The sequence below is a fragment of the Cupressus sempervirens genome, chromosome 7 (genome assembly GCF_028749045.1).
Source record: "Cupressus sempervirens isolate cs-2001-9-10 chromosome 7, ASM2874904v1, whole genome shotgun sequence".
Classification (NCBI taxonomy): Eukaryota; Viridiplantae; Streptophyta; class Pinopsida; order Cupressales; family Cupressaceae; genus Cupressus; species Cupressus sempervirens.
The window spans coordinates 6205608-6277696 of NC_143124.1; the positions used below are offsets into that span (position 1 = coordinate 6205608).

The following is a 72089-nucleotide window of genomic DNA, read 5'->3' on the forward strand; positions in this document are numbered from 1 at the left end:
ATAGATAAGATAGGGAAAAAGGGGCTAGATAGAGATGGTGAGATAGATTGATAGAGACATAAGAAGCTATAGAGAGGAGTAGAGGATGAGATGGAAAATAAGGTAGGAATTGTGACATGTGACCATGGTCTTCTCGACTTCTTGTATCATTACCTTACCATGGATAAGGAAGACAGAGTTTTTCAGATGACCCATCATTCCTCACCCCTTTCGCCTATTTATATATTTTTAATGTACCATTTTAAATAGCAATTTTGAGAGGTTGGTACATGTCATTGGTTTTATTGTCCCCTGTCATTTCTTAGTTGTTGGTCAAATCAGGTCCACATTAAGTTGTCATACACCTAAATCTTACACAACACAAGTTCTATTTTGAAATCCTAACATACTCAAACCATGTTGACAATTTACATTTTCTTGGAGATTAATTTAATAAATAAAAATTATAATAATTATTTATCAATGCACTTATTATGTATTGCTTTGTATGAATTATTTTGCTTTGCTTGATATAATTAAGAGAGGGTTACATGGAGGAAAGTGTTGTCATTTTTTATGGATACAAATTCCCAAAGGGTAATATCTAAATAGAAAATTAAAATGTATGGAATATGATGCATCCATCACACCTAGTGTATATGTGCAATATTTGTTCAACATTATTGGGCAAAATGAAATCAGTGTTGTACATTCATATTAAAATTAATATTTAAAAAAAATAAAGCATACCATATTATTACATGTGTTTTCTATCTTAAATATTTATGATTGAAATGATATTAATATTATTTTAATATATTACATTATTTGGATATTTTTACTATATAAATAAGTTAAATAAAAAATATATTATAAATTGTTTGGTCAAGGTCACTTTTAGATTTGTTTTCATGAACTAATTATAAAGTGCCAAATGTGAGGCTTTATCTATTTAATCATGGAGGATTATCCATTTATTCATAGGGGATTATTCTATTTTTCTTTATCTTGCAAATGACGAGGTCTTCTATTTTTATGTTAAGTGATGGAGAAGGATAAAAAGTGATAGTTCAAGAGGTAGAATGAGATAGATAAATGTAACTAGACCTAGATGAGGTAAAGGTAGGTAAATTATTATTATTTTTTGGCAAAATGTTATATTTATATTAATAGTAACTAGTTCAAAATAGCTCCTAGAGAAAAGAACCAGAAAAGAAAAACTTCGATCATTGCCTAATACAAAAAATATAGAATAAGAATTACTGCATAAAGAGAGAGTATCTATCAACACTAATGAATCTTATCCTAGAGATTCCCAAATCGAGAATATAGTGATTACAAAGAGCCCAAAACTCATATGAGTACAATTTATTGTTTGGTGCTAGAGACAAAACCAAGAGCCCAACCAAAAACTATCATAAAAAATAACATCCAAAACTCCAATTGAGACCATGATATTGGAAAGCCATCTGATGCAAGTGCAATCCAAGACCCTGACCTACATACAATATCTCAAAAGAACAAATGAGATCCATAAAAAAAAGCATGCAAAATCATAGAGAAGTCGTGATTTACTATCAAATAAAATATTAGAAGGACTTGACCTTATTTTAAACATATTCTTTTCTCATAATAGTAACCAAGTTGGGGAGATCAAGGAGGTTAAGTGTAGAAAGTAAAGAGTTACTATAAACCCCGTCAGTACCCAAATTAGCTAGACAATCGGCTAAAAGGTTGTCTTCTCTATAGGTATGCATGAGGTAACATTTAGAGATTGAATCAAGAAGATACCATACTTGATGTAATATATACTATATGGATCAATTATATACATGACATTTAATACACGCATTAACAATAATGGATGAATCCCCTTCAACATGTAACTTAGATATAGAAAGTGATTTTGCAAGTTCCAAACCAAAAAGCAAGGGCAAGGCCTTAGCTTTGTTATTAGTACACTAAGGGAGAGAAAATGATTTTTCTGCAATCACATGACATTTAAAATCTCTAATGACTATGCCATAGCTAAAGTTGCTTGGATTTCCTTTACAGGCCCCATCAAAATTGAGTTTGAAATAACCCTCACTTGGAGGAATCCACTTGGTTTGTGCTTGGATAAGAGGAATCATGGATGGACACAATAGAGCAGGAAGATGAGGAAAAAGTAAACCCTTCCACTGATGAATAACATAGTCATCCCAAGAAGAAGAAAACATGTTTACCCTTATATTTACTTACTGAAGCATTAACAAGCTTAATAGTTGATCTATCTAATCCTTCCAAAATTTGAGGGATTAGAGATGACATCTGTCTAAAAATTCTCTTGTTTCTTTCCCACCAAATTTCCCATACTACAGATGCAGGGATGCACTTCCAAAGACATGAAAATATTGATTCAGAGTATAAGATAGGTAAATAATTATAAACAGGTAGATAAAATTATAGAAATAGCTGGATAGAGAGATATAGAGTTATGCAGAAAGAGTAACATTATTTTCCTCTATCTACCCCTCTCCACTTTATATATATTTTTATAATTATGTCAAAGGCGTACCTATACTGAAGTTTCAAACCTTCATTGAGCAATCAATGGTTGAGAATGCTCCTTTGATAATGCAAAACGATTGAAGCTTTCTTAGCCCTCAATTTCAATTCGTTGCTAGCTGTCCATTTTGCCTCAACAGTGTGATCTGGATCATTCAAAATGTACCACCTCTACCCAAGACTGTCAGATGTGTGTTTGAAATCATTATATTCCAATATTTTAAACATATCCTGCTTGGGAAATTAGGGTTTCATTTGTTTTTATTGTTGCTCAAAATCATAAATATTTTTAAGGCAATGACATTGTAATAATATGGTTATGATTGTATTAATCGGTTCAAATCAATTACTTGAAATGTTAGCCAAATTAAATTAACCTCCTTTATTGCTTAACATTTTCATTTGATTTTATTTTGGCAGATTTAGAGATAATGATTAAATTATATTTTAAGAGTCTAATCTTAGAAAATGAATTTAATGGTTTCTTAATATTGTAGATTTAAATTAATTTTTATTTTATGAAAAACTAAACAATTCATAAATTATAATGTGGCATGTAAAAATTTTTTTAAAGTAATTTTATATAAAATGTTAGATTTAAATATTTTGAAGGTAATATTATATATTTATTATTTGTGCAAAGTATATATTATTAATTATTAAATTTAGTATAATAGAAGATAATATAATTTTAATTAATTAAATATTAAATTAAATTTTGTAATTTGATATAAAATAAGAATAATGAAATTAATTTTGTTAGCATAATTTATTTTAATTATATTTTTTAAATATTATGAGTATGTCTAAAAGATATATGGTCTACTTTTTAATTAAATTGTGAAACTAATAAGATAGCATATAGACTATTTAGTTATATTGTTTAATTATCCAAATTTAGTTCATTCAAAATTTCTATTATTATATTTAACTTAAATAATGTAATATTTTATTTATTTATTAATATTACGTGATCTTGAGTATTATAGCTAGAACAAAAGTTTTGATCAAGATTATTGTCAAGTTAATATTATAATTATGTTTTAGACTTTAGGATTAGGATTATAGTTACTATTATGATTAGGGCTAAAGATTTATATCATAGTTCATATTCTTATTAGGATTTAGATTTAGGTTTAAAATTATGATTATGGTTCTCTTTAAAGTTTATATTGTGGTTGTAATTATGATGAAGGTTAGGGATTTGATTTAGATTCATAATTAGGGTTAGTGGTAGGATAATGATTTAGGTTTATGTCACAATTGTAGTTAAAATTAGGTTTAGAGTTTGGATTATAATCTTGTTTTGTATTAGTTTTTAATGTTTGGGTTAGGATTAGAGTTAAGATTAGGCCAACGTTACAATTATGGTTAGTAAAAGGGATTACAACATACATATCATCATGGATTGAGATTAGGGGTAAGGTTAGAATTAGAGTTAGACTTTGGAACACATTTAATTTTATGGTTAAGCATAGGATTATGGTTAAGATAATGGTTTAGGTTTATGTAATAATTAAGGTTAGGGTTGTTATTATAATTTAGGTTATGATCTTTTTCATAATTGACCTTCAAAATTTATTTGGCATACCTATTGCACATTAAGATGCGATTGCTAGTTTATGTTTGTTGGTAAACAGATTTGTCACTTAGAAAATATGCGATTTAGCCCAATGGAGTGTGTGGCATTTCAATTTCTCCAATAGTTGGATAGGCCCTTGATATCTAGCCTTCCTCTACATTTAAAGGGGCAACTCCCTCATAAGATAATTTTTTTGATTTTTCAATAGAAATGATTAGAACTTAGAATATAAAAAGGAAACCATAGATAGCAAATGCACCACACGACTTCAATGTTTCCATAAAATCAATGTAAATTGTTAATGAAAACAATCAAGAACTACACTTGAGAGCTATCATTAACAATATTGATTCAATCATTCATGAACATTTGCACAATACCATAGAAACATCCATTACAAAGAAAGAATCAATATTTCAACATTTCAGATATGTAGAAAGAGAGAATGCAAAATGCACTTTCTTTATTTCTTAGCACCAAGAACATAAGAAATATTTGACTACAAGAACAACAATTGTACACACTTTCCAAAAATTGCCTTGTCATCAAAGCATAAGTGTTCACTCTCTAAGTCCAAAAGTCCCTTATTATATTGAGATTTCAAAAAAATTAGCTATTCGAGAATAACTAACCTTTCAGGTTCGTAACTACTCAAAAAGTTAGAGTTTGGAGTACTCCAAAGATAGTTTGTAACCAACTCTAATTTTCAATGCTTAACTACAATCAGAAATAGTTAAGACATTGAATAGAACCAAAATTAATTCTAAAGTTGACCTCTTTACAAAATTTATAAACAAAATCCTGAAACAACTTTAAACATGTCTACTTCTAACTTTTAACTATGATCACTGATATTTCCTCAGCTTGCTCTTTGATCCACAAGGGTCGTGAGTAGCTGAGTCAAGTTTACCTTGTACGCTCTAAATGATTTGATGACTTGAGCCAAAGCCTTGTTTTTAATAATGATTAAGCTCTACATTTTTGGCTTGCATAGATCATGTCTCTTTCTGACTTCCTCCAACTCTATGACATGACCTGGTAAGTTTTGAATACAGTAGTCCAAAGCCATTGGGAGACTGCCCAATCTCATCATAATGCTAGCATCTGAAGTTTGTTTACTGCTAATTTCAATGCTGATTTTTGCCTCTATGCATTCCAAAATGGAAGATATGTCTAGATCTTGAGTGTGTTCACTAATAGGAATACCTTCTACGATCATTGATATATTCCCCAAGGCCTTCTTTTTCAATAGCTTGCAGGAGTTTAAGAATTGTTCTCCTTCTTCCAATTGTTGACTCATGCTATCAAACTTCCATCCGATGTTTTCCAGCCATATGTCAATTTCCTCTTCTTCTCCACTGATGATTAACTTCAATGATTTGACTATATCGTTGTCCATTCCTTTAATCTCTACTAAATTAGCATCAATTTTTCTCCAAAATGTTGCATGCATCACTTACTATATATGTAATAATTGTTCCTTGAGAGTTGTTAACTCTTTTTAAATGTTTTTCTATGTATGATCCGCTTTAGCATACGTCACCTTAACCTCCTAAAATAGGCTTGATGCTCATTCTTTCATACTTTTTATCCATGCTTTCACCATCTTACCATAAGTTTTGCATTCTCCTATGTCTTGAATGGTTTCTTCATCAAACATCTTCTTGGGATCTCTTGTAATTTTCATAGATGAGCTAGGATCTGGAAGGGAATCACCGATCATCAATTAGATGCATGAAGAAAGGGCTCGAACTTGACACTTGAGTTGATTCTTAGCTTGCTTATCTCTCCTTGACTGTTCCATCAGGACAACAACTAACACTTGAAAATTGTGTTCTTTCTCTAATTGGTGGTCTAGCCTAGATCCACTTTAGTGATGCTAAAATCATATTCATTTGCCTCATTTATGTCCTTCTTTGTGACTGGTTGTGCAATTTCAACAAATAAGTTTCCTAAGGTAAGATTCACTGCCAGTCTAGAATCCATTCTAGTCTTCTTTATCTTTTCACCTTTATGCATTAAATCAGCTACAACATCTAGATTTGATGCTTCCAATTGGATCATCCTTTTCTTCTTTCTTTCCAAACTTTGTTGTAACCAAGATGTTGAAATACTGGTAGATGGGCTGATTACTGAAGGAACCTGTAGGACTATAGATGATAAATCCAAGTTATGTACATTTTCTACAACTGGCACCTCTTGAGTTGCTTCTACACTTTCAAGAGACAATGAGCGTATAGGAGATGCTATGGATTGAATCATCTCATCTAGAAATGATGGTAAAGTGTTCATCTCGGGAGCTTCATCTATCATCTGTTGAATTGGTTTTAAAGTCTTATCCTTGGGTTTTGATCTCTTCTTCCTGGTGACCGTGTTGAATTCACATGCTGAAATTAGATCAACTCCTTTATCCTGATCTTCACCATCATATCCACCCTGTGTACTATGTAAAGAGCTTGAGGAAGTAGGGATAGATGACAGAATGGATGAAACTAATGTACCTTCGTGAGAATTATTATTTTTCTTTGCACTGCTTCTTCTTGTTGATCTAGTAGCTATGACTTTTTTGACTTTATTCTTTAACTAGTTTTCAATTCATTGAATCACAAAGAAGGTTCTTTTCTTGAGGTCTTTCAATTATGGCAGAGACCAATTAATATACGACAATTCTAATAATTGTATCCGCTCAAAGAAGAAAGGATCAATCAAGTATGACCCTTCCTCTATTATGCCTGTCACATCCCATCCCATTTTGTAATCAATAATTTGTTGTACTGTGAATCTCATCCACTCCCTTCTTCTCACTCTGAAGTCATTTTCACAATTTGCTCAATAATCTTCCATTGTAGGGAAATGGAGATAGTCGGTTTCAAGTGCCAAGTTATTTTTAACATACCCACTGCCATCAAATGGGAAGCGACTGTGGAAAGAGTGTAAAGTTATGTTCACCATGGTTTTCTCGATATTTTGAGCATCTGAAGAAGAAAGACAACTGTAGAGCCCAATGCCAATTGGGAAAGGAATTGATCTTTTGTTCTTGCACTTTTTGTTTACCTGGCCAATTTGCCTACAAACTTCTGAAAGTACCAACCAGTCATCTACAAAGTGAGGCAACATGAGAGGATAGTCTTGAAAACCTCCAATGCGGATGTAAGTGAATCGGGGGTACTGTATGAAGAAGCTACTATAAGTATTGATGAGATTGATTGCTTCAGGTGAAATTCAGAGTCCTATATCTCCCTATAGCTTCGTGGTTGTGAGCATAGAAAAAGAATCATTCACCCTATGAAAGTGTGCATTGCTTTGTTTTAATTGCAACTGGGGGTAATAATTATAAATTTGTGTGGTTAAGCTATACTCCCCATAAGGATTAAGACCAAGCCATGATTTCATACTAGCAATTGCATACATTAGGTACAAGGACATGTAAAACCCCTGACTTGCATTGAATTATATTAACCGGTGATGAAGGGCATCACTAATCATTTCTCCCCAATCTATAAATTGTTTTCTAGTGGTGATGGTATTAATGTACAAAAACATCCAATCTTGAAAATCTTCATCCGTCTGATTTCCAACCACTCTATTGAGAAGAATTATCATATCAGAAATGTCTTCATTAAAGATATTTCTGCGTAACATTCTTGGCAACTGTGACTGTCCTCGTCTAGGTTGATCCAACCAATTCCTAGCAATGGCATTCAAACATGTTTTCTTATTTTGATGGAAGTATCCTTGGGCATGTTCTTTAGATATTTCTGTGAATTATTCTCTTACTGGTAGTCTGAATGTGATGGAGATAGATACCAAATCTAGCCTCGCCACAACATTACCTCCTAATGTCTTGATGCCCCTGGAATTCCGATCATGCGCCTTGATACATTCCAAAACTAAATTCGCACACTGAACTGCAAGTGGGTATCTTCCTGCATGGGCTAGACCACTTTCCAATGTTTGTTGTGCCAGGGGTGATTTATCTTCTTTGCACATCATTTTCCAAAAGTCTGCAACTTCCATATGTCCCATCTTTGTATTTGATATCTCGAGAAGCATGCTTGTTAATATCACAGGAGGCTCTTTACCTTGGAATTTGTACCTCATAGTATCACTTACCAAATCCTTGTCCTAGTGCAATGTCGAATGTGAAGTCAATATTCCCTTTGCCTCGTATCAAATCCCATATTTCATTTTCTCGAGGCAATATGAAACTTTATCAAAATCTCCTTTTCACTCGTAGGTTCCAACATTTATCTAGAGCATTCATAATATATTTTTAAACCTTTACCAATACCATTTTGGTCCATTTACTCTTAAAGAAGGCACACATTTCATATACAACAAAGGCATTATGTTAAATAGTTTCCATCCATTCCGATGTTTTCAATGAATTGGCTGCATGCTAGGAAGATGCGAGTTACTTCACATTCTTTATTTAAGAGCATTGATTTCTCAATGGTTTCTCTACATATTCCATTCCACACGATTGCTTATCAACTATGTGATGTCACAACAGAGAGAGAGAGAGAGAGAGAGAGAGAGAGAGAGAGAGAGAGAGAGAGTGTAGGAATTACAAGCATGTGGAAGGCATTATGTTAAACACAATGTGCATCATTTCCAAAGTTTATGGAAGTGATGGTCATGGATTGAGAACATAATTTTCAACATCCTACTTCAAGCCTCACACAATCCGGATAGATTAAACCTTAACCCCACCTGGTTGGTTTCTTCCAACGACTACACTTCTCTCACGAAACCGGTATTTTATACATCTTGGCACAAATTACAACTTCTCACTATATTCAAACGTTTTTACAATGTGCTTGAGGAATTTCCTACCCACTGCTACTCCCTTTTCATATATGTGTCTGGTAACACTTTATCTGGTGGGTACGAATTTCACTGAATTTTCCCACTTTATAATTTGTCTTCTATTAGCAATCTTAATGATGGAACAAATGGCACGTTGGGCTTGCTTCAATGCCTTGTAGAGACTTGCGGGTTGAAGAGTGAGTTGCAGACGACTGTGTTAGTCTCCCTCAAGGCCGTAGGTCACATGAATCTAGCCTTCAATAAAAAATAGTGCATGTGCCTTGCCTAAGGTTCCAAGGAATGTCGTGGGTGCTGCTTTTTTTATCAAAGAACTTCAAGTATTGTTTTACATTGCATAATCAAAATCCACACATTCACATGGAAATGTGATCGACTTTGTAATGAAATTGACTCCAAGTCAATTATCTTATGGAATTATCATGACATGAGCTGCCTCCCTTCTTACCACGTGTAGGATGAATTCTCTCCAACGCTTGGAAGCTGCTCCTAACTCTCTTTCTCTGTAGCTTGCTCACGTGCTTTACCTTGCTTGAGAGTTAACGCATTAGAGATTTATCTTTACATCTAATCTGTTGCCTGCAAGATATTTGACCAAACCCAAGTGAAAACCTCTTGTGCTTTTGAGTTTTCATGCAATAACTAACACTGGGGAAATTCGGGTTAGGATTAGGTTAAAAAGTTAGAGTACGTAGTGAGAGAGTATTCTAGTACATGGAGAGAGAAAATTTTGAGTGAGAGATAGCAACCCAAACCTGTACTTCTCTCTAAAAGTTTGAGTACGTAGAGAGAGGTAGTATAAGAAGAGGAAATGTTTGAAGGAGAGAGATGGCAACCCGAACTTCTCTCTAGAAGTTAAAGTACGGGGAGAAAGAATATATTGGGATAGTGGAAAATAATTTCTTTCTCTCCCCATCTCTCCATTAATTAACTTAATTAATTCTCTCTCATATAATTATCCGGGCAACAATGTTCAATATATCTTAGTCACACCTATTGCACACTAGGTGCCATTGCTAGTAAATAATAAATGGAAGTTTAAACACAGCAGCCATTTTGTTGGCTGTGGAGACGCTTCCATCTATGAGAGCACGGGATTACTAAGTCTACAGACTCGGATTTGTTTTTTTTCACGTAGTGGAATATTTCCGCGTTTCGAGAACTTGTCGATAGTTGACTGAAAGCTATATAGGCCATTTCAAGCCAACCAATTCAATTATTCTGATAAATTATCTAAGTCGAATTTTCAAACCACGATAAAATTGTCAACGAGAAACTCAGCAGCTCGAGTGCCGGGCAATTTCGCTCTGCCCGACAAGAAAAGCGACAAATTGTGGTCAAGATGGTACTGTTTGTCGTTGGTTTCTTTCTGACGTACCGTTTCGATTCCACCTGAAGACAATATTTCAAGAGATCGGCCTAATTGTATATTTTTCTCTGCATAGATAATTTTGCAGCTGATTCACTGGCTCATTCTGGTTTTCTCAGCTCAGTTTCTTGTGGGAAAGTGACTCTAAGCATTGATTACGATTCATGTTTACATCTTTCTTCATTGAAGGAGGAGGAAATAAGTATATTTTGGCACTCTTCTGGTACAAATTTGGCAACTTTTCAGCCATACCGTTATCATTACAGCTCCTAACACGTCAACATGGGAGCCTGAATCAAGTAAGATGCTACTGTTTTGGTACAATTATTGTGGTTTTCCCGTGGGCACTAGGGTTTTTGATGTGAATTTTGTTATTTTTTTGTGAGGTTACCTGAAGTATAATGATTCCACAATGAGGGTTTTTATTTCCTTAACCTTTTTGTGAACTATTTTCTGCAGACTATGTTGTCTTTCCCAGCGGTTATTTCTGCACGCTAGGTTCGGTGTCTTTTCCTTTTTAAATGCCACTTATCTTTATATATTTCCTGGTCTTTTTCTGGAAGCTAAGGTTTTCGTTTCAATTTCGTATTGTTTTATCTGGAAACTAAGTTTGTAACTTTAATTCCTATAAATTTTGCCTTATATATATTTTTTGCCCATCTTTCTCTGTAATAATGATAATCCTTTGATTAAAGAATGGACTAATCTCTGTTACAGTATGCAAAAAATAATTGTGACAGAAGCCTTATCAGAGAGCTTTCCTGCTTGACTGCAGCTGAGCCATCTTCGCACAAATGAAGAGGGTTATGGGCCGCCTTTGATGAGTGCATTTGAACGTTGAAGCCAAACTCACTAACTGGTGCATACACAAGTTTACCCTCTGGATTTTTTTCTGATTCTTTACCTTTTGTTTCTAGAGACCGTGGCTATCATTTAATCTTTGGGGGTTTTCTGGTTTTTGTTCATGACTGTTCAAATTATACTTATCCTGCAGAAGTGTATAAAATTTATTTCTGGACTCGATTGTGTAAGTTTTTTTTAACATCAACATTTTGGATCGCACTCTGTGATCCATCATCAGGATGAAAGAATGCAAGAGTAAACATTATGGATCATGAAGTGTGATCCAAAACGTTGATGCAATCAAATCTTGAAATAAATTTCATACATTTCAAATAAATTGTGGAAACCTGATAATGTTATTTATCCTGCAGAAGCTAAGAGGTTGCTATGACTTTGATTCTGGAACTTGTGCCAATTGGCACACTCTTGGCCTTTGTGACAACACAAGTCTTAGAAACTGCTGTAGCTGCACAGGATGTGCTTATTGAGAAGGAGAGCTTTAAAGTCCTTTCCAAGTATCTTTTAGATATACAACCTGTTTTAGCAGAATTGCGGTTGCGTGACTTGAAGGATACAGAGGCTGCAAGGCAAGCTCTCCAGTCTCTGTCTGACGATGTCAAAGCTGCTGATGAACTGGTTAGTTCATGCAAAACCAAGCCTAAGTTTTGGTTACTGGTTAATTGCCGAGACACAGTCAAAAGGGCCCAACAGGTTACTCGAGATATTGGTAAATCTCTTGCGCTCTTATCTCTGGCAAGCACTGAAGTGTCTGCAGACATTCGTGATAATGTCAACAGGTTACAGGGTGAAATGCAGAATGCAGAGTTTGAAGCTTCACAGTCTCAGCTTAGGATCATAGATAAGCTTGAATTGGGTCTTCGAGAACATAAGACAGATCAAGGTTTTGCAAATGACCTGATACGGGAAATTGCTAGAGCAGTAGGAGTTCCTGTGGAGCCCTCTGAGATAAACAAAGAGCTTGAAAGTTTTAGGCGGGAGAAGGAAGAGGCTGCTGTAAGGAAAGAACGAGAAGAAGAAGCATTTATGGAACAGGTTATTGCTCTACTCTCTCATGCAGATGCTGCAAACAGTCCAGAGCAAGTTGAAAAGAGATACAGAGAAAGACTAATGAGTTTGGGCAGTAACACACCAGAAAAAGAAGACATTCCTCCTCTGAAATCCTTCATATGTCCTCTTAAAAATGATGTAATGATTGATCCAGTGAGTCTCAGTACAGGCACAACCTATGAGAGGAAACAAATACAACAATGGTTTGAAGCTGGTAATAAGATAGATCCTGATACACGGCAGCCCCTTTTGGATTTCACTCTCCGACCAAATATTCCCCTCAAGCAGTCAATTGAAGAATGGGTGGAGCTCAATTATTGTCTTAAGATCAAAGCAGCCAAGTCCAAGTTGCAGTCAAGAGATGAAGTGAAGGAGAAGGATACTCTTAAACAGATGCAACAACTGTGTGAAGAAAAGTCCATCAACAAGGACTGGATCGCAATTGAAGGACTGATCCCTCTTATGGTACAGGTGCTTATTAAATCTCACAACAGGGATGTAAAGAGAGCAGCTCTATCAACATTGAAAACTCTTGTTACTGATCACACTAAAAACAAGGTAAGTAATGGAAGACCACAACCATGATGTTTTTCTGGTAGGCAGGACCACCCGCTTAGTTATACATTCTCTTTAATATGAACAATAACTTAGATTCTCTTATTTTTCTAAGTTGGTATTGGTGTTTACATGCTAACTAGCATCACATGTTAGATATTTAGTTATTGTTGTGTGTACGAGTTCTGGTTAGCCTGAGAAAAGAAATAAGTTTTGAAACGGAAATCTCAAGCATATGCAAATGGCATAGTTAAAACTTAGATATATCTTCCAAAGCACGTGTTTTCATTTTTGTGTTCCCTCAACAATAAATTGAAGAAATAAATTTTCAATTCAATTTTTGAAGGCCATTTCTGTTCTAACTATTGCATTTTTTGGTGAGATAACCCAGAAGTTATTCCCCTTTTTTGCCTTCAAGGCCCATGAGTTGATAACAAAACATTTTGTGTCACTATACATGGCATCTCTATGAATGCAACTTTTTGAAGACATGATGACATGATGGATGAAATAAACTTGCTCCACAATGTGACAAGTGATTAACTTGTTTTTAGCTAGAAATATTAAAATAGCATCATAATGGTTGCATGGTAAATCTGTTCCTCATTTGGCCAAACACAGTTCCTCCGCATGGCCAATCTTTAGGATGCTGCCTTAGTTTAATCACCAACATCAGCAATTGAAGTTAATCACAAATAAGTGGTTGTGTTGTGACAAAGCTCCTGGAAATCTTTCAAGGAGAACTAGTCTTCCTTTTCCTGATGATGGAACACTGAATGTGTTAAAAATGTTGAAGAAATAACCATATACAATGGATCCGGAAGCACTCTCTATAACAGAATTAATCTACTTTCTTAGGCCCTTAAGTTATGATATTTGCATATCCTTTTCTCTCATAAATTGTAAAAAAATTCTAGAAAGGAACTAAGAAAATTGCTATCTATCCAGAAGCATTAAATGTTACTCTTATCTTAATCTCATCAATGTTGGAAGCCTTGTTCCCTTTGGATGTGATGGGAAGAAACTATTTACACTTCACAAAACAAGTTATCACAGAATTTTAAAATCAAGAACATTACATATTACATGTCTACTATTAAATATGTAAATATTTAGTAATATCGGATGCTTGATTATAGACTTTCAAACCATCACATCGGTGATAGTTCAATCAGTCTATTTTGTTTGTAAATCGGGGTCTATGCCCTTGCAGAAATTGGATGCATCTCTCCATGCATTTATTCATAGGGCATAAGTCTCAGAGACTAGGTGTAGTCCTTTCTAATCCCCAGCTTTACCTGTGATGCACTGTCCACAAGATCGGCCTCAGCATGCAATGCTTCATACAAACAATACCGATTTGACTCTGCACACTTGCACGGTCGACTCACTTCCTCCACGGTACGACCCTTCACCTCCACTATATGGTGCCAAACTGACCCATAGGGCAGCCAACTTCCACCTCCTGCACATTGCTTATCTCCTTTGTATGACAAAAACCTGTACGTTCAAGCATCCATTTGGCCATATCAAATAATTCACCCGAATGAATAAGACTATTTAGCCTTCAATCTTCTTTGTATGACACTTGATCCTCCTCTCATATGCACATACATTTCTCGATTCTTCCCATACATTATTTGATCTCCCTAGTGCTCAATAAGCATGGATGCCTTCAATTGTAAAGCTGGAGAGATTTGTATATCATTCGATGACTGTATTTGCTGATGAATGTGACAAGCCAGGCCTTTGATGGAAGCAAGAACACTGACGATGCCATAGACATAACACTAGTCAGCAGTTTGAAATAGCCAGAAAATTACATCCAAGGTTAGATAGCAAATATGGATTTATTGGAAGGAACCAATATTACCAATATTCTTCAAACTACAATGTCGGAAATCTCTATCTAATACAAATTTGTCTTCGAATGAAGACTTAACAAATTTGGAGCACAATGTGAAATATCAAAGTGATATTTCCAACAGCTGACAAGGGTGAGCAACGACTCCTACTGAAATTGTGAATACAGACTAGGGAGGGTCTCCTACCTCCAAAACTGCAAACAAGAACTCAATTCCAATTGGAATCACAAATACACAAAAAAGATAACTCCCTGGTGATTTCTTATAATGCCAACCACCTCCTTTTAAAGGGCTCCAAGAAGGATTTGAAAGGATACAATGAGCCCACATCATTTAATTTATTGTTTTGGCCCCTTTATTCAATAATTAAATTAATTAATTAAAAAGTCCTTATGATATTATTTAAATTTTAGGAGCACTGAATTACTTAACATAATTAAAACAATTTATAAAAACTAGGGACATTACAATCCTCTTGGCCCAAAGATTGCTTGCCGTCGAACCTCCATTATGCTTTTGCTGCACTACTCATCGCCATGCCTAGAGTCATCAAGATCCTCTTGAAGCCATTCATCAAACACATCGATGCCTGGACCCCAAGCTATCAAGCTTACATTCCAATCAATCACTCTCTGTAATGTTCCCATCCCTACGATTTTCTCTGGAAATGATCTTTTCCCGTTAGATACTGAAATGTCACTCAGGTGGGGCTATTGTGGAAGTAGTACGATCTAATGGAGGAATATGGCTAGTTTGAGGGGTTGTACGAACACCAAATGCGGATGTTACGATCAATGGAGAGGTTGTACATCACAGGTCGTATGGTAGGGTGATGACCAACAGATATACCATATGGTAGTATGAAGTAATGTACGGTGAGCAGAAAATGATGGCCGTACAGTATTTGATGTAGGCACACAGATAGTATGTACGATGTTAGACAATAGGCACACAAGAAGGTCGTACGGTTAGTGGAGTGGGCCATATGGTGGTGGGAGTAGTCCATACGGTAGTTGAAGCAAAGGAGATGACTGTACAGTAGACTTAGATGGTCATGTAGAACGGTAATGGGCAGATGTACATGACTTGTGCTTAGCCACAGTGACGGATGGTGTGCGGATCGAAGGGAAAACTAAGTCATGTAATTGAAAACTTATATATCCGAATTTATGAAATAAATCCAAACAAGAGTAAAGATTTGAACTCAAATAACCTTCAATTAATATTTGCCAAGAGATGGTGCTCCGATTTGCCAAATCTGAGTGAAGTATTACATGCAATAACAGAATAGGGTGAGGGTTGAATCCCACCAAAACTGCACGAGCCAAATAGGGAAGATCTTTCACTTCCGAAATGGCGAAGAAATCCAGAACTCCAATAGGAATTCGCTGTACAAAGAAATAATCCAAAATGCATACCTAATGACTACCTACTAGCCATGCTTCAATACCCATTGGGGAAAACTTTCCAAGGGTGTACAAAGATAGCTAACAGCTACACAAACCTATAGAAACAAAACAAAATGGGTCTAAGATATACTAAATCAATCGACCCATTAACAATAGTTTGATTAATAATTTATTTTATAACAAGAACATTACACTTTCCAAAAATAATAGTTTGGAATCTCAAAGTGCATCTGTAACTTGTTCTTCTCATGTAGATTCCACCTTCCCTGAAAACCAGTGATCACATCTTTTGCATGCTCTACAAAAGGAAGAACTCCTCCCTAACTAACTCTAGACCCTTCCCATGAAAATGATCACTGGTCAAGTTTGTGTCTTCACGCAGTTGATCGATCAATGTTGACTTGGCAAGCTCCATGCAAGCACCCTCTTCAGCCTTGTGGCTGTCATGTAGGCTTAGGTGTCCTCCACTTGTAGGTGCAATAGTGTATTTCAGCAAATCCTCAAATGGCTGAAGTGATCCGTGATGTCTTCATCCTGCTCATTTAGTGCATCACTCTTATTGTTGTCACCAACTTTCTCTCACTTGTGCAAATGAGACTTTATTTTTTCTTCATAATGCTTGACTATGTTATTGACCAATCTACATGCTACAATAGAAGTATTGCATTCTAGATTACAAACAGCCCTTAAAATAGATATGATAGGTTGGGATATTACCTCCACTGTTTCAATACACAAAATCAGAATGCTCTCCATGGCAACTAAAATCTTATTATCATGGTACTCCTTGATTGTGACCAAGAAGTGATAAAATATATCATGGATCAAATCTTTCAATCCCAAACCCAAAAGTGGGTTACTCACTTTGATTTTTGCACAGATCTCTAGTAGTATAAACCTCCTTGCAGACGGATTGCTATTTCTGTCATCAAGGCTCTAAAAACTTTCAATTACCAAGTGCAATGCAATATCTCCTTCATGATGACATCATCGTCTGGTACTTGGGGGTTGGAGATCCTCAAGATCTCGTTTGAGCATGAAGTAGCTACTACCTTAATTTTCTTGGTATGATGTTCAACTGTCTTGGTTTTTTTAAGGCAATCTCAATTGGAGCAAGGATGCTTTGTATAAATATGGAAAGTGACTGGTCCAACTTACTAAAAAACATGCTTCAAATATGTGTAATGGAATATCAATATCATCACTGAGTTCTTTGCCTATCTTTTTAAGTGCCTTCAATCATCAGTGGGTGCCACACTATGATTCAAACCCCAAAACTCTCAATCTCCCCACAACAGGCTAACAAGATTAATAGTTTTGATACCACTATAATGTACCATTCCCAAGATTGGCCTAGGCATGCAATGCTCCATATAGAAACAAAGAAAGTGAATTCTCAAACCTACATGGTTGCCTCACCTCCGCCAGTGGACAACCCTTCACCTCCACCTTACAGTGCCAAACTCACCTGTACAACAACTGACTTTCACCTCCTGCACCTGTACGAAAAAGACCCGTACAGTCAAGCATTTGTAGGACGATACCAAATAATTCACCCATATGGCTAAGACTATTTGGCCTTCAATCTTTCCCATATGACACTTAATCTCCTCTCTTGTACATGTATAATTCTCAGTACTTCACATATGGTATTCAATCTCTTGAGTGCTCAATAAGCTTGGGTGTCTTCAATTATAAAGCTTTATGGATCTGCACATTCGATGATTGTATTTGCTGATGAATGTGACAAGCGAGGTCTTCAATGAAGACAATGAAACTTAACAATGCCACAGATATGATACTAATTGGCGTATTTGAAATAGCCAAACAATTACATCCAAGGTCAGATAGCAAATATGCATTTTACTGGAAGGAATCGATATCACCAATATTCTTTAGAATACATTATCAATCATGTCTACCTAATACAAGAAGACTTCACAAATTTATAACACAATGTGAAATATCAAAGTGATCTTTCCGAAGACGGACTAGGGTGAGGAATGATTCCCACCGAAACTGCGAATACATACTAGGGAGGTTCTCCCACCTCCCAAACTGCAAACAAGAACTCAATTCCAATTGGAATTGCAAATAGACAAGAAAAGATATCTCCATGACGATTTCCTATGATGCCAACTGCCTCCTTATAAAGGGCTCCAAGAAGTATTTGAAAGGTTACAATGGGCCAACATCATTTAACTTTTTTAAAATTATTTTTGGCCCCTTATTAAATAATTAAATCAATTAATTAAATAAGTCCTGATGATATTATTTAAATTTCAGGACCACTTGATTAATTAACTTTATTAAGACATTTTGTAAACATTGGGGATATTACATTACCTCAATTCCATGTCTAAGGTATCTCAGGCTTGTAATCTGCAACCATGGGAACAAACATGAATAACTGCGCACATTTTTAGTTGCCGTGATTTGTGAAACTATAATAAATCTACTCAAAATCAAGTCTTTTCTGCAGTATCCTGTTGGGTTTTGCTTCAACCCTAGCCAGCATACTCCCAGCGAGGGATCCTAAAATCTGTCTTGCTCTTTATATTACCATCTGGAGTTTAATTCCATTCTTAATAGATCAAATTTAGTTGAGGATCAGGGCAGGTATCCAGAATCTGCTTATGATGAAAGATCAAAGGAACCAGAGTCTAAAGTTCCTGTTTATAAGAATTTTTTTGATGGAGCCTAGCAAAGTTGGGGGGAGGGGAGAGAGAGAGCTCTTCTCCCCTCTAATTTTAAAGTTCCTGCATTGAAGAATTGTTTTGGTGGAGCCTTGTAGTCTCTTGCTATCTCTCAATTACTAGGCTCCACCCAAAAAAAAATCATCACGGGAACACTAAACTGTGATTCCTTTGATCGGTCAAGGGTTCCCAAGCAGAGATAACACCATTTATGATAAATTGTTATGATTGGCTTTATATGAAATAATAATACTATATACTTGAATAGTAAATATTCCCACATCTTCACTACAGTGGTAGAAATTTTAAGATAGTTTGACCCTTAAAATTCAATTACCATGTTCTGATACTGAGTTGGACATCTTTCTTTTCAGAATCCATTTCTGGAGTTTCTCTTGCTGGAAATGAACACTAGTACAAACGCAATACCAAAAAATTTCATTGCTAGCATTTGTAACAAACTGTTAAGCTCGATTAGCTTAGGCTAATTTGTGCTTGCTACTCTTCTGCTGTGGTTTTTGATTATGATGTCACTTGATAACTCATAAGATGTGTAAGAGAGATGATATATTCATACTTATTTTAGAATGACAATGTTCAGGATAAAGTTGTGGATGCTGGAGGAGTAGAACAAGTGGTACGCTGTCTTGCACGTGATGCTCGGATCTCAACTGTTGCTGTTGAGTTGCTATCTGAGCTGCTGCTAAATGGCTCCGAGCTAAATGTATCTGTCTACAGGAAGGTTAGTCAGGAGAAAAGTGCCATACTTTTGCTTGTAACTCTTCGAAATGGGTCAGTCACAGAATCGGCAGAAAAAGCAGAAGCAATCTTGCAACGGCTTCGTGATAATGATGATAATATAGTGCAAATGGCTGCTGCTAATTGGTATGGGCCACTAATTGAATGTCTTCATAAAGGTAATCTTAACACAATATTTGATGATTATTGCTATATGTGAGTGTGTGTGTTCTATTCTATTCTTTTTTTAAGGTTTTGATTGAAATTTGTATCTGTTATTTAGATCTTCAGTACTTGCCTCCTAAAGATACACGCTATTCATCTGACATAATTCAATGATATTTTAGTTTCTTGAAAGCGTTTGGATATATTAAAAGAAAAACTATTAATACACAATTGAGGACTTCTTAATAGTTTTAGTTATGTTTTCTGTGTTCTAATGGAATTTCAACTTTTAAAAAAGGAAATCATGGCAATGATGGCATAAATGAATGAATGAACATATCTTTTTTCTTTTCATAGAACTACATAAACCATTTTGAAGTCACAGAAAGTTTAGCTTCCTAGCAGTTAACAGAATTCTGAGAAATAATATTAGCTTAAATTCTAAACAATGTTAAGTAAACTGAAATAGCTACTACAAATCATTAAACTCAGATGTTTGATGCGGCTGTTTGAATGTTCTTGTTAGTTTCTGGTTAAGTTACCAGGCATGGTATGGGTGTGGGTACAGTGGTTCAGAAATCTTTTTTTCACCTGGGTACAAGTAAGGTTTTGGTTTACACACACACACAACTATGAATTGTAAACTATAAAACAGTGATTTTCATAATTTCCAGTAAATAAAATATTTAAATACATCATTTTCATAATTGCAAGAGTAAAAATACTCAAATTTATGATTTCTCAAATCAAAAAGTCAAACAATGAAAATCACAATAATATTTAGTATTCTTTATATTGTTGTTGATCGAAAGGATCAAAGTCAACTTTTGGTTTAATTTTATTTGAAGCACAATTAATCGGAGTGACTCCCACTAGCTGTGTCACATGCAAATGCTGCCTTATCTATAAATACTCAAGTAAGCTGCGTAACTATAGCATTTAACTTGAGACACGTACTACTTTGATCCAATTCTCCATCACCCCTTATTTTATTTGGGCATCTTATGTGAGAAGGGATAAGATTGCACACTTATTTTATTTGGGCATCTTATGTGAGAAGGGATAAGATTGCACAAAGACCACATCTTCAATGTTTTTTTTGCACTCGATCAGTAGTGCTTAACCAAGGGGATGGAGTATGTACTTCATTTCTGCTTGAGTGAAGAAGAACTCGCAACTTGTGGAATTTACATAAATATATTTTGGTAAATACAAAATATAAATTATAAAATTATATTATTATAACCTATAGCATAATAGCAATGGAGGAAAATGAGAAAAATGAAAAATAAAAGATACATTTTGGGGGAATATTTATTGCAAGAGGCTGCAAGTAAATAGAGCCTTGGTCATGTGTCCACTACCATTTGTGAGAATCTTTATTGTACTTGTCTTGAAGAGTAAACACATCATGATTGTGTCTAGATATGATGTGGTTAAACTCCCTCAAGAAAACACTTTGATATCTACATTTGGAAATATTCTTCTAAATGTAATCTTATAGCCAGTAGCAACCTCTTTGTTCCTATATGCTGTAAACCTTCATTTAGCAAGTAAAACTCTTTGCTATTAACACTTTGGGGACGATAGAAAATGCTAGGAGATGTGAGGGTGTGGTCATCTTGTTCCAATAGGCAAGGATGATTTTTTGTACACTTCTAGAAAAATGTTTTTGTTGGGTCATGGTCCTTGGGTTCTGTTATGGTTCTCATTTTCTCAACCATAAAATCCATGTTGTGAAAAATTCACCCAACTTGGGTGATCTATATCAACATACCTAATCATGCTTATGATGGGGATATTGCACCATTTATAGGGTGCATATAACAACTATTTTTTAGGTTTGTTAAAGTTTGTTTTATAGTTTATTATATTAGTGGTATGGATGTTGAGTTGTTAAAAGTTACTTAAAACAACCCAATAGTTAAAAGTTACTTAAAACCTATGTCACAAGGTTCGAATTCGAATTCGAGTTCGACAACGATGAAATTCGAAAAAAGTTCGGTGAGGCCAAAAAAATTCGAAAAAAATTCGCCTTATATAAATTTCTTTTTTAAAAAATATAAATATTAAATCTAAAAAATAAAAAATATTATGTTAAATTTCTATATAATATGAATACGTTTTAAAACATATTCCTATTATAAGATTTTAAAAACTTAATTTAAATATTAATAATAAATGATAAGAGTTAATATTAAAACGTATTCATATTATATAGATTTAAAAAACTTAATTTAAATATTACTAATATATTGTAAGAGTTATATTAGAACTTTTTATACTAATATAAATATATTATAATCTAAATATTTAAAATATCAAACTTTAATATATTTAATAAAATACAAATCAAATAAATGTTTTAATAATTTAAAACATAATTAAGGTAGATAAATTTATATTTAAATATTAAATATTATAATTCAGGTCATATATTAAATTCTAAAATATATTAAAGATTTAATAGGAAGATGCTAAATTTTTATTTTAAAACAAATTTAAAAGAAAACAAAACTTTAAAATTAAAACTGAATATTTAAATTAAATCTAAATGTTTGAACTTTGAATTTAATTTAGATATTTAGAGTCAAAAAGGAAGCGGATGATCATTTAATCTATTGAGCAAGATTATAAACTTCAAAAAGGAGCCGAATCATTAATCAGATGTTTTATGCCTGAATATTTCCGTCGACGGAGTTTGAGCTTCTGTGCAGGTTATGATTTACACTTATTTGACATGGAAATGGGTTGCGAAATATTTATTTTGGTCAGCGGTGGATATGCTCATTCCTGCTGTTCGCATTGTGCCGTTCAACATTGAAACCTGTTGTATTCGCCGATGAACATTTCATCACTGCTTGACATGAAAGGGCCTGCGCAAATTATTTTTTAATAAATTTTATTTAAATAATCTGTACCCTCTCGAATTTTGCGACGAATTTTTCGATTTTTTAGCAGAGTTTTGAAGTTCGCTGAATTTTGAACTTCATGGTTGAAATCCGGCGAACCCTGTGACTTAGCTTAAAACAACTCAATATAATTAAGGAAGTTGTTGAAGGAGTTTTCTGTAAATTAGGATACGGAAATCCTATAAATATGTAACCTTTATAGAATTAAAGGTGAAGCAGCCAGTATAACCTGTATTTTGTTATTGCAGCTTAGTCTTTCTCTGCTGCATATTCTATTGCTCAGCACTTGTTATGCTCTGTAGGTGCGGGTTGCTCGACATTTACTGCAGTGCTTGGCATGCACTAGGAACTCGACATGCACTGGGTGCTCAGCAGTGCTGATGTTTTGGCTGATGCTTGGTGTAATTCTCCCTTTTTTAGCAGCTTCCTACAGTTGGCTAGGTCAATTCACCATTGCGACCCCCGTGTGTTGGCAGTAGGATTTGAGGGTCTGAGTTATGTGGTTATAGGCTTTCCAACAACCTATGGTGTGTTTTGGCTCCATTTTGTTTACCATATTAGGGTAAAGAAATCAGTGCAGACAGGCCATAAGTAAGAATAGCAGAACTCCTCATATTATTCGCATATGCCAAAGACATTACATTATGCTCCTGATGATAAGATGATTTACAACAATCCCAGAGGGGGGTATTTATACATCTCGAGGAACCTTCTCGAAGGTGTCCATCGGCTACATACAACATGTCGGCTACATAATAAGAACCATCTCAATACTGACGACATTCATCCCGACACACCAAAGAACCTTCCCGATATCGACAACATACATCCTGACACACACCTAAGAAACTTCCCGATACCGATGACATACATATTGACACACACCCAAAAACCTTCCCGATAACACCGACATACATCCTGACACACACCTTGTTGGCTACACAATATTTACTGACGACATCATCCCCCCAAAAAGAAATGTTGTCTCCGGACGACCACACAACAAAACTCAAACAACTAACTACATTAATTCATAAAACAACATAGACATAGACATCATGAACCAGAAGGCTGTGTCTCAGACTGTGTAGACCAGCTGCGTCGAAGCTGATACACTTGTTCCGTCCAGACTTTCAAATCAGCTCTGATCTGAGAGTTCTCCTCCACTACTTCTTTCAGCATCAACACTCAGCTTTTTTCTGATCATGAGCCTGTTCTGCTGAGTCCTTCTCTTGTAGTGTTGCTGCCAACTGCTGTTCTACTGCTGCTAGTTGCTGTTCTGCCTACTGTTTCCCTCGTGCACTTTTCTCGAGTTGTGCTAACAGGGCTGTTCGCTCTGTTTCCCATGCAATCTGCTGGGTGGCAAGTCGGTTGCCATCTCCTCCCGGGCCTTTTTGGTCATCTCCCGCGCTTCTTGCCCAGCCTTTGTTTGTCTTCTTTTTGTAAGCACCAACTCTGCTAGGGACTTGCTTCGCTCTGTGATGTCAACAAGGCATGAACGAACATCCTTATCCTTCTCCTCCGCTAGTGGTAGAGGGTCTGTCATCTGCACCCCTCCATCTATTTTCTCTGCTGTTGCTACTGCACTTTGATCCTCCACCCTCGGTGATGTCGGTACCTTGACTACCTCGCTGTTCAACCAAATGGCCTCCATAAATTGTCCTCCCCCATTTTGCAAGACTCTTGTGTTGCGCTCTAGTCTGCAAATCATCAAGTCCAAAAACCTAGGCTTGGTAGAATGCGTTATAGAGAGCAAAAGATACTGCCAAGTTTCCTTTTGAAGCTGCTGTACTTGATGGATTGCTGTGCCTAGAGGGCTTCCCAGCATACAGATATTTTGCTCCTCTATCGTTCTCCACAGACCTTGATATAGACTGATAGTGACTTCCCAAAGAATGTTGTACAATACCTAATAGAAGGACTTGATGTTTTCGTATGATGTCTCCAAGCAAACTATATGCTGCCGTATGGTGTCTCTAGGATCAGCTTACAATGCTGTATGGTGTCTCCAGGACCAATTTACAATGCTGTACGGTGTCTCTAGGAGTAGTTTACAATGTTGTACAGTACACCCAAGAAGACCTCATGGTTCCGTACAACGCTTCCAGTCCCTCCAAGAAATCTATATTGTCGTACAATGAAGCAGTCTAGTGGTGATCCCAGTTTGCCGTACCATGCAAAGAGACTTATATAGCCGTATGGTGAAGGTAGACTGGAATAGCCGTACAATGAAGGCAAACTCAAATAGCCGTACGGTGAAGGTAGACTCAAATAGCCGTATGGTGAAGGCAAACTGAATTATTTGTACAATGAAGGCATGAGCAGTTGACCACCATACGGTGCTTTTTCTTCTCTCTTTTTTTTTTTTAATTTAAATTTTAATGTTCAACTCTGTCTTTTATCTACCTTTACTCATCTTGCATATGTGCAGTATTTACATATGTACAGTATTTACAGTCGTTCTTTCCTCAATTGATTGTCCATGGAGGTGCGTTATTTCTTCCATGGTAGACTTTCAACCCATTCACTGCATCGGCTACTTCCTTCCTGTCGAGCATCCATAATTTTATTGCTTTGTTATCCCCCACTTCGGGGATGTTATATGGCCTGACCAACTTTATTTTAAATCTACTTGGTCTGATCTTGTGTGCTCATTATACTTCAACACTAGTTTTCTCGATTGAAACCTATTCAACTTCAACTGTTTGTAGTGCCATGCCTTATGCATGTTCTGTGTAACCTTCGTGGCCCATTGTGCTTGCAATTGTCACTCATCCAGTTTATTCAAGTTACATGATCTCTCCCTCAGGTTTTCTAGATTGCCTAGTTTGTTCTTGAAACTCGGTACCATGAATTCCGTCTTGCCGTCAATAACTATACTCGTGATTTTAGAACCATCACTCCGTACCACTGCAGCTTTTATTAAATCCTTCCTCGTTTTTTCCTGTGCAAACGGTATGATGTGTCTTCCTTGCTGCCGCCACCTTTCTGCTATATGCGTGGTATGTAACATTTGCTTTCTGTGTGGTCGTATAGTGGGATCTTTCCTTTTGGTGGGTTCGTACTATATGTTCTTCCCTTCAGCTTCAGTCCCAACCGCCTTTTCTTCTTCCGCTTCTCTGTATTCCTTCAGACATTCATTTCTCTTTTTTTTCTCACCTTTGTCGACCTTTAACATATTACAGCTCGGAAAGAGCTCGTAATCCTCCATCTGCTAGTGGAAAAGGTTGTTCAATGAGTCTAGGTTGTCCTCATTCGACCCTCCTTCTAGTCTCAATACTCCTTCATCAGGTTCCATTCTCTTCTTCCCCTCGTCATCCTTTCCACCTTCGCCTTCGAACTCTAATGACAGAGCTTCTTCCCTGACCATTTGAGTGTGTAGATCAATGACTTATTCCCGCCTTTTGCTTTCAAGTGATAGAGCATTTTTCTTTCAGTTGTGTTTAACTCTGGCTTGTATCAGCCACCCCCAGGCCAGAATGGCATCGTATCCTTTCCTCTTCAGCAGGATCACGACGAAGTCAAGCAAGAATGGCTGTGTTCCAATCATTACTGGTTGTGCTGTCAGGACTCCCAATGGTTTGATTCCGTGTTGGTTGGCAGTTAACAACTGGAATGTATGTGGCCACAATGTTGGCTGTCCCAACCTCTTCCAGGTATCCTCTAGTAACACATTGACACCGGACCCTCTGTCCACAATTGTGTCCGTCAAAACAGTCCCAAGAATTCCCATTTCGACGACTATCAGATGTCGTTTGGATGAGAGAGCTAACAGCATTAGAGCTTCTGCACTTGCGCCACCTTCTTTCTCCCTTCCTTGCTCTACTGGTAACTTAGCAGTTGGAGCTATGTTTGTGAGTGCCGTACAGAGTTGAGGCATAGTGAGCAACAGATCATTTATTTTGACGAGTATCTCAGTTTGTAATATTTGCCTTACGATGTTCTGTTCTGTGCAGTTCCGTGCGGAGGTACTAGTAGTGTCCTTCAGGTGTGCTTAATCTGGTTATGTTGCTTTCTGGATTTGTACCCGCGCTTCCTCCAGTCTCTTCTTTTCTTCCGTTGGGTTGGGGTATACTTTCGTTTGCTTTCGTGTGATGGCCAGAACCTCCTCTTCGTCTGTCCCAACGGTGATCAAATTATCTCACGACTTCGAGCACTTAGTATCTTTATGATCACCGAGTCTGCACCATCTGCATAATAATTTCGGTGTATTTGCCATCATATAGTCACGGGCAAAGTGTCCCCACAAATTGCATGCTTGGCATTGAACTATGGGTCGGCCATTTGCATCGTATTGAATTCGACTTTGCTGCCATTATTGTTGTTGTTGTTTTGTCCTCGTTGATTATTTATGTATCCTCTCGACGTGGCACCCTCCGTACTAGTGTTCCCACTCCCTCCTGACGTTGAAGCCTCCTGTGTCAGGAACACTTGTTGAGGACCTCATGTTTTCAAATTGAAAGGGCATTCCTTTGTGGAATGTCCTAGGATCTGGCAAATCTTGCAAAATTGGTCTTTTGGGCAGGATCCCTTCGTATGGCCTTCTTTCTTGCACTCGGTGCACCATAGCTCATTTCCCGTAGTCTCCTTTTGCATGTTCTCGAACTCTATCATCATTTGAATCATGTCCTTTTGGAGAGTGCAGACCTTCTTGTTGCCCTTTTTGTCATCACGACTCTTCTTCTGAAGATGGGTCATCATCTGAATCAGACGAGATACTCTTCTTCTTTTTCATCTTCTGCTCACTTTCTAGGTTCATTGCTTGATTGTACGCTTCAGTGTATGACGATGGCGGCACGATCTTCATCTTCTTTCGCAACTTCGGGTGAGGGCCTTCAATGAACCATCTTTTCTGCAGCCCATTAGCTAGCTTATTCTCCATCTTATTGATCAAGTCCTTGAACTTCCTGGCGTAGATTCAAACTGTTTCATTCTTCCCCTGTTTCGTGTTGTATATCTCCGCTACAATTTCGTTGTCATCGTGCAACAGTTGAAATTCCGTAATAAACTCCTTTTTGATGTTGTCCCAATTGTTTAACTTCTGGGGATCTGTATCTGCGAACCAATCAATCGCAACACCCCATAGGGTGGTCGGCAATTGTCGGACCCATTCGTTTGTATCTGTTATACCATTGACCCTCCAAATCGTTTTGCAAGTTTTACAATGTCGGATTAGATCGGCTACTCCATCAACATCAAATTTAGGCAATTTCTCCTTTGGTCCTGCCATTCCAGCACCAACGCTTTGTATCCTGATACCAACGGTTTGCACTCCGGCCCCAATGCTTTGTATCCCAACACCAGCACTTTGTATCCCGATACCAACGGTTTGCACTCCGACACCAACGCATTGTATCCTGACACCAACGCTTTGTACTTCGACAGTTGTGCTTTTTGGTGAAGAAGGGTCTTCGTTAAGCGAATCTATTTGTTTTGGAAGTGTATTGCAGACGAAAAGTTCACTTCATGCTCTTGCTCCCTTGGCACTCCAAGCCGTGCGAGTCGATCCCCTTTCGTTTGGATTCTCTTCCCTCGGCGAATATAGGCTCAAAAACTCTTCCCTTGCTTCTTCCACCAATTCCACTTGCTGTCGAGTCTCCTCCAACAATTCTTTAGCGCTTCGGTGTCTGTTGGCAATCTTCTAAAACTGCCTTCTGCGTTCGGCTTGTTGTGCCAAAAATAAATTTTCTTGTGCAACACGTATTCCATCTTTTCCATTTATCTTATTGCGATCCTTGTTAAGCTGATTTGGCATTAAGCTTCATTCCTCCCACCTTCCAGATTCATGGGCAACGGCGCCAAATGTTTACCGTACTGGTGTAAAGAAATTAGTACATACAAGCCATAAGTAAGAATAGCAGAACTCCTTATATTATTCGCATATGCCAAAGACATTACATTATGCTCTTGATGATAAGATGATTTACAACGATCTCGAAGGGGTGTATTTATACATCCCGAGGAACCTTCTCGAAGGTGTCCCTTAGCTACATACAATATGTCGGCTACATAATAAGAACCTTCCCGATATCGACGACATTCATCCTGACACACACCTAAGAACCTTCCCGATACCGATGACATACATCTTGACACACACCTAAGAACCTTCGTGATACCGACGACATACGTCCTAACACACCCAAGAACCTTCCCAATACTGACGACATACATCCTAACACACACCTTGTCGGCTACACAATATTTACCGATGACACATTTGAGGGACTTACTATTTATAGTAAGTCAAACTGTTCATTCCGATGAGCTCAGTTGAGTTAGAGGAGTTGGGTGAAGCTCTCGGTTTTTATTTCGTGCTTTCGGTTTGGGCTCCAAGAATCTTGGAGGGAGCGTCTATTTATAGTAAGCCACCCCATCAGGTTCATTCATCGTATTTCATCATCAGAATCACTTTGGTGTTGTCAGATTTCGAATCTAATGCTTTTTCAATTGTTTTCGCAAGACATGTGAATTATTATTATTCATCGAAAATCTAAATACACTGAGGTTGCCATTTTTGTTGGTGTTGTTTGTTGGTCACCTCAGTATCATAGCTCGTTGGAACCAGGACGAAAAGTTTTAAATTGTGGGAACAAGAAATAGTGGCCTTGCGTGTCAAAATTTTAAGTTATGCTGGAAAAGGTTATTTTCTGGAGCCAAAAGCAATTAATAAATTATATTAATTACACTTTAATATATTCTAATGTTGTGTAGAGTAAGCTTCTTAAGTGGAGTTCTTTTTGGGAAAACGGTGCCATTTGGAGATTATAAATATAAGGACATTTGATGAGAAAAGCATCCAATTATTTGATTATCTTATTTTGCTCATTGTCTTTGTGATATTTTTGAGTTTGAAGTTTGTGCCCTTGCTGAAGTATAAGGGTTTCGCATCTACAGCTGAAGTATAGTACATTTAATTTTAAGAATCCACAACTGAGGTATTGTGGACTTTTGAGTTTTATTATCGTCTCCTCTTTCTATATTAACTGTGGCTGAGGAGCATTTATACAATTGAATATTATAATTTCTCTGTTGCTGAACTAGTGTTTGGTGTGCAGATTGAAGTTTGTTTTGGGCAGCATTTGTAAGATTAGACTGTGAATGCCAGATTGAAATTGGACCAAGTGGCTTTCAGTTTGATTTTGCAATTACATTCTATGACAAAGACTAGGTTTTAAATTTGTAAAATTCAGTTTATATTACATAGTTTGAAAGTAAACAGGCTGGCTTCAAACTCTGATTTATAATCAGCCAACAATTAAATTCCCTTTTCATTATATTGCTATATGGTTTGTTGATGAATGAATTCAAAGCTTGGTGTGAATCATTTCAGAATTGTTTATTGGTGTTTGGTATTTATTTATGCAAAACTTATAAGGCCAAAATTAAGTAAATTTGTGATCAGTTTGCTATACATCTTGATATTGTGTTTGAAAATTTAAGACATCATAAATTCAGTGGTAATTGGGCTGCTTGCCAAGTGTTTGACAAAATGTCAAACCATCGAAATGTGAAAGAAATTGATGCTTGATTTAGCTATCACTAGACATGGTTATTACACTTGGCTTGGTTTTTTCTAACGCTCGGTTTGGTCTTAGTTCCTGTAGGTGCCAAGTTGTTTGTGAGCCGACTTTGGGTATTTAATCCTCGTTGTTGCTGACTTTGGGGTATTTAATTTGTGTTGTAGCCGACTTGTAGCTCAACATGTATTAAATGTAAGGGTTTTAATTTAATTTGAAATGAACTGGGCCGACTTGTGGCTTAGTTGGGTATAAGTAGGGTGTCTTGTGGAGTCTTTAGTCAAAGGGGATCCGTCTTGGAGAAGAGGATGCGATCTTTGAAGGGATAGTAGCTGCGTTTTGAGAACCAAAGGATTGCTTGGTGGACATGAGGGTACAAGTGTAGATTCTTCTTGGTGTTCTTATTCAGTTGTGGATCTAGACTAGCTGGGATTATGATTGTGAGTTGGATCTTGAGGGATCTTATAGAACTGTTATTGTAATTGCAGTTGTATTTGGCCCTAACCTGGAAAGCCTTACAGCCGGGCATATTGCATGTAATCAATTATCAGCAAATAAAGTATTGTGATTTGGTATCAGATCTTACATTGTTATTGCTTTGTTGTCGTGTTTCCATTGTGTGGTTATTTGCAAGGATCCAGATTATCTCCAATAGGGGTACCCTCGAATTCTTGTTGCGTTAGGTGGTATTAGAGCAAAGATGTTCCTGAGTGTGTAGATAGATCTTCGAAGTTGAGGCAGTTTGCACCAAGACTTGGGTTAAGTTTGGAAGAGAAGGTTGATCTAGTGGGGTTGATTGATCTTCTAGATTTGTGGATCTATTGCCTAGGGTTTGCAAAAACCTTGGAAGATGCCTCCATGAAGATTGGACCCTAGGGAAATTGATGATTTTAGTGATGCTGTGGAAGAAAGGATATCAAAGAAGATTAAAGCAAAATTCAGATTTGAGATTGCGTTGATGCAGAGTGACATGATTGTTGAAATTGTCAGTGCTTTAGGTAGTGTACCTAGGCATGTGGGTATTGAAGATGGTTATGAGGAAGTTGTTGAAGACTTTGAAATTGTTGGATCCAATGTTGAGGATAGAACTGATTGTGTGGAGAGACCTATTGGAATTAGGGTTGGTCAGTTTGCTAGACCTGGATCTCAGTTGAAGTTGAAGCATAAGATGGAGGGTTCTAATTTCTTAGGTACTTTGACTCCTGAAGCCCTGATTGATTGGATTGGTGAATTGGAAGACTACTTTGAGCTTGAGGATATTGAGGATCCACTTAGAGTGAGGTTGGCACAAATTAAGTTGAAAGTACATGCTGCTCTTTGGTGGAAAGAACTACAAAGAGGCAGAGAGGAGGAAGGTTAAATGAAGATCACTAGATGGAGGTTGATGGTGACTAAGTTGAAGACTAAGTTCATTCCTACTGATTATGAACTTGAGTTGTTTAAGAGGTTGTAGAATCTGAAACAAAAATGTCTTGAAAGATTATACCGAGGAGTTCTACAAGTTGACTATTCGGTTTGGGCATAGAGAATTGTCAAAGGAGGAGGTAGCTCAGTACATTAATGGTTTGAGATTCAATGTTCAGGATGAGGTTGGTATGTTGAATATTTCTTCAGTTGAGGATGCTTATCAGTATGCCCTGAAGGCAAAAGATAAGTTGAAGAGGAAAAGTCAATGTAATGTTAGAGGGAAGGAGAAGCAAGATAGCTCGGCAAAATCTAAATCAAGTGCAGAAGGTGAACCAAAACCTGTTGAATGAGGTTGAAGTCCAAGACAGTCAATCTAAGCAAGGAGAGAGTTCATTGGCTTAGCGAGTGCTGATTGGTTAGAGGACAATGGAGTCTTATTAGAGGACTAATTTGTTCAAGACTCATTGTAAGTCTGGTGGTAAAGTTTGCAAGGTGATTATAGATGGTGGTAGTATTGATAGTCTTGTTGCCGAGGAGATGGTTTAGAAACTTGGTTTGAAGAGATTGAGACATCCTTATCCTGGCTGGTTGCAAGGTGAGCATGCTTTGGAAGTGAGGGAGCAGTGCCTTGTTGATTTCCAGATTGAGTAGTATAAGGATCAAGTGTTGTGTGATATTGTGGCCACGAACAGTTGTCATGTATTGCTTGGTAGACCTTGGCAGTATGATTGCAGGATTGTGCATGATTGTGTCAAGAATGTGTTTACAATTGTGAAAGGTGGCAAGAAGCATTCCCTAATTCCTTTGTAGAATGAAGAGCTCGGTAGGAGGAACTTGAGTATTGGTAACCGAGTTGAGTTGGCAGATTCTAGAAAGGTTGGACATCAGCATGGAAAACAAACCTGTAGTACACCTAGGATGGATGTGAAGAAGCAGAAGAAGAACAAGGGGAAGAGTGTACAAGTTGAGGACTTGGAGATATGTATGTGAAGAACTAGTTTGGGATTCATGTGCTAAATCCTAGAAGATGTTCTTCTAGTACTTGAGAACATTTTTTCAAACTTGGGGTGTCTGATGCAGGAGTATCCTAGGGCTTTTAGTAATTTTGCATGTTGGAGGTTTTCGGCTTTGGAGTGGTGGATTTGGTCACCAAAGGAGTGGTGCTCGGTCATTGTTGGATGTAGTTTTGGCCAAGGAGCTCAATCATTGATGGGGTTCGGTTGTTGTTGGAGCTTGATATCTTCTGTTGCTCGGTACCTGTCATGCTTAGTAGGTGTGGGTTGCTCGACATTCACTATAGTGCTTGGCAATGTTGGTGTTTTGGCTGATGCTTGGCTTGGTTTTTTCTAGCACTCGGTCTAGTCTTGGTTCCTGTAGGTGTTGTCTATGAGCCGACTTTGGATATTTAGCTCATGTTGTAGCAGACTTTGGGGTATTTAATTTGTGTTGTAGCCAACTTGTGGCTCAACATATATTTAATGTAAGGGTTTTAATTTAATTTGTAATGAACTGGAATGACTTGTGGCTTAGTTGGGTATATGTAGATGGTCTTGTGGAGTCTTTAGTCAGAGGAGATCCGTCTTGGAGAAGAGGATGCGAACTTTGAAGGGCTAGTAGCTGCGGCTTGAGAACCAAAGGATTGCTTGGTGGACTTGAGAGTCAAGTGTAGATTCTTCTTTGTGTTCTTATCCAGTTGTGGATCTAGACTAGCTGGGATTAGGATTGTGAGTTGGATCTTGAGGGATCTTGCAAAATTGTTATTGTAATTGTTGTTGTATTTGGCCCCAACCCGGAAGGTCTTATAACTGGGCATATTACATGTAATCAATTATCTACGAATAAAGTATTGTGATTTGGTATCAGATCTTGCATTGTTGTTGTGTTTCCACTGTGTGGTTATTTATAGGGATCCAAATTACCTCCAATAGGGGTACTCTCGGATTCTTGCTGCGTCATATTTCCTTCTCGATCAATTTGTCTCTTTGTCAATGTGTCTGACACAAAATCCTCTCTTGTCTATTGCAAGAATCATCTTGGACTTTTGTCCTTTCATCGATGCACAAATGAAGGGCTAGAGTGTTTTGAGTTTGAGATGAAAGAGGAAGAGCTTGCAAGAGGAACCTATTAGCTTAGCTTAGTTTTGAGTTTGAGATAACTGTTTCATACTTGATTGATTTCATTTTGAGCTATGTGGAAAATATTTTCTTGTAGCGTGGATGTTTTAATTTCTTAGTGTTAACAGATAATTTATCTTTCCAGCTAGGTGCGAGCTAATTGTTGAGTTTTGGTGTATCTATTACTATCTCCTAAGCTGGTTCTTGGGGAGGGATACGCATATTGGGTGGTGCATGAGAGATTTAGCAATGACATAATAATTTTCTAGTCATGTGTGCTATGTTTGATGGTGTGGAACCTTCAACTGGCGACTTGGACATATCTAAGTAGTATTTAATTCCATTACCTGATGTCTTCATTTCTTTACTGCAACATAGGCCATTTCCCTTTTGGTATGAGATATTTCACTCTTGTGTTGGCCTTGGGAAGCAATAAACATTCAAAGCACTGTCAAAGTGGTTCATGCCTAGACAGGGGATTGTGAATGGTTCAACTAAACTCCGTATGCTAGAGATCTCCTTGTTGATGCTTGGTAGAAGATCACTTGATTTTTTCAATTCCCTTGGTGTCCTGATTGTAAGTCAGGTAATTTTGATCTCTGAAAAGTTTGCATGGAAATAGAGAAGATCTTTCTTTAAACATAGCATACAAAGTATTGTTGTGTTAAGCATTTGAGCTTTAAATCTCAATAGGATCATGGATTATGGGTGGTGTTGTCAATGATGTAAATGATATGCTTTCAACATGGGTTGGCAGTTCACCTAATGATACTATTCTACCTCATGGTCTCTTGGAGATTGGGCTATCACACCATTGGACCCAAATTTTCAAGGTATTTGTTGATTGTCAAAAGGGATTTCTTTTTAATTCATTCAAAGATTAATGCAAAGTTTTAGATATATGTATAAAAACAGATGGTTAGTATTATTTATTGCTTATACAAAATCAATATAGGAGAATTTCTATTAAAACCAATTATGATGTAGTGGAGTGCATTATCAGTAGTACTTGACACTCCTTGTAAGAAGTTCACAGCAGGGAAGGGGAGGAGGATATACTCTTTCCTTGCAACTCAAGAAATGAACCTCAAAAGACAATTTTTCTAAGTAGATATGATGTAATAACCCCAATAGGTTATAACTTCTTCAAACGCTAAAAATCTTTATACTTCAGTTGTTTGACATTTCATCAAACACTTTGCAAGCAAGCTCTGATACCACTGTAATAACCCTCCTCAAATCTGTCCTCAAAAATGCTGATGAAAACTCAAAGAATTTCATCAAACAATTCACATGCAAGGGACGTATGACTGATATAGTATTTCAGCTAGCTTCAAATGACTTTTTTACAATTTGCATCAATGAAAATCTTGTGCTAGAAAACTACAATGGACTACACAATGACCTAACATGAGTGTGCTACTAATTTTGATAATATTCAGTGCATATATATGATCTAAGCATGAGAAATGAACACCTACAGCCAACTGGCATTTTTACAAACAGTTGGTATGCAAACTAACTCGCTAATAAATAATGATATTAAATTGCTTAAATGACACCAGCAACTATTATCTTCTTAATTGCAATGAAAATTACAATGCTCATGAAATATGGCCAAGACTTTGGCATTTACATGGATTACAAAATGATAATGCTGGTATAATGCACACTTACAACTGAAAGCTTATAACACCCTAAAAAGCAATACTAACAAAAGAACCTGGTTGTAGATGGTTGTAATAATTTCTTTCAATGCTGCCCCTTCTACTTTGCTTTTCCGATTTGCTTTTTCGGCCTGCTTTTTTTTCGGTTCTGCGTTTTTGAATTGCTTTTTCGTACCCGCTTTTTAAGTTCCGCTTTTTTCGGACTGCTTTTTTAGCCTGCTTTTTCGATTTCGTTTTTTCGGACTGCTTTTTCGTACTTGCTTTTTCGGATTGCTACTATGTTGAATCTCAAGACCATATCTTTCAATGGCGTCAAGATTTCCAGCTTGAAGGGATTTCGTCCTCCAAACTATTGAGACATAATCTCTAGCAAATTCTCCAATTTCTTTGATATTTCCAACCATGCTTAAAAGAAGCTCTTCCATTTCTTTTATAGTGTTCTCACAAGAGCTCCATCCTTCGTTTTCTCAATGTGGGATAAAACATAACTCCCTTTATGTAACTTATGTCTCCAATGTGTTATAAAATAAAGGGGACTCTTTTAATTTAAATATTTCCCACAAACTATAGTCTATGCATTAATAAAGTTAAATATTTAAATTTAACTTTATAAAATAACTTTATCAATGCAAAACAAATTTTATCAATGATAAACAAGTCTTCTTGCCGATTTTCAACAATTACCATCGACATACCGTTGCCACTGGATGTCCACCCATGCCCAAGATGACTTACTATAAATAGTAAGTATGCCCAAAGTTGCCTCAAAACCTCTCAAAAAGACCTGCAATTGAAACTATCTAGGCCAAATGGCCTCTAAGCCCCTTTAATGTCCTAGTTAGCCTACGGGACCGTGGGGAAATAGGCTAACGACAACATCATGCTATGAATGCTAAAAAGGGGACATTACAGTCTGCCCTTCCCAAAATTGCTTGTCCCCAAGCAATGGCCGAACAACAACCCAATCAATCCACCTGGATCCCAAATGTAGTCATGAACTATACTGCTGTTAGTCAACATAGGCTCCTACAACAACCTCTGAAAATTAACCAGGAGGAATCCATAATCAAATTGGCGAATACAACTCACCCAAACTCCAAAGTTAGGAACCCATGAGAAACAAGCTCTCGAAATATCAGAACCCAAGTAGAGTAGATAACTCAAACTGCCAACACAGTAAATACCATCAACGCATCCCACTGGTCTATATGGAATGTACAATCCAACTCTGCAACAATGGTGACCACTCCCACATGAAACTGCACCAAATACAAAGAATCCACACATTGTACATCTACTGCAGTTAACACAACTCTGTAGATTACGGGCCACTGTCTCATAACCATAACTCCCATGCACCGCTGATGGTGAAAAGACATCACAAGATAAACAACAAGAAATGGAACCCAAACCAAATCTGCCTGCCACCAACTCCTCAACACAAGGATCAAATGCTAACTGATGTACATACCCTGCAGTATAATGCTGGTAAAAAGAACCAACCCCAGTCAACAACTCACCATGAACAAGTGATACAACCCACTGTGACTGATCACCAGCTAAGTCAGGAGATGTCATAACCAAAGGAGTAGAATCAATAACAACAACCGCTGAAGCATCACTCCCAAACTCCTGCTCTAAGTCATGTATTATCAAGCTATCAACCGCAGAACCTATTGCCATGTCATGCCCATCACAACTCTCATTTTGTGGCGTCAAACCATCCCATAACTGATGACAAGCACTAGGAATCAAAGTATATCTCCATATCATCATCTCATCAACATGGTCATCAAAGGTAAATTGATGAGCATACCTCACAGTGTAATGCCGATAGAATGCGCCAATCTTAGTCAGTGGCTCAGACTGCAACCTGGATGAAACTAACTGCAATCGATCACTAACCAAGTTGGAACTGATTACTACCTTCTAAGACATCGCCAAGGGAGTAGTATCATTAGCAGGAACCATGCCAACTACCGGCTCACCAACATCACACATGATCTTTGATACAACATCTCTAGTCTCCGTGCTATCAGTACTAGAGGCCACCACCATGTCAGGCATACCACAACAATCTGCTATAGCACCCAACTCAACTGAACCTGACTCTAGTAGGAACGGAACCAATATGCCAATGTTAGTATCAAGGGTGGATGCATACCCATCTCCACTGTCTCTGACAATCTCGACCATGGACATCCTTGGATCACTAGACACCACAGCTTGTGACTGTACAGAATCTGGTAAAGACTGCAGTCGCTCTAACTCCATGGTCACCTTAGCCAAATGAAACTGTGACTCCTCGAAAGCCAACTGTGTACTCTCAAGAATCTCAGAAGTCACCTCGAGCTGCTGAGTAAGCTCACTCACCTCATCTTCCTTGGCCAATAATGCATCGTATGCTGTACTCCCCCACTCCATAAGATACTCTCTGTTGGCTACCAACTGCATATAATCCTGTCTCAGAATCCGAATAGCCTCCCATAAAGAGTGGATCTCTGTCAAGGAAAGATAACTACTTCCCTGCTCATCACTAGTAGGACAACCCCATCCATAAACTGCTAACAATTGACGAGCAGCGTCAAAATGCTGGCAAGCGATAGAAATGTCTCGCTCACTAACTCTCAACTGACTAGACACATGATGACATTGGCTAGATTGTCTCCTACAAACCTCCTCTGACACACTGTCTAAAGGAGCATCCTCAAAGTTACTGGTCTCTAGACTATTACCATCCATATCCTGCGAATCAACTCCAAAGCTCATATCAACATACGTAGTATCAAAAACTGTAGCATCGCTGTCCAACCCCTCCGTACCATAAGAAACTGCTGAGGAAACTAAGTCCTCAAAACTATCCACAACATCCCCCTGGGTGTCGTCTGTAATAATTAGATCCTGGGACTCTCCTGTAAACTCTGTCATCTTTGAGAAATCATCAACATGTGACCTAACTGTAAAAGAAAATTGAGTCCCTGCTATATGCGCTAACTCCCGAACTGAGCTCACCTCAAGACAAAGCTCGTCCACATGTCTCTCAGAATCCTGGAGAGCCAATTGAATACACACCAAGGAATTCCGAGTATCCTCCAGCTCATGAGAAAACCAGTCAACCTCCTCCTCCTTCTTCTTCAATGCATCTAAATAGATCCCTGCAAGATTAAGGAGATGATCGCGATCTGAAAGTAGGTGTATGTAACTTACCTTCATTGCCTCCATGCCTTCCTAAATCTACTGTAAGTCATCACAAGAACCTGTTGTGACTCCTTTCTGTCTCTCCTGCAGTTGAATCGTCCAAATGTGATTCTCAATCAATCCATGCATCCTGTCATGATGAGATAAAGCCGCGACAATATCCTTGTCCCCTGTCTTTAGCTGGCTTGCCAAACCAAGTGAAGAGCTACTAGCCTCTATCTCATGTGAAGAAGCATCCAACTGTGCTTGATACTCATTTTCTGCAAAGTCCTGAATGCTCACTTTCTTATCAACTGTACTATCCTCAAACATGACAGTATCCTCAACTGCTGTAACTTCATCCAGCCCAACTGTACTGGAATTACTATTTGTGTCAATCACGCAATCCGATGTGCCTGTGATATCACCTTCTGCTGCAACTGGCTCAACCTGCACAACATCTGAAACCCCTTCTGCCTGTGAAGATGATGCAGATAAACCATTACCTGAAGATGTGCTAATGTCTCCCTGTATTGAATCAGCATGACTGTTAAACTCCTCATACAAGTTTCTGCCTGTCATAGGGAAGGTACGATCCTTAGGCCTATCAAAACGTTCAATCAGTCTCTCCGTAAACTCCACATATGAGGTAATGTGTGCATGACCCATAGTGACCATACCATGATGCCACCACTTGTGTGCTAACCCATCCAGATGAATTGCTACATACTTAATAGCTTCTTTCTCAGGCATAGGGTTCATTTGAAAGTATGTGTCAAGCTTTTGAACCCAAGCTCTTGCTGTAGACTTCCCCGAGCCATCATAATATGGTAACTGAAGTTTCCCTACTTTCTTCTGTAGCTCATAGCTCTGGTTCCTGTCATGTCCACGTGGCATATGCTTCATCCGCACATCTATATACTCCCTAAAGGTAATTGCAGCAATAAAATCTGGACCTCCGGCTTCCCAATCTCTCCTCAGCTGGTCCTGTATATCAGTGATCTGGGGCTCTGGTACGGGCTGCTCTAGAGCTCTAAGAGGAAATATGGGAATCATGGGCCGCGAACTCACTATCCTAGTTTGCTGGGGTGCATGACCGAAATTGTTCTCAACTTGTTCGCCTCCATTATGTGCCCCATCCTGATTATTACCATTCTGATTATTTCCTCCACCCACATTAGCATTCAACCCCATTTGACAAGCCATCATCTGCATCATAAGCTCAAATCTCTGACTCTGTTCTTGTGCTCTTTGCTCTGCTGATCGCTGTCCCTGTGCTAAGGTGTCTAATAATTGTAAGAATCTTTTCTTTCCCTGATCTGGACCGGCATTCATTTTGTCAAACATTTTTCTCTTTATCTGGCTATTCCAAATTCCCTATAAGACCTCCACAGGATGGCAGGACTTATAGCTCTGATACCACTGTAATAACCCCAATAGGTTATAACTTCTTCAAACACTAAAAATCTTTATACTTCAGTTGTTTGACATTTCATCGAACACTTTGCAAGCAAGCTCTGATACCACTGTAATAACCCTCCTCAAATCTGCCCTCAAAAATGCTGATGAAAACTCAAGGAATTTCATCAAACAATTCACATGCAAGGGACGTATGACTGATATAGTATTTCAGCTAGCTTCAAATGACTTTTTTACAATTTGCATCAATGAAAATCTTGTGCTAGAAGACTACAATGGACTACACAATGACCTAACATGAGTGTGCTACTAATTTTGACAATATTCAGTGCCTATATATGATCTAAGCATGAGAAATGAACACCTACAGCCAACTGGCATTTTTACAAACAGTTGGTATGCAAACTAACTAGCTGATAAATAATGATATTAAATTGCTTAAATGACACCAGCAACTATTATCTTCTTAATTGCAATGAAAATTACAATGCTCATGAAATATGGCCAAGACTTTGGCATTTACATGGATTACAAAATGATAATGCTGGTATAATGCACACTTACAGTTGAAAGCTTATAACACCCTAAAAAGCAATACTAACAAAAGAACCTGGTTGTAGATGGCTATAATAATTTCTTTCAATGCTGCCCCTTCTACTTTGCTTTTCCGATTTGCTTTTTTGGCCTGCTTTTTTTTCGGACTGCTTTTTTTTATCCGCTTTTTTAGCCTGCTTTTTCAATTTCGCTTTTCCGGACTGCTTTTTCGTACCTGTTTTTTCAGATTGCTACTATGTTGAATCTCAAGACCATATCTTTCAATGGCGTCAAGATTTCCAGCTTGAAGGGATTTCGTCCTCCAAACTATTGAGACATAATCTCCAGCAAATTCTCCAATTTCTTTGATATTTCGAACCATGCTTAAAAGAAGCTCTTCCATTTCTTTTATAGTGTTCTCACAAGAGCTCCATCTTTCATTTTCTCAATGTGGGATAAAACATAACTCCCTTTATGTAACTTATGTCTCCAATGTGTTATAAAATAAAGGGGACTCTTTTAATTTAAATATTTCCCACAAACTATAGTCTATGCATTAATAAAGTTAAATATTTAAATTTCACTTTATAAAATAGTTTTATCAATGCAAAACAAATCTTATCAATGATAAACAAGTCTTCTTGCCGATTTTCAACAATTACCATCGACATACTGTTGCCACTGGATGTCCACCCATGCCCAAGATGACTTACTATAAATAGTAAGTATGCCCAAAGTTGCCTCAAAACCCCTCAGAAAGACCTGCAATTGAAACTATTTAGGCCAAATGGCCTCTAAGCCCCTTTAATGTCCTAGTTAGCCTACGGGACCGTGGGGAAATAGGCTAACGACAACATCATGCTATGAATGCTAAAAAGGGGACATTACATATGACCTATGTCACAAGGTTCGAATTCGAAGTTGAGTTCGACAACGATGGAATTCGAAAAAAGTTCAGTGAGGCCAAAAAAATTCGAAAAAAATTCGCCTTATATAAATTTCTTTTTTTTAAAATATAAAATATTAAATCTAAAAAATAAAAAATATTATGTTAAATTTCTATATAATATGAATACGTTTTAAAACATATTCCTATTATAAGATTTTAAAAACTTAATTTAAATATTACTAATAAATGATAAGAGTTAATATTAAAACGTATTCATATTATATAGATTTAAAAAACTTAATTTAAATATTACTAATATATTGTAAGAGTTATATTAGAACTTTTTATACTAATATAAATATATTGTAATCTAAATATTTAAAATATCAAACTTTAATATATTTAATAAAATACAAATCAAATAAATGTTTTAATAATTTAAAACATAATTAAGGTAGATAAATTTATATTTAAATATTAAATATTATAATTCAGGTCATATATTAAATTCTAAAATATATTAAAGATTTAATAGGAAGATGCTAAATTTTTATTTTAAAACAAATTTAAAAGAAAACAAAACTTTAAAATTAAAACTGAATATTTAAATTAAATCTAAATGTTTGAACTTTGAATTTAATTTAGATATTTAGAGTCAAAAAGGAAGCGGACGATCATTTAATCTATCGAGCAAGATTATAAACTTCAGAAAGGAGCCAAATCATTAATCAGATGTTTTATGCTTGAATATTTCCGTGGACGGAGTTTGAGCTTCTGTGCAGGTTATGATTTACACTTATTCGACATGGAAATGGGTTGCGAAATATTTATTCTGGTCAGTGGTGGATATGCTCATTCCTGCCGTTCGCATTGTGCCGTTCAACATTGAAACCTGTTTTATTCGCCGATGAACATTTCATCACTGCTTGACATGAAAGGGCCTGCGCAAATTATTTTTTAATATATTTTATTTAAATAATCTGTACCCTCTCGAATTTTTGCGATTTTTTAGCAGAGTTTTGAAGTTCGCTGAATTTCGAACTTCATGGTTGAAATCTGGCGAACCCTGTGACTTAGGATATGACCATCATAATATTTATATAATAGAAGTTAGAAGTCTTCTGTTTTCTTATTCAAGTATTTCAAACCTTAATATTTGTTGTTCATTGTTCAATGTTCCAGTTTCATGTTCAATGCAATGTTCAAGTATTTAAATTTTAGTAAACTGGTCCAAGGGGTCTAGCTTGGTTGAAGCAATGAGTTCTCATTATGGAGACCCTGTTTCAAATCACAAGAGGGACATCTTTGTGAAAGTCTAAATTGTGACTGTTGGTCTTCCATTGCTTGTATTTGTCTCATTGTAAAAGGTGGATTTTAAGTTCTGACTCTTGGTCTGCCAATTGTTGTTTCTAGTGTGGTTTCTCGTAAGGAGCCTGAATAAGCTTGTAAGTCTCATGTTGTTGCTTGAATTGTATATGATCTTCAATATAATTTTTTTAGTAAATTAATATTTTACATCTTTATGTCCTAATTGTTATACATCTTTTCATAACTAGCATTTTAAGTACCACATGTATAGTATGTAGTATATACTATATACGCCCCCCTGTCCCCCCATTGTCCCCCGTGTTGTCCCCAAATTGAGGCCCCTTCACCCCCCTTGCCCGAAAACCTGCCCCCCGTCTTGACATACCCCTATCCCGAGGGCAGTGTAACTATGTTTCCACTCTTAGTTGTAGCATGGTCTAAAGAAATTTGTCACCTTGATTGTTGTCATTGTCTATAGCATCTATCTTATAATGTTCTTTAACTCCAACTAAAATTGCTTTGGCTTTCTCTATACGAGGGGCTGGATAAACTACCTTTTTTGTTTGTGATCTGGCAATCACTAGAACAGCCTTGTCTTGTTCTTCCATGTCCAAGCTATTAATACCTTTTTTCTTTAAGCATTCAGTCTCTTGATGATCACCTAGTCCACACTATTTACACAATATTGCCCTTGTTTTGATTGGTTTGTCATTCCTTGGTGAGGTGACCTCATTTGCTACATTTTTGGCATTGGATCATCGTTCTTTCTTTACCATCATATTGATTCTTTTTCTTGACTCATTATTGTTAAACATATTGTTATTTCCATCCATTGTTGTATTCGTGAGAACATGCATTAGTGTTATTGTTTTGTGGTTAGGGAGGTGTAGTTAGATGATTGATTTTTCCCCCTAAGTGGATAGCACTTGCATTATTTCAAAATGTATGGTTGTCCATTGATGAATGTCCCGTTACTTGACATATGTCACAAAATAGATTTTTAAACAATTTATCTTGGATGACCTTCCACCTTGCACTCAATGCACCATAACTCTTTAATTTCATTCAAAATTTCCTTCTTGACTTTAAGTTCTTTTATCAGTCTCATCATGTCTAGTTATAAGGCTTGTATTTATCTTTAATTCTTCATCACTACCATCTTTTGTTCTCTCCTTGTCATTGGTCTTCTATGTCAGGAGGAACTTTTGTACTTGTTCTCGATGTCTATTGCTTGATATAGGCGTTGGTGTACGAGGATAGAAGCACCACTTTCACTTTGTTATGTAGAGAGGGGATAAGTCCCTCAGTGAACTATTTCTTCTTCATTCCATCTATTGATTGGTTCTCTTGCTTTACCAAATATTTTGTGAGACTATGACTGTAAGTTCATATGTTCTCATGCTTCTCCTACTTGGTGTTGTAGATCTTTACTGAGATCTCATTGTCATCCACAATAGTTTGATCTATGCCTCAAATGCTTTCTTCAATGTGTCTCATAAGGCTATAGATGTTGCTCAACTTTTATGAACCAATCTCATGGCTATACCTTGTATTGTTATTGGGAATGCTCCTAGTCAATAGTCCTTGTCATCCTAGCGACTCATTATCCATATGGTTTCACTTGTCTAAAGTGTCTCACAAGATTCTCAAATCTATTTCCCGTTAACATTGGGAGTTTCCATCTTTTTAACTTTCAAACTCATTAAGGGAGTCTCTACCTTGTGTGTTGATCCTCCGTGGGTTTTGACCTTTACATTTTGGTGTATACCTTGCACTCTTGGTCGCATATGAGTCCTCTACCCACCCTCCTTTAGTGTCCTTGCACCTAGGTTATGTTTACACTTGTTTTGTACTCCCTTCACATAGGGGTCTTTGACTTAGCTCCTCTAACTCTCAATGCTTTCAAAATAAATAGCTTCTCTATGCAACAAATATTTTTTTCAAATGTGCATTGGTAATGATTGTTAGCATAATTTCATTAATGTTTGTTATGACCTGAACAAAATTTTCAAGGCTTGTAATTTCAATGTTCTATAAGGATATTAGCAATGAAAGTTGCATCCTTAACTTTCTTCTCACTTCATCTATTAAAAACATCACCTCTTTAGGGGACATTGCGTTGGGATTCATCAATGGTCTATTTTTGCATTCTTTCCATCAACTAGCAGTGATAGACACACTTGTTTTGGGCTGTGTATTCTTGATTCAAGGACCAACATAATCAAAAGGTACATTAGTAATGATGTCAGCATAACCCACCAATGTGATGATTAACAAGATTGAGAGAAAGCGCATTGCTACAAATGCAGTGGGCAATTTGCAACTTCCCTCTCTTTATTCTTGAAGACCTTTTCCAATGGGTCTCTTTTGTGTTGAACATTCTTTTCTCCAGAAGATGGTGGTAATGGCATTAAAGGATGTGGGCTAACTGGTGGTGGGTGATGATAAGCAACTAGGAGGTTTGTGCAAGCTTTTCTTGGCAAGAGGATTTGCTCTTTCCTTTGATCTGTTATTTATCATATCAGCATCCTCTTGATCTCTAATAGAAGCCATTGTTTGATGCATGGGCAAGTTTTTTTCGTTTGACTTAGGAGAAACTTTTGTTCTCATGCCCAAAATGGCACATATCTCAAGAATATGACCTCTTATATTCATTTCCACATTGATTACAATGTCATTTGTAACCATACCACTATGATGCTATTGAGTCATTGTTGTATGTTGCCAAATAGGGGTAACAAGGCATTGAATTTAATTGAACTCTAGATTTGAGGCAACTGAAATAGAGCTACCTAACCTACCATTTTGTAAGAACCTAAAATGAAAAAAATTTACAAATTAATTGTAATGTCCCCTCTTTAGTTCGACATGGCGTTAATTGTGGATTTGCCTATTCCAAACTCTCGTAGGTAGATGGGGTTGATGAGAGAGTCATTTTTAGCGTTATTTGGTGATTAGATGACTCATTATGCTCTTGGAGATATTATTTTATTTATATTTTATCATCACTTCTTATACGGGGCCTACATGTTATAATTCTAAGTTGAGTTGCACTTTTATTTTACAAAGTTATTTATTATAAAAAAAAAGTGCATTATAATGGGATTTTATAATGGATGTTTCTAGAAGTTCATAGTAACTTCTTAAAAAATGATGTTTCTAGAAGTTCTTAGTAACTTCTTAGGAAAGTAGATAAATAGAGGGCTTGGCCTCCCATTTGAACACATGGGATTTGGTAACTCAACTACATCTTCTATGAGCATTTGTGGAGCTTGATAGTCTACAAATATTCAGCATAATCTTTGAGAACGATACCTCTCAAGAGATTGCATAACTGAGGAAGTGAAAGATCTTCTAAACGGTTGCACTTTGAAAGTGGTATTCAGCCATTTCAAGTTGAGCTTAATTTGTATACTCAGACTACCTGAGGGTTTGAGTTTTTGAAAGAAGATCCGAAAAAGTAGTTCGAAAAAGCAAAGTGAAAAGGCAGATCCAAAAAAAGCAAGTGAAAAAGCAGATTGGAAAAAGCAATGCAGAAAGGCAACATTGGAGAAAATTATTACAGCTATCTACAATTAGGTTCCTTTGGATATTACATGCATTGTTCTTATCATGCATATTAGGAGGTAAGGCTGTAGGTGAAAGTTGTAACAGATTTAAGCATTATTCTTGCGGATGTAAGCCAAGAGTCTTGGCCATTTCATACTAGCATTGTAGTTAACATTTTATGTGCAATAAAGGAGACATAAATTGCTGGTCTGATATAGTGTAATTGAATATGTATTTATCATTCATGATCAGCTTATTAGTTTGCATGCCAAATGTTTGACAAAATGTCAATTGGCTATAGGTTCTCTTTTTGGCATAAATAATGTTATAATTCTGGATACCAAGTGTTTGTCAAAATTACTAGTTGCTGTAGCTGCATATTGCAAGTAGTTTCAATCACATATATGCATTGAATATTGTCAAAATAAGTTGCACATTCATGTTAGGTCATTGTTTAGTCAATTGAGAGTCTTTTTGCAAGCATTCTTATTGATGCTAAGTGAAGGCAAGAGCCATAAAAGCAAACTGAAATTTTATATCAGTCATATGACCCTTGTATGCAAAGTGTCTTCTTGAACCTTTATCAGCATTTTGGGATCAAATTTGAGCAGGGTCATTACAGTGGTATCAGAGCCAAATTCTCCTACCATCCTAATGGGTACAAACACAATGAAAAGGTGGTGATATGATAGATTGGAATTGTCAATCTTTAACTCATCACTATAATTTAAGAAGAACTAGGGCTCGTCTAAACATAGGACAAGAGGAACAGGGAAATCTAGAGTATCACATTGATACAGGTGAACAGGTTATTGGCAATATGGGAGACAGGAATACTAGGGATCCTGTAGGGGACAGATTTTTACAATTATTAGAGACCTTGGCATAGGGACAGCGATTAATAGAACAAAGGGCACAGGAACAGAATCAGAGATTGGAACTTATGATGCAGATGATGGCTCGTCAAATGGGGTTGAATGCTAACATGGGTGTTGGAAATAATCAAAATGGTAATAATCCGAACAGGAATAACCAAGATGAGACACAAAATGGAGGTGAACAAGTTGGGAACAATTTCGGTCATGTACCCTAGCAAGCTAGGACAGTGAGTTCAAGGCTTATGATTCCCACCTTTCCTCTTAGAGCTCTAGAGCAGCAAGAATCAGAGCCCTCGATCACTGATATACAGGATCAGCTGAGGAGAGATTGGGAAGCTGGAGGACCAGACTTTACTGCTGCAATCACCTTTAGGGAGTATATGGATGTGTGGATGAAACATATGCCACGTGGACATGACAGGAACCAGAATTATGAGCTATGGAAGAAAGTAGGGAAACTTCAATTACCATATTATGATGGCTTGGGGAAGTCTACAGCAAGAGCTTGGGTTCAAAAGCTTGACACATACTTTCAATTGAACCCTATGCCTGAAGAAGAAGCTATTAAGTACGCAGCAATTCATCTGGATGGGTTAGCACAAGCGGTGGCATCATGGTATGGTCACTATGGGTCATGCACACATTACCTCATATGTGGAGTTTATGGAGAGATTGATTGAATGTTTTGATAGGAAGGATCTAGAACTCCATTTCAAGGAGTTAGCTCAGCTTAAACAGTGGGGATCATTGGAAACATACATTTCAGAGTTTCAGAAATTGGCAGTGTTAGTAACATATGTATCTGAACGGAGGATACTGGTTCTATTTATGGATGGGTTAGCAGATCCGTTGAGAGGGTGGATTAAAGCTCTCAACCCTCCCACTTTGCAGGAAGCTATTAAGAAAGCTCGTGACATGGATTCCTCTTCAACGTCTAAAAATAAATTCCGGGCAACAAGTTTCCCTTCGAGAAAAGATAAGGATAGGAAACCTTTTCATAGAGAGGCTCAACTACCTAAGGAGGAAAGTAAGAGGTTGGACAATGAGACACTTAATGACTTGTGTAGGAAGAAGCTATGCTTCTATTGCAAAGGTCCCTATGAGTATGGCCATGACTGTCCTATGAGGCCTAAAGGGAAGGCCAACCGGGTGATGTGAGCTTATTACGAGGGCTCAGATTCAGATAGTTCAGAGCACCACGATGAGGATCCTGATGAAGCAAAGGGTGAGCAGGAGATGGACAGTGCAGAGTAAAAGAAGGAACCAAAGCTACAATTACAGGGGGCACATCTGTCTTGTATCCAGAGAGAGGGATCTTTCAGACTTTAGGGAGTCTTGGCTGGGCAGAAGGTTATTACATTGTTGGACACCGGTGCCACGCATAATTTCATTGATGCACGATTTGTGGAGAGGTGTAGACTCATTACTGAGGAGTTCGAGGGACTGAGAGTCAAGGTAGCTGATGGATATACTCTTTGTTGTGACAGGATGGTACGAGATCTACCTTTGCGCTTGAACAACTATGAGTTTGAGGCGGACTATCATGTGGTCAACATGGGTGACATGGACATAGCACTTGGGATGCAGTGGTTACATTCTTTGAAGGAGCTTACCCTGAGACTGGAGGATATGGAGATACGATTCGAGGTGGATGGCAGGACTCATGTGCTGAAGGCTATCCGTAATGGTGATGTCAGGACTATCTCATTTAGGCGGATGGAGAGATTAACCAGGCATAATGATATAGAGTGGGCAACAGTTTGTACTTTGATGCCTACACAGGAGGAGCAGCATAAGGCTGAATATCATCCTAATATTCAAAAATTGAGGATTAAGTACAAGAAGGTATTTAGTGAGATTCCACTAGGCAGGCCACCAGATAGAGGCATTGAGCATATTATTGAGCTAGAGGAAGGTGCTAAGCCTGTCATGATCACACCCTACCGACACCCAAAGCGACTCAGGGATGAGATCGAGAGGACCATTGAGGAGTTGCTAGCTATGGGGCACATCCAACCAAGTCACCTTTTGCATCTTTCGTTGTTTTGGTAAAAAAGAAGGATGGAACTCTTCGGATGTGTATTGATTACAGGGAGTTAAATAAGAGAACCATTAAGAACAGGTATTCCATTCCTCGCATTGATGAGTTGATAGATGAATTGCATGGGGCCTGTTATTTCACGAAAATTGATTTGAGATCGGGATATCACCAGATCAGAGTCCGTGAACAGGATATTGAGAAAATTGCTTTCAGATGTCATTGTGGGCACTTTGAGTTGGTAGTCATGCCTTTCGGTTTGACCAATGCACCTGCCACTTCTTAGTCCACTATGAACAAAGTTTTCCACCATCAGTTGAGGAAATTCATGCTGGTGTTTTTTGATGACATTTTGATCTATAGCCGATCATGGCAGGAGCATCTAGAGCACTTGGAGATGGTGTTGAGCATTCTACAGAAGGAGTCCTTGTATGCCAAGGAGTCCAAATGTGACTTAGGGATGATAGAGCTGTTATATTTGGGACACATCATTAGTGCAGATGGAGTCCGGATGGATCCTGAAAAGATTCGTGCTATTGTTGATTGGCCTCCACAAGAGAACCTTACACAGTTGAGGGGGTTCCTTGGTTTGTGGTCTCTATCTCAGGTTTGTCAGTGGCTATTCACGACATGTGGCTCCCATGACAGATTTGCTGAAAAAAGGGGCATTTGTGTGGACTTAGGAGGCACAAGACTGTTTTATGAGATTCAAAGAAATAATGACGACGTGCCCAGTTCTAGCATTGCCTGACTTCACGAAGCCATTTGAGCTTCAATGTGATGCATCTGGAGAGGGAGTAGGTGCTGTACTCATGCAGAATAAGCACCCTATAGCTTATGAGAGCAGGAAGCTCAGAAGTCTCGAGCGTTCATTCAGTATATATGATAAGGAGATGTTGGTCATCATGCATGCTTTGGCCAAATTCAGACAGTATCTTGTGGGTAGCAAGTTTTGTATTAAAACTGCTCATAACAGTTTGAGGCATTTCTTGGGACAGCGGGACCTGAATGATTGCCGCAGAAGTGGGTAAGTAAGCTGCAAGCATATGATTTTGACATCACATATGTTAAGGGAACTCAAAATGTTGTTGCAGATGCTCTATCTCGAAAGCCACACCTCACTTCTATGGTTCAGATATCAAAGGATTGGCGACACTTGATTATAGCAGAGTATGCCAAGGATACATGGGCCTCCGATATAGTGGAGGGAACAATGATTGATACTAGATACACACTTATGGATGATTTGATCATTTACAAGAACAGGATCTACTTAGTCCTAGGGTTGAAGGTTAAGCAGCTGATTTTGAGAGCACTTCACGACTCATCGACAGCGGGCCATCCCGAGTACTTCAAGACTTATAGGTTAGTTCGAGAGCGTTTCACTTGGAAGGGGCCGAAAATTGATGTTTTGCAGTACGTTTGAGAGTGTCTTGTTTGCCAGCAGAACAAACACGAACACACCTATCTGGCAGGGCTCCTACAACCACTTTCGATTCTTGACAGGAAGTGGGAGTGCATCTCCATGGACTTTATCACGGGTTTACCCAAGGTACAAGGACGAGATTGTATTATGTGGTGGTAGATAGATTAATGAAATATGCTCATTTTTTCCCTATCACCACTACATACTCAGCAGCTCAGGTAGCAGAGGTCTTCTTTCGGGAGGTTTTCAGATTGCACGGTTTGCCTCGGAATATTGTGAGTGACAAGGATAGCCGTTTCATGAGTCGCTTCTGGCAGGAGGTATTCCAGTTATGTGGCACTGAGCTTACACCCAGCACTAGCTATCACCCACAGATCGATGGTCAAACGGAGATTGTGAACAAATGGGTGGAAGGGTATTTAAGGAATTATGTAGTAGCTCAGCAGCGAGCTTGGGTCAGGTGGATATATCTTTGCGAGTATTGTTACAATACTACATATCACATAACTATACAGATGACACCCTTCATGGCACTTTACGATTATGAGGTACCCAGTGCAGGTGAATTATTACAGGAGAGTAAAGATATAGTTGCTACTCTTAGAGACAATATTGCTAGAGCTCAAAACTAGCAGAAGTAGTATGCAGACCAGAAGAGGACTGAGCTTAGTTTTGAGGTAGATGATATGGTTTACCTCATGTTGCAGCCATACAGGCAGTCTACTCTTAAGAAGAGTGGTGCAGAGAAACTCAAGCCATGCTATTAAGGAGCATTCAAGATTGTCAGGCGAGTAGGCAAGGTCGCTTATGAGTTGGAGCTTCCCACAGACAGCAGAATACTCAATGTGTTTCATGTGTCACGCCTCAAGAAGGCGTTGGGTCAAAATGTTGTGCCTTCTGCAGTATTACCTCCCTTAGATGATGAGGGAAAATTGATCTTAGTGCCAGAATCCATCTTGGAGAGCAAAGAAAAGCAACTTCGCAGGAGGGTGATCAAAGAATACTTGGTTAAGTGGAAAGATCTACCTGTGGAGGATGCTACTTGGGAGGGGGAAGCTATTTTGCAGCACCCAGCGTTGAGATTGCTTGAGGCCAAGCAATTTCAGGAGGGGCGGACTGTAATGTCCCCTCTTTAGTTCGACATGACATTAATCGTGGATTTGCCTATTCCAGACTCGCGTAGGCAGATGGGGTTGATGAGAGAGTCATTTTTGGCGTTAGTTGGTGATTAGATGGCTCATTATGCTCTTGGAGATATTATTTTATTTATATTTTATCATCACTTCTTATACGGGGCATACATGTTATAATTCTAAGTTGAGTTGCACTTTTATTTTACAAAGTTATTTATTATAAAAAAAGGTGCATTATAATGGGATTTTATAATGGATGTTTCTAGAAATTCATAGTAACTTCTTAGAAAAGAATGTTTCTAGAAGTTCTTAGTAACTTCTTAGGAAAGTAGATAAATAGAGGGCTTGGCCTCCCATTTAGACACACAGGATTTGGTAACTCAACTACATCTTTTATGAGCATTTGTGAAGCTTGATAGTCTACAAATATTCAACATAATCCTTGAGAACGATGCCTCTCAAGAGATTGCATAACTGAGGAAGTGAAAGATCTTCTGAACGGTTGCACTTTGGAAGTGGTATTCAGCCATTTCAAGTTGAGCTTAATTTGTATACTTAGACTACCTGAGGGTTCAAGTTTTGAAAGCAGATCCGAAAAAACAGTCCGAAAAAGCAAAGTGAAAAGGTAGATCCAAAAAAAGCAGGTGAAAAAGCAAATCGGAAAAAGCAAAGCAAAAAGGCAGCATTGGAGAAAATTATTACAGCTATCTACAATCAGGTTCTTTTGGATATTACATGCATTGTTCTTATCATGCATATTAGAAGGTAAGGCTGTAGGTGAAAGTTGTAACAGATTTAAGCATTATTCTTGCGGATGTAAGCCAAGAGTCTTGGCCATTTCATACTAGCATTGTAGTTAACATTTTATGTGCAATAAAGGAGGCATAAATTGTTGGTCTGATATAGTGTAATTGAATATGTATTTATCATTCATGATCAGCTTATTAGTTTGCATGCCAAATGTTTGACAAAATGTTAATTGGCTATAAGTTCTCTTTTTGGCATAAATAATGTTATAATTCTGCATACCAAGTGTTTGTTAAAATTATTAGTTGTTGTAGCTGCATATTGCAAGTAGTTTCAGTCACATATATGCATTGAATATTGTCAAAATAAGTTGCACATTCATGTTAGGTCATTGTTTAGTCAATTGAGAGTCTTCTTGCAAGCATTCTTATTGATGCTAAGTGAAGGAAAGAGCCATAAAAGCAAACTGAAATTTTATATCAGTCATATGACCCTTGTATGCAAAGTGTCTTCTTGAACCTTTATCAGCATTTTGGGATCAAATTTGAGCAGGGTCATTGCATTAATACTCCTGCAACTTAAAATATTTTTAAAAATATCACATCAAAACTCTTTATGATGCATAAATTTTTTTAAAAGCATTGAAAAATCTGTTTGAAAGAGTTTATTCATAACCTAAAAGAAAATGAGAGATTCACTCACCTTTGATAGTTAAATCTTTTTTGGTGCAATTATTTCTCCCTTTTTGGTGAGTATCAAACAACCCTCAAACCCTAGCAATGGTATCTTGGAGGAGAAAATGTAGTTTTGGTTTGTAATGTTCCCAATTTAGCAGGTTCTTGAAGGTTGGGTTTGTTAGCTCATCATTGCGACCCTCATAGTTGATGCTTCGTTTTGATGGTCCTTGTTTCAGATTTGCTATTTTTGGACTTAGTATTTTTAGTAAGTCACTTTTGACCAATTACTATTTTATGTAGGGTGGTTGCCTAGCATTTTTGCTCTCGGTCTCCATATGGATTATTTGGCAAAGTCATATTTATTTCCATTTTAATGAGATGAGACTTAATGAATATTCAATGCACTTTAATTATTATTGTGCTTTATATTATAAAGTAAGTGGACTTTTTATTATAAAGCCATCTCTAAGTGAAAGGTGTGATGGTGAAGCTAATTGGCGCAAAAGGCATTATAAGTATGACTTCATTTTGGAGAATTGATCATCTTGAATATATTATTTGCTTTTGATATCAGTCTGAGGGTTTTGTGAGCTTTCGAGATTGTTTTGAGAATTTCATTGCAAGTTGTGCTGATATATACAATTCGATAAGTCCTCCTACTGTAATTACTGTGGCTAAGGAGGTTCAATTACTGAAGAGAAATTGTCTGCAATTACTACATTCAATCATAGTCCCAATTTGGGCTTTCGATTGAGCATTGAGCGCTGCCGAATTTGCATTCCCAGGCAGTGCGTGGATCCAAACAATATTGGGGTTTGAGCTGCAGACCTAGGTGTCAGTACTGAGAGCTGGGCATCTTTAATTGGTGGCCTGCAATTGTTTTAATTGGAAATCCCAGGTATTATTGTGGTGCCGATTCAAGCATTTTATATAGCCATGGGATATAGGAAGATTGGGTGTGATGCAAGCGGCTACAACAGTTGTAAATTGGGCTGGGAAAGGAAGGGTTCCTGATCAGCGCAGGGGTTAGACTGGTCTGCATACTATAATGCCTATATATCAATCGATTCAATTCAAGTGTGTGGCGGCATTTAGCTTGGGATCAGATTTCCTTGGAATTGTATTCAGCAACAATAAACAGGTTCTAAAAACATTATTTGCTATCAAAATTATTGAAGGTTAATCGTTGCATTAGCTTTTCAGAGTGTTCACAAATAAGTTTCAGAATTGATGTTATTTTTCCTTGGCAATTAATTTCATTTTATATTTATCTTTCAAAAAGATATATATATATATATATATATATATATATATATATATATTCCAAAAATTCACAAAAAAGAATCAGAAATACCAAAATACCAAAAACATCATTCAGTTGCATCAACATTTTAGACAGAGGCAAGTTCGGGTCCTTACACGGTCTCTTGTGTCTGTTAAATGAATTCACTAAATCGCTATGCCCTCGCTTTAGGGAAAGTAGACACTTTTAGATTAGTTTTAGTTATAAAGAAATCTTTTCATAAAAATGTTTTTGGGGCCTAGTGGCATGGGTCTCCCTAGGTTCCCCCAAGCATCCTGACTTCCTAAGTGGTAACCCAGGGCTTAATCATGATTAGACTCGTACCTAGACTGGACTATACTAGTAGAAGGTGTGAGTGGGGAGGGAGGGGGGGCGAGGAGGATGGAGTGGGGTGTTTGTTGCGAACCTGAGCTTGGTACCGTAGGTTCCTGGAATTCAACTCTTGAGTTTCCTACTTGAACTGTTAATTAGAGTCAAAAAAATCTTTTTTAAATTCATATGTTCCATAATAATTTTAAACACACGTGAAATGGAGATATTTGTTGTTGAATAAAGCTCTTAAACATAGTTAACAATAACATGCTTATAATATTTGGGTCCTTAGACTTCATTTGTCTGTAACTTTGCACAACCAACTTTGATATTTCTAATTTTTAACTGATATTAATGCTACTTGAAGGAAGTTGGATCGGTAGAAAACTAAGTTTAATTTATTTGCATGAAAAACACACTTTTTGTTGGCTATTTTTGCCACCATCAGCCCATCACAGATGATCGATCTGAAACATCTTCATCATGGTCTAAAACCTGGCAAGGCCAACATGTCATATTTCTCAACGTTTATGGCTAACACATCCTGTTATCCTCCGTACTAGTGAGTCCCTACGGCATTCGCTCATTGGTTCATTAGAGTTTCTTTTATGCCTTGCTGAGCTTCCAAGTTCCTTTAGAGGATGCGGTGTGATGTTTGTGGATGTCAAGGTAGCGATAACCCATTGTGTTTGCCTTCTCGACATTTATTTTGCTATCGACATGATTTGACTGGTAACAACTATGACATAATACCTAGACTGAAAATTCATTACCAAACTAATTCTTTGGCTATGTGAATACAAAACCAGTGCATCCCCATGCCCATTTATTACTTGCATGGTATCGGTTGTCTCTTCCATCTACTAGATGCATTCTTTTGGCCATTTTCTGTCATTTCATGATCCAGATATGCACAGAGATTAGATTTTTATCTGATAGTTATTTCTTAACCTTGCAAACCAACTCCAGTTTTGTTGCAGTTTGAACTCAAATGATGTACTCAGAGTTACGTTGGCTATTTAAAAAGCAATCTTGTACATATTTTCTGGGTTCTTTGGTTCTTTTGCAGTGACTATGTTTTGCAACAGTAATTTGCTTCGTCTTCCTTTAATGAAATTCCCTGTTCTTTACCTCTTCTTGCATTCTGAAAGCTTGTGCTTGTTGTCTTGCCTTGTTTTTGAATTTCTCTCTTTTGGTTCCTAGCTTGCATGTTTGTGCTAAATTGCTTATAGTTGCTATCCTGTGAATGTATCTTTCCTTGTAGCAGCTGATAAATTCTACCCTGCATTTATGTCATAGGGGTGGCATTAGATCAAGAACTGTGTATGTTTTGGGATCTTTTATTGATGTTTTGTGCAGTTATAGGCAGGGAGAAACACATTGGATCTGGTGCATCACCCCCCCATTTTAATTTTCCGCTTTCCTTCTTCCCGTTTTGCTCGAAGTTGTTGGTTTAGGTTAGGTGCATCCTGATTGGAAGTAAGCTGGCCTTACCTGGAGATTCAACCTCACATGCACAAGGTCCTACTAATGGAATTTGATTCAATGTTTCACAAGGTTGCTTGGGGGTCATACCCCAAGCATGAGTGCAAACTTTTGTGTAAACAGTTTTAGTACACATACATTTCATTCTTGTCTACAGACAGAGCACCCCTTTACTTTAACTGGAGCATTAATTTGTCTGCTTCCAAGCTTTAATGACCTTCAGATATAAAAATTATTATATCCTCTTGTGATTTGGGGAAATTTTTGTGTCAAGTAATGATTATCATTTATAGGCATGATGGTGGACAGGATTTCTGAGCCTCAAATAATATCAAATATATATATGTCCTTCAGACTAAACTGTTCTTGATGGAGCTTCCACACATTATAGATGCTGATGTAGGTTTCTGACTTTTGAATCTAAGGTCTCTATACTCTCCCATAATCCTTTTACACACACACACATATCCTGCTTTAAGAATTCTAATTCGCCTGTAATTACAGAACTGATTGTAAACATTTACCGAACGTTACCTGGTTGACATTTTGTCTTTATTGGATCTGATGCTCTCTGCATTGGTATCATATACTTGAAGTCTGGTATAACTTGAATTTTTTTTTTGTCCAACAATCCAGGTTTGGAAGACTCAAAGCTGAAGATGGCAATAGCCCTTTCAAAAATGGAATTGACTGATCAAAATATAAAGCTCTTGGGAGATGAAGGAGCAATACCGCCCCTTGTCAAAATGATCACAAGCAATCTTGAATCAAAAGCAGCAGCTTTGGGAGCTTTAAAGAATCTATCTACAAATCATGAGAATAAGAAGCATATTGCCAATGCAGGTGCAGTTCCTCTAATATTGGATCATTTGGTTTCCTCAAAGTACCCTTCTAATATTAGGGAGACATCAGCCATAATTTTAGAGAGAGTAATGTGTAATGATGGTGTTCAATTTCTTGTGGATGAGAATGCTGAGCCCCTGGTACTAGAACCAATCATCCAAAACTTGTTAGCACTGCAGCAAAATCCTTCTACTTTCTTTTCTATACGTAGGCATGTCTTAAATGCTCTTCATGGAATGTTATCTGGGCCAGATGGTGAAAATGTTAGAAGTGTTGCCAGATCAGCTAATGGGATTTCAATTCTTTTACCTCTAATAGAAGGTTCTGATCAAAAAATAAGGGAGTCTGTTATTAAATTGCTCTGTAGTCTTTCAGAAGGGGGTTCTCAACAGATTTTGGATTTCCTTTTGAATGAAAAGAAGTTCGATCTTTTTGTGACTTTCCTTGAAGATGATTCTCGTGGTGATATACAAGCAGCTACTGCAGGTATACTGTCAACCCTGCCTGATTCTGATGGCAAAGTAACTGCCGCTTTAATTGAGGCTGAAGCGCTTCCAGCAATTATCCAAGTATTAAATAATGGATCTCCTAACGCAAAGGAAAATGCCATTGGAGCACTACTCAGATTTACTGACCCATCAAGTTTGAGAACTCAGCATATGGTTGTCCAGTTGGGAGCTTACCCATTACTAGTAAATTTACTTTATTCTGGAACTATTCTGGCAAAATCCAGAGCAGCTTTTGCTATTGGAAATCTTTCTCTGAGTACTGCTCATCTCAGTGTAGCGCCAACAGTGAATGGGTGTTGGTGCTTCAAACCTGCCGCACCTCCAGTATGTAGGGTGCACTTAGGCCCCTGCGATGTGAAGACTACATTTTGCCTTGTAAAGGCTGATGCTTTACCTGGATTGGTGAACCTCTTACAAGAAAAGGAGGGTAAGGCTGCTGGGGCTACAATTCATGCTCTGGCAACATTGGTGAGTGATGATGACATCTTGCATAAGGGAGCTAGTGTTCTACATGAAGCTAAGGCTATTGATCATGTCCTTGAAATTCTTTCTCAGGGAACATCCGAGTCAAAGGAAGAAGCTGTTAAGTTTTTAGAGAAGGTGTTTCAGGTTAAAGAAATTGTAGAGGCATATGGATCCAAAGCAAGGATTCCTCTTGTGGATCTTACAACTCAGACTCATGGGAATGGAACTCTCAGGAGAAAGGCAGCTAAAGTTTTAGCTCAATTAGAGGTCATACAAGAAACGTCAACTTATTTTTAATATTTCCACTGCTTTTCCTGCATTTTATTGGATTCCTAACGAAAGGTGGGAATCTGACACTTGATTGTAATAATGTTGTATTGTTACTACCCAACCCAGGGTACCGTTCCTCAGTATCTTGTTTGAGAGAACATAATACTTTCAGGCTTTTGTGCCTGTTTAAAACTTTTGGCAAGTAATTCTGTAAACGTTATTTATTTTGCATTCAAATTATTGGAGCAAGAGCTCAAAGATATTTTGAAAGATTTTATTTTAGGATACTTTGAAATTTCACAATCTTTGTTGTTTAAGTGAAAATGTTTTTCAATGGCAGTTATAATCATATAAGTATTGGAAAAATCTTCACAAGCTTTGCTGTTTAAGTGAAAATGTTTTTCAATGGTGGTTTAAATCATCAGGTAAATAGTATTGACAATGATAACTACTGGAAAAAATCGAATCACTTGATAACTTCTTTCCAAATTATTTTGTATCCATTGAATCTTATGCTTTATCTGGGAAAGAGGGTTTATAAATTACAATAACTTATACGTTATCTCCTATGATAACTTCTTTCCAAATTATTTTGTATCCATTGAATCTTATGCTTTATCTGGAAAGAGGGTTTATAAATTACAATAACTTATACGTTAGTTGGCCTAGTGGTGGAGAACTTGTACTCTTGAAAGAGAGGTCACAAGTTCAAATCCCACTGGGGGGTAGGGTATGTACGCCTCGTTTGTAGCGCCAAGCGCCTCTCGAAAAAGAGTACGAGGTAGTCCCATATCACTGTCACCATATGTAAACCCAAAAACTATGGCATAGTGTCGTGGACTATAAAACCACCTTTACTTTCCTTTACTTTCTCCTATGATATATATTATTATATGTATTTTAATGTATCAAGATAAGTGCAATGTCAAAGATAAGTGGTGCAGCTCTTGCTGCCAAGCTTTATCGGTGGTGGTGTTCCTACTAGTCTTGGCTTTGGGCATGTATTTTGATGCATAAGTATGTATTTTGATGCATAAGTATTTAGGAGTGAAGCCTTTGGATGTTTCTCAGTTTCCTTTGAAGGGCATGGGCTCTATGGTTTGGCACACTCTAAAGACTGGCGCTCAGTTGGTGAAGAGACACATTCTAGATACATAATAGAGGCTTTGAAGCTCTATTATGGAATGATTCTTGGGATGGCTATCCACCTCTCTTTTCCATTTACCCTCATTTATAGGCTCTTTGTGATTCTTTTCTTCATTGGATGGGATAAGGTGGCACACAAGACACTGAATTAATTTGGACTTTGTTGTTGAATATAGATGGAAGGATTCTTCTGATTAGCCTGTAAGGGGTTTGAGAAGGACCAAAATAAGCTTACTCATATTCTAGCTTCTAGAGAACGCAACTTCCTGATGGGCCCTGATGTTTTGGTTTGGGGTGATGCTCTGTCTAGAAAATTTTCTTTTTCCATAAGGTACTTGAAGCTTATTAAATAGATGTTTAGAGATGTTGAGGTGCCTTGGTGGAAGTAGCTCTGGAATAAATTCTCTCAGTCAAGTGCAATTTTTTCTCGCGGTTGGTAGTTCACAATCGTTATTTTACCTAGGAAAATCTTTTCAATTGGGACTTTCAACGCTCCTCGATATGTGTTTTCTATAGTAGTGGTGAGGAGTTTGTCTCCCATCTTTTCTTCCAACGCTTTTGTTAACTAGATTTGACACTTCTAGTAGTGTGCTTGGGGCTGCCCTTGTCGGTGTGTTTCTTCTTTGTTGAAGTTTGGGATTGCTTGGAGTTCTCCCATTTTGAAACCTCTTTTCTTCAAGTTGCTTGGGCTATTGGACCTTCCTTTTGGCGAGAGAGCACACATTGAACCATAGAGGTACAAGAAGCCATTATTGTTGATGTTTGGTAGCTTCAGTTGGATAAACTATGAGACTAAAATGCATATATATATATATATATATATATATATATATATATATATATATATATATATATATATATATATATATATATATATATATGAGATATTACATTATTAAATAATCAAATCATTTGTTATATTAATTAGATAATAATTGATAGAGATGTCTCACAATCGTGAGAAATGTCTCTCCATGCCTCTTCCTTAATATAAATAAGAGTGATATAGCTGCCATTGGAATATATACACCAAAAAAAGGCAATGCAACTACATTTACAATGGTCCAAAGATCTAACATGGTATCAAAGTAGGTTGCAAATGTATAAATGAATAGTTGAATATTGTATATATTTAAGAAGGCATCAAATCAGAGTGTGGGATTGAAGAATCTAAAATGAAGATAACTTATACAAAGGGATTATAGGCTAGAAACAACTAGTATATTATACGAACAAGAAAGGTATTGTAAAGACAAGGAACGTGCATTCTACTCAGAGAATTGCATTATACTGATAGGGCAAATTTGGGCAAAGAATGCTAGGATTAAAATAAATAAATAAAATACCCATATTTTAGATTGGGTGTTTAAAGGCTACAAGTCATCTATACTTAAAAAACAAAGGTGTCACAACTCGTATTTTATTCACTTAATGTTTTGATCATTTTCTTGCCATGTGTATTTGTAATGTCTATTAATATCAATTTTTTAAATAAAAGGAATATAATTAAATAATTGTTTTAGACTAAATCCTTACAGGCAAATAATGGGATGACATGCATTAGGTGTACGTTAAAAATGACAGAGGGAGTAGGGGGTAGACATGGAGAAAATGGTAGAAACAAAACAAGAGAAACTTGTTAGACTAAAAGGGGGATAAGACAAGAGAGCACACTATTCTTGAAATGGGGAAGCACTACTATCTGAAGAGAATCCATCACCGTTGGAAGTCTTTATGGTATTCTAAGGACAAGTCTATCAATATGATTTTGAGCACACTTCACTTGATTATCTTGTTGTTCGGTTGGGTATCTTTCATGCCAGGAAAGATTCTGGAGAAGATTAACAACTTCGTGGTAGGGTGGTAAAGCACTCCTACCAATATTCTCGCTCCCTTATGCTCTTAGATAGTTTCTGGAGCCTCTATCAAATTAGTTGAAATGTTTAGAACATTTTGGTATTCTTGGGCAATTCCTACATAATTAATTGAAGATATTTATTTACTTGTTGATCTGACTATGTATAGTCGACTTTTGACTTTGACTTGACTTGACTTTTTGGCCTATGTGGCAAGTGTATGGAAATGTGGTCTCTTTATGAGAATGCAAAAGGATATGTATAGATCCTTCTTTTATCTAATTTTGAGAATATGTTGCATTGGTGCTATGTGTATGCACCCTAAAATGGTCGCCTAGACTATGGGCCCCTATTGTTCAATTTATCAGTTTATCAATTTCCTGAATTAATGGTTTGAAATATTTAATTAAATCAATTCAAATCAATTTCCTTGATCAAATTTGATTATTTCATTTCTAAGGTTGATCATGTTATCCTAAGTTTTGTTTAATTAAAAGAAAATTTTCCTTTCAATTAAATAAAATAAGTCCCCATTTAATTAAAATAAAACTTCTCTTTTAATTAAATTTCATCCATGGGCAGGGGCCTTAGCTCGGTTGGCTAAATCTTCCTTGTTGCAGGGGGTTGGTCATGGGTTCTAGTCTCCCCCATCCTCGTGGTACCGGTGGGCGTATTGCGCCAGCGCTACCAGTCACGTTAAAAAGTTTACCTGGCGCATTGCTGTTTATAGGGGGGGTCGTGCTGCACCCGATTCCTGCAGTCTAATAAATAAATAAATAAATAATCATCCATATTTAATTAATTAAGAGAAAAACCCTTCTTTTAATATAATTAAAATTTTTCTATTTAATTAAAAGAACTTGCTCGCTTTTAATTAAATAAATCCCACATGAAAAAGGAAATGAAATAAATAAAAATTAAATAAATTCCTTTTTCTTTCCCTCATTTAATTCTTCTCCTCTTTTTTCATTGGTGGAATTTTGTCTCACATGGATCAAACTCTATTATCCCATATTGGTTGTGAGAAGCTTCCCACTTCCACATTTTTCTCTGTAAGGGAGAGCCCTCTCCTCATTTTTGAGATCCATTATTATGCTATTGTTATGCTGCAGCTTTGAAGAGTGATTTTTGAAGGAGTTTGAATACTAAAGCTTTTTGTGGAGAACGTCTATCTTCTTGTCTTCTTCTCTCATGCATCCATGGCTTCCATCATGAGGTTTCATCCTTGCGTTTGCATATTAGCTTAGACCCATATTTGTTTTCATAGATTAGTATTGCATCGTTTTGATTAAGTAAAAATAGGTTTTGAAAGGTCTCAAAACCTTGTACAACAAATCTTAAGATATAACAATATAAAGCCCAAATACAACAGTCTGAGTCATCAAACAAAGATAGGGAGCAAATGACTAACTCCCACCACACTAGACAACCACAACAAGGGAACTTATGATTTAGGTTTAGATTTAGAACCTCCCTTGTAAGACCGCAAATTCTTATCTAGGGGAGAGATGGGGAACTTAGATTTTTTTCCTTTTACTGTTGTCCATCCATCCTCAAGCTTAGCTACATCCTTCTGCCAATCCCCAGAAGAAACAAAGGAAATCACATGGTAGACAGGAGAAGAAGAAAAATCCAACAAAACACTCTCCCTAGGAGAGGCCAAAATGGGCGAACCCAGATCAAAAACATTCTAAGCAACAAGTCCAGAGACAATAGCAGGTCCAGAAGCAGCAACCAAAGAAGGTTCAACAATCGGGACATCAGGCCCAACAGTCTGGGAAGCAAGAGCCTCCTCCAAAAAGGATAAACCAAAGCATTAGGAGTAGTGTCCCCAACACCATTAGAAACAAGAGACCCTGTATCAGCTTGCTCCCGATCAGATGAAGATTTTGTAACCGTGTAATGCTTATCAGAGACACCCACCCACTAAGAAGGCTTACACTTTGATCTAGCCTTGTCAGAAGAACAACGAGCCGCCACATGGCCAGTCATGTGACATTTCTTGCATCAGAAGGGAAGACCTTCATAATACAGAGTTTGAGTCTAGGTACTCTACAGAGATCCCAGACAAATCTTCTCAGGGAGACCCTTAGAGACATCCATCTCAACGAGGATGCGAGCGAACGTCGAATGAACATCAGAAGTCACCGTATCCACAATCTGAAAGTCCCCAAGAGCCGCCCCAATAGTCTCCAAAACCAAGTCCAACCAGAGATGCATGGGGAGATTCGGAAGCCTAACCCAAACAGAGATCTTCGAGAAAGATTCTGTAAGTGGTTCAAAATCCTTATGCCAAGGTTTCCATCAGGGGGAAACGATCCTCCCAAGAGAAGCTGTAATCACACAAGATAGTCCTATCTTCAACATTATCAAACTTGACAATAAAAAAACCCCTAGCAACAGGGAAAATCTAAATATCTGCAGATAAAATGTGCCTCCAGAACCTAGCAATCCAATCATGGAGGGCGGGAAGAAAGGGCCAAAAACCTCTAAATCTGAAAATAACAGCATGAGAGGAAAAAGCCTCTGCAGTTTTGAAGATCTCATCAATTGTATCAGAATGTAACAAAACCTGTAATGGTTTGATCACATTCACAGGTGTAGCCTCCCGAAGCTTTGAGGAGCCTGAAAAGTGACCAACAGAAGGGGCAGACCGATGAAGGTCCGCCTCAAAAGCAACAACATCTGCATAAGAGGCTGGACCAACAAACCCCGACCCCCCTAGCCCTAGACGAAGCCAAAGACCCAGTAGCAGAACCCCCCTTCACAGAAGACGTAACCATACCCGCCCCAACTAACTCCACAACAGAACCCCTAGTGGTAGGAGAACCAGTCCGCCTAGGAAGATGCCCATGGGTGGGGACGCAAACAGGAGCCAGAGCCATAACAAGCACACAAAAAACATGAACAACAGCAGTGTAGGCACAAACTAGGAGCCAAAGAGAGCCGACCAACAACCACGACAGGGTAGGAGTTGACTAGCGGCCGCAGCAAGGGCTGGAGCGAGAGCGGCGAATTCCTATTCAACATTAATTGTTAGGTAAGGTGAGAAGAGAAGGCAAAAAACCTCTAAATTTGAAAATAGTAGCATGAGAGGAAAAAGCCTTTGCAATTTTGAAGATCTCATCAACTATATCAAAATGTAACAAAACCTATAAGGGTTTGATCACATTCATAGGTGTAGCCTCCCAAAGCTTTGAGGAGCCTAAAAAGTGAACAACGGAAGGGGTAGACTAATGAAGGTCCACCTCAAAAGTAGCAAAATTTGCATTAAGAGGCTGAACTAGCAAACCCAAGCCCCCCTTGCCCCAAATGCAGCCAAAGACCTAATAGTAAAACCCCCCTCTATAGAAGACGTAGCCATACTTGCCCCAACCAGCGCCACAACATAAACCATAGGGGCAGGAGAACCAGTTCGCCTAGGAAGACGCCCATGGGTAGGGATGTAAATGGGAGCTGGAGCCATAACCAGCACACGACAAACATGAACAGCAGCAACACAGGCACAAACCAAAAGCCAAAGAGAGCCGACCAGTGACCACAATAGGGCAGGAGCCGACCAACGGCCGCAGCAAGAGCTGGAATGAGAGCAACGAATTCCTATTCAACATTAATTGTTACGTAGGAGTGGCGAATTCCTATTAGTATTGCATTGTTATTACATTTCCTTTCTTGCATTGTTTTGCATTGTAATCATATAGATTAGTTTTCATCTCCATTTGCATGCATTTTGGATCATTGAATCTCTTGTTTCATAGTGTACTTGCATGGGCACAAACTAGGTCATACTGAGGGCCTCCATTACAAACCCTTGCACTCCATGAATAGAGAGCTATGAGCCACCATTCAAGACCTCATTTTTTAGCAATCTTGGATATAATGACTCATAGAAGTGTGCCCACATTTTAGGCATACACTATGTATATGTCATGATCCATCTTGTGCAACACGTACACTATAGGAATTTATTGACACATTTGACTTAGTCAACCTGGTCGATGAATATCAATTGACAATTTTGCCATCTAAAGTTGTATGTTTCAGACTCTTAGTCAATATGTTGTTCGACATAGACTTGTTCATTATATATTCAACTTAGACCTTTGGTTGCTATGTGCAGTTGGGATTTGGTTTTATTATCTATTGATGTAGAACATTGGGTCAATGTTGCTTGATACATTTGACTGTGTGGCTTTCTATCATTAATAAAATGATAGAAAAGTGTAGTAAATTTGTAATTGACAAGAAAGTGATTGCTTAGATCCCTTAGTTAGCTTTTGTTAATGGGATAGAAACTCTTAACATCAAAACCATGACCCATGTTAAAATGCCAGCAATGAGTGAATCTAACAAATTGAATCATATAAATCCTTATGTTGTTAATAGTAAATTCATTGCTAGTAGGATATGGTTCTTACAAAGAAAGCCACACCAGTCTTTACCTCATACCAGTATGATAGAGTAGTAATGGTATTGCTAGAGGTAGTAACTAGGCTAGATCAAGCGATGGTCCACAAAATGATGGATAGAGGTTGGACTAGATTCTAACACTTCTGACTCAACAATAAGGCCAGAAGATGGATGTCATAGAAAATGAAGTGAGAGGTAGACATGTTGAGGAGGAAGCAAGGAAGAGGAATGAGGATCATTCTTTAGAGGCTCTGTGTAGGCAGGAGGAGGAACAAAAGAAGAAAAATGTGGAGAATTAGCTAGTCGAGGCATGAAGGAAGTCAAAGGAAGATAGGAGGGAAGAACAAAAAATGATGGACATTGACTGTCAAGTTGTTGAGAATGTTAATGACAGGATTCATATTGTGGCTGATTTGAGAAAAGACCTCAAGAAGGTCACCCCTCCCACATTTAATGGAAAACCTTCTGGGGAAGATGTCAAAGCATGGATTGCCAGCATGGAGAAATACTTTCTTGTTTTGAATTTCATTGGGAAATCCAAGGCCGTATGGGCCACATTCTAGCTGATGGGTGAAGCAATAACGTGGTGGGAAAATGTAATGGTGGAGAAGAAGATTCAACACGGTGAGGTAACTTGGGAGGATTTCTTACAACTTTTCCAAAAAGATGGTTACCTCAATTGTTCTATGACAAGAAGTTAGCATAATTCTACAAGCTAGTACAAGGGGTCATGGCTTTTACACAATACCATGAATAGTTCTATCATTCGGTTAAGTATGTTACACAATTTCAGAGTGATGAAATGTTTAGGACTCGTAAATTTGTTATGGGCTTATGACCATAGATCTACAGTGAAGTAGAAATGTATGAGCCCGAGAACATGAATTATGCACTCCAAAAGGCTCTTAAATAGGAATATAGACTGAAGGATGCAACCCCAAAAAAATCATATAACAATCAAAATTCTAAAAGGAAAATTTAGGATGATAAACCAGAGAATGGTGGACATCAACAAGTTCAAAACGTAAACGGAAAGGAATCATTTGGTAGAAATTCCAATTGGGATTTTCAAAATGAGAACATTAGCTATAATTAGAAATCAAGGGGTTGGGAAGGACCTCGATGAAGTTTTTTCGAATGTGGAGGTGAACATTATGCTAGAAATTATCCACAACACATGAACCAAAGAGAGGGGAAAACCCCTTCAACACCACACCATATCAATGCAATTGTCAATCATAGATGTGATGACAACTAGATTGTTAATTTGTTCAACTCACAAGTTTACGATTCAAGGTTGTGCTAAGAGAATGAACACCTGTCTTGATGACCACAATGTAGATGGGTAATGATATAGAAGTACTAGGTCTAGAGGGGACCAATTATTGGCATTACCATTTGGAGGGTGATGGAGAAGATGTACATGAACCCTTATCATATGTCTTTTTGTATGGACATTTATATGTGATTTTATCTTATTAGATATTTTGGTGTATTGTGATATCACGACTCGATACTTGAGACCCTATCTTCTCATTTGCCCTCAATGACACTTATGATTTTGGATTATGAAATAGACTGATATGGATTTTAAATCTTATATTCTTGAAATGCTATTTGATACTCAAAATTAAGGATCTTTCATGGTTAGATGATAAAACATGTTGTATAACCTTGTGAAAATTTTGGAAATGATGTTAAATCTCAATTAATGAAAATTAAATATTGATGCATATGATGATAGAGACATCAAATGATTATTTAGTTATTCAATGGATTGAGTTTACTTGATCATGATTATATGGGTACTAACCAATTAATGTGGTTTTGGGTGTGTCTGAGTGGGTGTAGGTAGAAGGCGAGAGTGTGGTTGAGGTAGAGGAGGAAGGGGTATGTCTAATCATCTGGTAGCTTGCACACACCACATTGTTATATTGTATTTACTTTATTGACTCTTGTTTCTCCCTTATCTCAAGTCACCTTTGAGTTTTATTTCTACTTAAAGCTCTTGTGATGGAAACATAAACTGGTGGATAGTAAATACTTCTTTTGGTATTATGATATATGAAGACGAATAATAAATTCAATTATCTCAACTTAGTAGAGTAGGTACAAAAGATGTATATTCTATTAGAATGCATTCAATGGGAAAAGTGTTCATTTAAAGAAAAGAAAATTTGATTGGAAGTCAATCTTTTTATTACATCCCAAATTTTTGTCTCTTAAAATAATCATGTATCCATATACATTTCATGTGATTGGCAGTCAATTAGTTAAAATCAATTGAATATTATGATAATGGGAAATGGAAAATTTTGGTTGATTATTGGTTCATGTGAAAAAAACTTATTAGTTGTTAGTTGCAAATAAATTGAAAATGATCATTATTATTAATATTTCACTCTCAAGAATAGTGTTATTAGTATCGGTGGTTAGTCGTCATGACAATTATGAAATACTTTTGATTTAAAATTGAACAATATGTTATTATCGTGGAAATACTTTTTTTCGATGCAAGAGTAGATGAAGGGGGGGAAGCATTGCTAAACAAGATTTAAGTAATGTGGCTCCTAAAAGGTCCGCTGTCAAACTATTAGGTATGGGTTCTAACTATCTTGGTGAAGGATTTAATGGCTAGGTAACATAGAGTACACCTTGGACAACCATGAGCTACCTGGTTAGTTCTTAATGCAATGAAACGTTAAACATTTAAAAACTTAAAATAATTTGTTATCTTATTTTTATCTTGAGACTGTTAAGTGGTCGTTGGAATGTGATTCTATGTATTGCCAACATGTTATTTTTTCTAACATCTATAATTGCACCTACATGTATATATATGTATATGCATGGTTGCACAATTGATATGTTGATAAAAGGATTATGTATGCTTTCAAAATTGCGCAGGCATATATGTGTGTGTGTGTGTACCTACAACTATAAGCAATACCAAATAACATTATGTCAATATATAGTTGTTATATATTAATCTTGGAATACATCTCTAAGCCTTGATTTTGGCTCCATGACATTGAGCATATGCCACCTTTATATTGACACATTTACATTTAAATTTAAAATAAAATAAAATCAGAAGAGTTTCTTGTGATTGATGTTAGCCATGCATGTCACATTCTTTGGTAACCGATGGAGCGTGCGAGAGGCCTATTATACACTCTCGACTGCCTTAGATCTTTGTTGAGAAAATTCTATTATTTCGCATTTGATTGTCTTGAGTTTGCGTGCAAGAAATGCTTCCTTTTGTTTCAAATCTTTTTGAAGTCTCATTGTTATACCTATTTCATATCACAATACTACAACTGCTGGAGTGATCACATCATCATCCTCAATACAGAAGCTTGATTCATGACTTGAAGCTTGTTGATCATAACCATCACTCACAACTCATGCAAATTGTTACTCATGTTCTTTTACATGTTTCTTTTTGTCTTTTCCAATTGTTTGAAAACCATGATGGATTGTATGATTGTTGTGCATCCACGATCATGGATATGCATACTAGCCACAACCAAAAGGTCCAGAGTATTTTTATTTTGTAAGCACATGAGTTTTATCATCTTATTTTATTCTTTGTTTAATGCATATTGGGTGATAATATAGCATGGACCCACACTACCATGCACTGTCTGATATCATTATAATTGGATTTATAATCACTTTTAAAATGTTTAACATGTACATTGTACATAGAATTGAATATATTATATATCATATGGCACATATCTGATTTATATAGTGACATCATCCATATGCCATTGAGAAAAGATCAAATTGAAGGAATCAAAGTCTAATTTATAAGTTGAATGGAAATACCTACAAAATTCTCCCAAGATACACCCAAGACCCGAAAGGTCAAGCATAGACGACTGAAGAGAATAAGTATACCTGCAATAACAAATTGAATGTTAGTAACAAAAAATAAAATAAACAATTAAAACTACTTAGACCAAGTCAACTCATGATCATCTAAATCCTTGGTGAAGGTAGGTAGAGGCATGCTTGCTGCAATTGATCAATAGAGGTCAGGGTGCTAGCTGACAAAGGGTTGATGGAGGATATCCACCTACCTTGTCTGATACTTAGCCGACACTCTAACACCAATATGCTCATATGGTAGGACCATGGTGCCCCAAGCCTTACCTGAGGTAGGGAGGGCTTTTCTTGTAAGAGATTGTGTGGGGATAAGTTAAGATCCGTGGTTGGGGAGTTAAGCCTATGTCAATGCTTCTCCTCTTCACCAGATGTTGAGGCTTGCACAACACATTCTAGTTATCAACAATCGTATGACTCTTGATCTTATGTACGTTCTCCCATGTTATTTAAGGTTACTCCTTGAATTGTATGATTATGTTAATGTGTTCGTCATGGTATCAAATGAATGTGATAGAAGTTAGTTATGGAAGTTATAGTAGTTCCTTTCATGTATCTAGGAAAATGATTATTTTTCTTTAAAATTGTTTTATACATTTTGATGTTCATTAATTTCAGTCATTAGTTTCATTTCTAAATGAAGTAATGAATATAATTGCTTTCTGTCTTTTTGTTATGAATGATAGATTATCTCTAGCATTTGATCTGTACTTTTCATTTCATGAAAATTAGTACCTGAATTTTAATCAATATTCTCTATTGTAGTGCCCTCAGAAGAAGAGATGTTTGCAAATAAAATTGGTTACAAATGTAACTGGTAATTTGATGACATAAAATAAGCATTTAGCAAACAACTCTATCGTCTTTGTATCTTTCTGAACAATCTTATTTTTGATGCAGCGAGAATCTGTGGATCCCCTTACTAGAGGTAATCTAGATCATAGCAAACAAACACAGTAGAAAATGAACAAGAGGAGCAAGATTTAGATCCAAAGAGACGATATTTCATATATTTGAATTAAGAAGTTTACATCCAACATGCCTAGTTGTATGACCTTCTACGTTACAACCATTACAAAGAAGAATACATCTAAAGAAGAACAAATCTCCAAAGTCAAATGCGAACTTCTATCTCCAGGCTACTCCACACTAAGACTCCTTCACCAAAACTATGCTTAAGACTTTACCCAAGACCCCCTTAAATACTTGCACGGCCACAAGTTGGCCTATTACAAATTGCCAACTAAATAAACCCTTACATTAAATGCATAACCAAGCCACAAGTTGGCTAACAAAAAATATTAAATACCTATCACAAAATTAAATGTAAAAGTCGACTCAAACTAGAAGCCGATCACAAACAACTCAGCAAACACTGCAACTTGGCAAACACTACAACTCGACAATCACTAGTTATCGACCAACTTGACACATGAAAGATCACTAGGTCGCTATTGGAAAAATAAATGGGATAACACAACAACTAGTATGTTAACACGATGTCGAAAAATTGCAACTCGATCAATATTGAATAATTACTGACAATCGGCAATGTCTGTAACTCAACATCAACCAACATAATCAATGGGATAATACGACAGCCAAGATGCTCCTACATCATACTACCGGGGTAAATAGAAAAGACCTCAGATACTCCTGCATCAGATTCCCTAGGCAAATAGAAAAATGTGTCCTATATTTTGCTTCCAAAAGAAAATTCTGCACTCAGCTTCATCTTCACCAAAGGTTTCCTCTCCATTAAATTAGAATCTCATCCAACCAATCAACATAGTCAATTGAAAATCACAATGCTTCATCTAAAACTTATCATCACCATTATCCATAACAACATCTTCATACATGAAAACCAGATAAATGAAAATATCCAAATCACAAACTCAATCAGCAACAAATATGAACTCAGATCCATGGTAATAGCAACATATAAAACATGTAGAACCTCCACCATATCAATAGTAAGTGAATCCATATTAGAAACATGTAAATCCAACTCTATATCCACAGCAACATCCATACTCATAACAACAACAATATGTATATTCATTTCTCTAGCAACATGTAAATCAACAACACCATCAAAATCCATGTCAATGGTAACATCCATATCCTTCAACATCTCAAAAACAACATATAAGTTTAGATCCATATCAAAAATAACAAGGTAAATCCACCTTAATAACATCATGAAAACCCTTAACCACATTACCAACAAATAAATTCATCTTCTTATCACAAGAAACATCCAGTTCAATAACATCCATAACAAAATGAACATAGAACTCCAGATTAGCAATGACAACAACAAATAAGTCCTTAATCACGTCCATTTCAACATTAACATCATCCTAAACAATAGAAACATCTAATTTCTCATCAACATAAGTGAGACTCTCCTCTTCATTAATCTCATTGCATACAACAAGATGCCCTGCAATTTACAAGCCAGATCTATCCATCTGCTCATGAAAACCAAAATATACCTCATCAATTTTAACAAAATCATCATGCACTTCTACTATCTATCTTCTTCTCTTCATAAT

General features: G+C 37.1%; 1 protein-coding gene across 3 annotated transcripts; it reads left to right on the forward strand.

Moving 5' to 3' along the window:
* Positions 1-9940: 9940 nt before the first annotated feature.
* On the forward strand, positions 9941-58495 carry LOC149545136 (U-box domain-containing protein 43-like). 3 transcript variants are annotated; one of them, XM_089790530.1, is made up of 6 exons: positions 9941-10603; positions 10764-10802; positions 11080-11163; positions 11519-12773; positions 19342-19657; positions 56775-58495. In XM_089790530.1, the coding sequence occupies exons 4-6, from the start codon at positions 11535-11537 to the stop codon at positions 58250-58252; spliced, it is 3033 nt and encodes a 1010-aa protein (XP_089646656.1). In that variant the 5' UTR covers positions 9941-10603; positions 10764-10802; positions 11080-11163; positions 11519-11534; the 3' UTR covers positions 58253-58495. The 3 variants fall into 3 exon arrangements, with proteins under 3 accessions (XP_089646656.1, XP_089646658.1, XP_089646657.1); XM_089790531.1 differs by having other exon boundaries at positions 10365-10603; positions 11022-11163; XM_089790532.1 differs by lacking the exons at positions 10764-10802; positions 11080-11163 and having other exon boundaries at positions 10189-10603.
* The last annotated feature ends 13594 nt before the right edge of the window (positions 58496-72089 follow it).

What these genes read in the sequence shown, in the direction of transcription:
- LOC149545136 (XM_089790530.1), top strand. Translation starts at nt 11,535, where the DNA reads ATGACTTTGATTCTGGAACTTGTGCCAATTGGCACACTCTTGGCCTTT. An exon ending in CTGATCACACTAAAAACAAG is followed by an intron (nt 12,774 to 19,341) that starts GTAAGTAATGGA and finishes GACAATGTTCAG; the next exon opens with GATAAAGTTGTGGATGCTGG. An exon ending in AATTGAATGTCTTCATAAAG is followed by an intron (nt 19,658 to 56,774) that starts GTAATCTTAACA and finishes CCAACAATCCAG; the next exon opens with GTTTGGAAGACTCAAAGCTG.